This window comes from Hippichthys cyanospilos, chromosome 2, assembly GCF_059441005.1.
Source record: "Hippichthys cyanospilos isolate Australia breed blue-spotted pipefish chromosome 2, RoL_Hcya_1.0, whole genome shotgun sequence".
NCBI classification, from domain to species: Eukaryota; Metazoa; Chordata; class Actinopteri; order Syngnathiformes; family Syngnathidae; genus Hippichthys; species Hippichthys cyanospilos.
This window is the reverse complement of record NC_142370.1, coordinates 21,196,044-21,268,132: the sequence shown is the minus strand read 5'-3', so window position 1 is coordinate 21,268,132 and position 72,089 is coordinate 21,196,044. Positions and strand designations below refer to the sequence as shown.

At 40.6% G+C, this 72,089-nt stretch overlaps 3 protein-coding genes across 10 annotated transcripts in view; 2 read left to right on the top strand and 1 right to left on the bottom strand.

Annotated features, from left to right (window-relative positions):
- zranb3 (zinc finger, RAN-binding domain containing 3) overlaps positions 1–21,370 on the bottom strand; it is a 58,614-nt gene extending 37,244 nt beyond the window's left edge. The window contains exons 1-8 of one of the 7 annotated variants that reach the window (XM_088437310.1): positions 21,282–21,370; positions 19,681–19,846; positions 15,103–15,121; positions 14,692–14,870; positions 12,892–13,123; positions 8,082–8,167; positions 6,235–6,406; positions 2,799–2,933 (exon numbers count right to left, since the gene is read on the bottom strand). In XM_088437310.1, the coding sequence (XP_088293436.1) occupies positions 2,799–2,933; positions 6,235–6,406; positions 8,082–8,167; positions 12,892–13,123; positions 14,692–14,870; positions 15,103–15,121; positions 19,681–19,829 (972 nt within the window). In that variant the 5' untranslated portion in view covers positions 19,830–19,846; positions 21,282–21,370. Of the gene's footprint in view, positions 1–2,798; positions 2,934–6,234; positions 6,407–8,081; positions 8,168–12,891; positions 13,124–14,691; positions 14,871–15,102; positions 15,122–19,680; positions 19,892–20,335 lie in introns of those variants that run through there. The other 6 variants (XM_088437327.1, XM_088437284.1, XM_088437293.1 and 3 more) reach the window with 6 other exon arrangements.
- Positions 21,371–23,363: 1,993 nt separating this feature from the next.
- Positions 23,364–60,856, top strand: LOC148427834 (R3H domain-containing protein 1-like). Of its 2 annotated transcripts, XM_088437347.1 has the most exons (28): positions 23,364–23,620; positions 23,695–23,866; positions 27,660–27,816; positions 32,332–32,522; positions 35,749–35,838; positions 39,933–40,056; positions 40,558–40,636; positions 40,754–40,813; positions 41,423–41,563; positions 41,704–41,812; positions 41,964–42,059; positions 42,336–42,361; positions 42,606–42,659; positions 43,191–43,423; positions 44,683–44,952; positions 46,320–46,474; positions 46,770–46,886; positions 47,543–47,890; positions 47,973–48,117; positions 49,496–49,650; positions 49,953–50,083; positions 52,076–52,164; positions 53,867–54,048; positions 54,484–54,673; positions 54,808–54,887; positions 55,003–55,083; positions 56,248–58,804; positions 59,268–60,856. In XM_088437347.1, exons 4-27 carry the CDS (start codon positions 32,376–32,378, stop codon positions 56,251–56,253), a joined length of 3,108 nt encoding a protein of 1,035 aa, XP_088293473.1. In that variant the 5' UTR covers positions 23,364–23,620; positions 23,695–23,866; positions 27,660–27,816; positions 32,332–32,375; the 3' UTR covers positions 56,254–58,804; positions 59,268–60,856. The 2 variants fall into 2 exon arrangements, with proteins under 2 accessions (XP_088293473.1, XP_088293480.1); XM_088437354.1 differs by lacking the exon at positions 35,749–35,838 and having other exon boundaries at positions 23,368–23,620.
- A 9,575-nt stretch (positions 60,857–70,431) lies between these two features.
- Positions 70,432–72,089, top strand: part of rnd3a (Rho family GTPase 3a) — a 9,658-nt gene continuing 8,000 nt past the window's right edge. Inside the window, exons 1-2 of the mRNA XM_088407495.1 lie at positions 70,432–70,728; positions 70,945–71,032. Coding sequence (XP_088263621.1) covers positions 70,579–70,728; positions 70,945–71,032 — 238 coding nt within the window. The 5' untranslated portion in view covers positions 70,432–70,578. The remainder of the gene's footprint in view (positions 70,729–70,944; positions 71,033–72,089) is intronic.

Here is a 72,089-nt window from a genome sequence, read left to right as displayed (position 1 = left end):
TTTGTTTTCTGAGCAATAAATAGATTTCATTTGATTGAGGTTTCATTGAAAAAAATGAAGATTTGAGAATTAGCTCAGTCATGAAATTGAGATTTTGGCAGAGTGCTGTACGATACGTGTTTACCATACTTATTCCTAAATTGTGATGTTTAACACATTCACAGCTAACTCGGTGTTATTCACCTTCATTGACGCATTACTAAGCTTTCTTTGTTTATTCTGCGATCTCGCACCAGCACCGCCCATGCAGATGAACATGGCTTGAAGCGTGCTTATAACGACAGGAGCGATTTGTACCTCCCCTACACCTGCCCCCTCCCTGTAGTGTCAACTAGTAAGGAATATAAATGTTGTTTTTATTTGAGTCACACACAACTCATACTGGACAGTTAAGACCATTTTTCGGTTGTGTGAAATCCCACCTCTAATCTAAATACAACTTCAGCAGCCATGACACCTGGTCTGGCAGGAGAACCTCTGCTTTTGACATGCTATAATTAGTCAGTGCTCCAAATAATAACTCACTTGACCAGGTCTGCTGACCCTTTTCTGATCAGGGGGTCCTCATTGCTGACAGCTAGGTTATGCTGGCTTCTTTCCGCTGAGTTTAATTAGTGCAAAAACTCCTCGGCTGTCTGAAGCGGGCCGTTAGGTTGCTTTAAAGTCCGCATCAGAGCCGTCCTCTCTGGGTAATTGGGAGCAGATGCTTGGCGGGTAAAGCAACAAAAATACCCCAAAGACTTTTTGGCACCATCATCACCAGACTGATTGGCAGGCAGGCAGGCAGGGGCCATGTTGCTCGTCAAAGTGACATAAATGTGACATTTCACTGTTCTTTCCCATGTCAATGATAAAAATAATAAAAATAAAAAAATCCCCCTAAAGTATAGAAAGTGTGTCATGCTCCAAAAGCAATAGAGGACTACAGGATGGGACTTGGTCATGGGCAGGCGGCTGCCCACAATAACGATACAGGCCGTGGATTGGAATCAAACAGTACACCTAAGTAGATACCAATTTTTCTGCACATGAATACATTCACAGCTAAATAAAGACATATTAAAAACTATTATTTGCGACTCACCGACAAACAAACAGCAGCTTATATATGTGTCTGGCATCTGCCATGAGAAGGATGAGAAGATTTTTGTCATGTAAGGAGGGCCATCACTGGGCTAAATTGAGCAGAATCCAATCAGCAAACAACATGAAGTCCAAAATAGAATACAAACTTTGGCTCGTCGAATAGCGACGGTGATTGCATTTGGTGGTAATCTCCTGAGTTTGTAAAGCTTGGGGCCACGCTTTTCGCAGCGCAGGTCAACGAGCTAATTAAGAGAAACAGCTCCTTCAAACGCGTCGGACGCTCTGCTCGGTGCGATGTTTACTTTGCAACTTGGGAGGCAGACAAGCTGCAAGAGGATCAAACGCAGCAACTGGAAGTACAGGAATGGAACGCCACATTTAGCATGCATCTAGCCGCTCTTATCCATTTCCTCCTCACTTCAAACTGAAAGGCATTGTTTCCTTAGCAACACAATGACAGAGGTGTAATGGTGTTGGTGCAGGGTGTAATCATGCCAGGTTGGATGTGACTAAATAATACCACAGTTGGAACCCCACAGCTTTGTCTACAGTAAGTGCTTTTCACCGGCAATCATTAAGTTCTGTTTCCATGGCAATGTTCTGCTATAAGATCTCAGTAAAACGGAGAATCAAGTCACATATTTCCTTTAAGAAAATGACGATTTAGGATGATATTCTTAAAAAAAAATCTTGTTTTTTCTTTTTTTTTTTAATTAACAGAGTTGGAAGGCACAGTTTGATTGGTCTAGTTGGGTAGGTGTTGCTTTGTCGACTCGTGTGTCAGCTGGCACTCATGATGCGATTGTAAATTTCTACAACATGTTCCAGTATTTACCGAAAACCACCCAGTCACTGTAACACTGGGTATAAAAATAATAATAATAATGAAAAGTCTTTTTAAGAAACCCTCCAGTTAGTTGATCCACCAGCAAATATACGTAAACCGAAAAGGGCCTATTTTCATAACGTATTGCGTGTGGATTGTCCAGTCCGGTTGAATTAACGACTATTTCCCCCGAAAATAAACCATATGTTTGCAACAACTAAATAGTTGACAGTACCATTCAAAAGTTTGGAAACAGCTTCAAATTCAAATGCAAAGGTCAATACATTCAAGCTACTAACTGGAGATAATGCACAGTTGCGAATTCAAATTTGTTCATGCCCATGAAGCAAAACCCATAGAAGTCGACTAAGAAAATATCTTGAGAAAATTTCGTCCACTTTGAAAAATCCAAAATCTAAAACATCTTTTGGGTTGAAATAACATTTTTAACTTTGTAAATAATTCCTGGTTCATTACTGAATATTCAGAGTGACTTTAGTTATTAATTGCAGGGGAAATTGTAGGGGGGAAAAAAGTAAAAACATTGAATTTGAACATTGAAACAAACGTTTGACTGATACTGGCATCTAGTCTCAATATTTTCTTTTTAATATTATAAGAGCACAATATTATCCATATTTACAATTACATTTAGAAAACAAACAAAATAACATGACTATAATTTACATTTATATGAAACACTCATTATTTTCCAAAGACACAGCAGAATGATGAGAGGGCCACATGTAGATCTGCAGCTGTGGGCCGCAGAATCCTGGCTTTGCTCCTTAACATCGATTAAAAAGCCAAATAAATCTCATACCAATCAACATTGAAACCCAACAGACAAAATAGAGAGATGTCCTGCAACCAGGTCTGCCCTTACCTTTGCAATTGCTGTTTGCTTGTACATCTGAGTGATCAGGTTCATGACCTCAGTGAAAGGGTTGCTGGTGGCAACAACCTCTGACCCACATCCCTTCATCAGTCTCTCCCACTCGGCAAAGCTGGCTGTGGCCTCCTGTAAAGCAAGGAGAGGGCAAATTCTTTAGTTCTTCAACTTCTCTGTCTTTCTATCTTTTGGAAATATAAAGGGCAAAACAATTAACGATGCCGCTGGATGTCCTAGTTTTCCTAGAAGCGAAAAGAAAGACGGAGAGGGGGGAAAAAGGGAGACAATTCCCAAGGATGCCGTCCCCCTCCGACTGGGCGACTGTGTTAGGTGGGTCAGGAGCATCTCCCAATTATAGCTGCCTTGTGACAAGCCGGGGTCGAAGATGGAGAAGCAGCCAGGCCGCTACAATAAATCAAAGATGCCTCGTGTGCTCTCAAGGTGATTGGCGAAGAGTATTTAAAGCAAGAGCGAAGCTCGGCTGCCAGGAGCATATGTGACCTGCTATTTATAAACAGGTTCTGTTTATCATAAAAACAGGGCAATTCCTGGTTGGTTAGCAGCAGGGTGTCCTACATTGTATACTATTTCGGATTAGAATGCACCATATGATGTAGAACCCTGACAAAAACAAGTGCACTGTATTGAATCACTGCAATTTGATTACATTTCGATGCAGTGTGGCTTACGCTGGGTCTTTTGTTAGTAATCCTCTGGTGAATTGCCAGCAAAACTTTGAACACCATCCTAAAAAGCTGCATAAGAACCATATGGCGAGCTGGCGGAGGAAGATGAGGTGGTCAGGGAGGTAGAAAAAGATAAACGCTGCAGAGACTTATTAATGTTCACATCCTGTGAGAGTTTTCTTGGTGGCATTTTTGTGCTGCGTTCAAGACAATAAACAAGTTTTGGTTGGAACATTAAAGTCATTCTGTTTAGTGAAATCATTAGCATTTCAGTAGAACTTCGTCAAAGTCAAGGACGATCGAATGAATAAATGGGATCATCTTGCCGCAGAACAAAGCTCCTTTCCATTTATGTTTTGCTGCTCAGATGTTCACTTGGCGGCACCTGCAGAAACATTGGTTTGACAGTCTGGAAATGAGGTTTTATTCCAATTATAAATGTTACATTCAAGCTAAACAACCTGCTGTTTAAAAAAAAAATGGGTAGCTAAATACTCCACCCATAGGCTAGGGCTAAAAATATAAAGGGCAGGTGGGGCATAAAAAGTGTCTGGCAGTGGAAGATAAACACCATCATTAGGGAGTAAAATGAGATAGGAGGGCTAGGGCCCAGCATGTAAGTGGTCTGGAAGTACACATTTTTTATGAGGTTTAGGGGATGGTGGGTGGTGGTTTTGGGTTATAACTTGTAAGATTTTCAGATCACGGTACTATTATCTTTTTTTTGTTTTTTGTTTTTAATTATAGTGGGACGCTTATGTCCCCCTTTTTAATCATTAGCTGCAAGATTCTCTACTATCATTTACACATAGAAAAAAAGGTCGGAGACTCATCTATTAACTAAAGCAGTGGTTCTCAAATGGGGGCACGGGTACCCCCGGGGGTACTTGAAGTAACTCCAGGGGGTACTCGCAAGTTTAAATAAAACAAACAAACATGCAAAATTCCTTGAAGTAATAACTGTTTCAGGAAAATATTAATTTATGAAACAAATGTTATGTTCAATTGGTTATTCAATTTCATGATTTTAAAAACCTAGTTTCACCCCCATACTAGAATGGTTCAACCCAACGTGGCATGTGCCCCTCTCGTCACCTGTCAAATTAATGATTTCTTTTTGTGAACACATCTCTACTATGATCCAAATAGAGAATATATTAGGTTGAATATTTTTCTGTGGACAAATATTTATTAAGAATGATTTTTTTATTTAGAATGATATTTATTAATAATTAAGTTAATGATCTAGTATTTTTGTGAACAGATCTCTACTAAAACCCCAAAAGAGGACACTTTAAGATAAATATTTTTCATGGACAAATATTTAATTATAATGTATGTTTTTTTGTTTTGTTTTTTTATTAGAACAGATCTGACACAATTATTTTCTGTGAACAAATATATAACAATCTATTTATCCATTTGCTACTTGCTGGTGCCTATCCCAGCTGGCTTCGGGCAATACATGGGGGACACCCTGTACTGGTTGTCAGCCATTTGCAAAAATATACAATAATACTTAAGTTACTTTTTTGACAAGAGATCTCTTCTTTGATCCAAAATGATCCATTTCATGTTGATTATTTTTTTTTTGTGGACCAATACAAATGAAATGAAAGCTTCTTAAGTTTAATTAATCAGACAGTGATGGTATGTTTTAAGTCTTTTTTTTGACCCAAAAGTGTGTTGCACCAGTTAAGGGTTACTTGGCTGAAAACATATTTCAAAGGGGGTACATCACTGAAAAAAGGTTGGGAATCACTGAACTAAAGGGGTAAAAAAACGCAAGCAGCTGTAAACTTCATCCTGCCATCAACCTGAGACAAATGATCTGCTTTAGCCAACTTTGGATAAGAAAGAACACAAAACAAAACAAGAGCTTTTCCAAGTTTCTGTGTGTACCTAATTGGCACACTATGGACAAGCATTGACCACATTTAGCCACAAAAATGAAGCATTCAAGGAGATTGCAGGATGAAAATGCAGCATAGTCACTTTTATGGGCATCTTCCTTATTGTTGTGTCACTCCAAGAAATGGGGCTGAATCCATAATTAGCACTTAGGGTGCTCATTTTGTTTTTCAGTACACTCCTGCAGCTGCTGATTTGGAAAAAAATAAAGAACGCTGGTGCAGGTTACCTCAAGTGGTAATTCAACCCCTGGTTTACAATGGACAACGTTCTAGATTGATACTGTACATTTCAAACGCTTATATATAGTCAATCAGGGTTAACTGAATTATCTCTTAGTTCCCACTGAAGGGTTTTTTCATGTTAAAGATATTACAGGGACTCTAACATCAACAATATTAATTTAATAAAAGTCATTTCTGACCCTACAAATGTTTTCTTTTCAATGAAAAGAAATTCTTACACCATTTTTATTTGCTGATCAGATGGCCTGATATTTTTTTGTAACTGTAAACTGTAACTGTAAACGTTTGACAAATGAAATTCAGTGTGCTAGGTGGCAGACCCTCAAATTATTTGCCATTTTGTCAAGCTAAATCAATGCAAAAATAAACACAAAAACAGTACCTCGTTTGCTTGCTTTTAAATAAAGTCCGCATGTTGAATGAGGCGGGCACATGCACACAAAATGGAATTTCATTTTAGTTTGACTGTGACCCTTCCACTCCATAATGTTGATATATTAGTGTACTGGCGCTGGGCAGCTAGAAAAAAATGCACAGATGAACATTCCTTGAGGGAAAGGAAAGTTGGAAAATTTCAAGTAAATTTACCTTTGCAGCCTCCTTTGGAAGGTCGAACGGGATGCGCTGGCGGACTTTGGGGGGAAGTTGACTAAGTACCTCAGCCTTAAGGCGACGGATCATGATCTGGCTCAGCCGCTGGTGCAGCTCCTCTAGGTTGGATGCCCCCCTACAATCCCACTGCCTGCGGGTTCCGAAGTACCTGCAGAAGAGAAATGAAGGCTTAAAACCCCATTACAAGCTTAAGCAAACTTCACTGAATATACTTATTTACAGAAGTACCCTGAAGGAGTAGTTAAACACATTTAAAAATGATCACCTGGGAGGTGTCTGGCACAACAACAGTCTCGCATTGTGAACAGTGAAAAAGCTCAACTTGCTTCAGGGCAATTTGCAGAGCAGAAAAATAATTTGTCTCGAGGCCACAGCAAACTTTCACAACTCATCAGCCAAAAGGTCTTTTAAAATAAAAGTGGCCTTGTAGACAAAGGCTGGTTATCTGCCATGTAGGTTGGCTGGACTAAATGAACAAGATGTTGCCAGAACGTGCTGCTTTGCTCTTTAGTGTTTTCGGATTTCTTATTGCTGAAAGGGAAGTTTGAAAATGCGTACTGGCAGTTTTACATACAGTATTAAGCAATGGTTCGTCGTTAACTCATGCCTCTCCGTTACTGTATAGGTGACCATTGACGTGAAGGCCTAAGTGACTCACAGGTGGGAGCCAAAAAAGAAAATCACATGTTTCTCTTATTGAAACAAATTATTGAAATGAATGGACTTTGATAGACTTTTTTTTGTTGTTGTTGAAGTGCGAAGTAGTGAAAGTACGCCTTAAATTTAATAGTTAGAAAATATTCTTGCTCTGCCATGACAGCCATTCCAATATTGCCAAGCATTTCCATAAAAACGTTACGCAAGTATGTCATGTCACGATGTACTCAATGTAGTATGCAGGGCAGTTTTGGGCTGTTTTGCATTCAAACATACAGTAAGTCACATATAGCTCGCATCTATTTGGAAATGTGAATGACCTCACAAAATAAATAAATAAATACATCAATAAATTGTGACTTCACAAAAAAAAAAAAGAAAGAAAAATCGGAACTGAGTTTTAAACTCTGCAAATGTGAACCTAGCCAAAGACCTCTGTCTTATCATCCATGCATGCCGAGAAGGTTAAAAAAAAAAGTGTGATCGTCGTCGATTTTCAAAAAGGCAGAGGGCTTGTTGAGTGAACTGCATAAGTAGCCAATCATATTCTGCGTTGTTGAAATACCCTCTTTGTTAGATTACACAAAGAAGAAAGGCGCTCATTACCGGTTATGCACAGTATTAGCAGTTATTGAAACCTTGACTTATTAAGACCACGATAAAGACCAATGAGGGTAGGTATTGTAATCCACTCCAGCTCTCATTGGTCGATGTCACACTGGGAGCCAATTACGCGCCTTCTTGGAATGCCCGTAAGGTGATTGACTGTTTGTCTCAACAGTCTTGTCCATGCTGTTGAGTGTCTGGCTGAGAACAATTCTAGTAGCAGCCTCTGAGTGAACCTCACTCTACCGTCTCGACATCAAAATAAGAGCCAATGTTGATTGCAGTAGTTTTGCACGTATCATGCCTGTTAGTGACAAAGCTGTGTGTGAGAAAGAATGGGAGTGAGAGAAGAGTGCATGAGGCGCATGCTGGCAAACCTCAAACGTGAGTTTTTAAAACAAAACATTGCAAACAACAACAAAAAATAACACAAATTTAAAAAATTTAAATATTAATGAGATTCCACTGTAAATAGGTGACTGCGTAGATGCTTAACCACAAGTGTGTGGGGGTTAATTGTTCATGTTTTTAATGCTAATTGGTGTTTGACTCACACTCACCTGTAGTGAGCATTGCAGTATTTCTTGGCATAATCGGACCAGGTTCCAAACATTTTGGGGTATAGTGAATCAATTTGCATGAAAAGCTGTGAAAGACAGACAAGAAAAAAAACATGAATGTCTCTAAAAATCTGCTGACAGCTCGATGCCGCAACATCATGTTCAATCAGTCATAATGTGGTACATTCAACGGTGCACCGTCAACATTTTTTGCGTCTCACTGCATGGATTTTGTTGCTAGGAAGTTAATTGGTCAAGTGACAGGACTTTAATGCCTTGATTATGATTAATTACTGAAAAAACCTAAGGTGAAAAAAATGCATTCCTCCCCAATGTTTCATTTGCTTCACAATGTACACTCCAGTCGACAAATACCCAAACGGTCAACAATGGGCAACATTATATCGCCACAGCTGCCCTGGGGGAAGGCTGACGGAAGCGTGGATGCTATTTTTGCAACTATAACACCTCTGACCAACCACTGGAGAAAGGTGGCTGAAGTGTCTTGCTCACAGACACAGTGACACATGACCGGGACAGAATGGGATTCTAAAGCCGACCCTTTGGTTACTGGATGACCTGCTCCACCATCTGATCCACGACCGCTAATGACATGATCAAGTAGGACATGTGGATACATGGAGAAGAATACGGTTGCAAAAATTGTACCCGCCTAAGCTCTAAAAACCTACAATGTCCCCAGGAACATCTTTAATCCTTCCCTTCGTGTGAGCAACCAGGCCTAGTTTTCAAGCAAACTGACTTACACCTGTAGAAGAATTAAACCGCTAGGCCTCAAAGTGACACAGTGTAAGATTGAGACTGTTTTTCATTAAAAATGAATAAATTATAACTTTGAAAAACTTGCAAATAAATATGTTCTTAAGGACGAACAGTATGTTTTAAATATAATCGTAGGTCTAGTTATTATTAAATTATATTTTATGGGCTATGGACAGCCAGAGGAGGAGTGGGTATTGCTGCATTTACTGAAATGGCCATAAAGCTCCCATGGGCACATGTGAAAAATTACACATACGCCCTTTAATGGGAAAAGCAATACAGAATCGATTGGTTGATATTTAGAAGATGAAATAAATTATAATTATAAACATCACTGTCATTAACTATTCTGAAAAATGACTGAAAGAAAAAAAATCAACAGCAATATGTTACTATGATTTGAAATGCTGGACTTTGCAAACAACGAATAGAAAAGTACAGCGTACTGACAATTTCAGCGAGTTGGTGCCTTGTAAATTAGTTTGTGATTACGGCAACACAGAGGTATATTTGTAAGGACATCTGTCTCACACGGGGAAATCCAGATTAAGTACACCATTACAAAATCTCTGTACAGCTTGCATGTTCACCATATATTTTTTCTGCAGGTAATCCGGTTTCCTCTTCTATCCAAAAAGATTGCTCATTAGATTCATTTGAGGATTCCAAATTGCACGCTTACACAAATGCTTGTTAGTCTTCATTGTGTGTGTGACCACTTTGCAACATCGTTCATGTGTTTGTTTGTTTTTTAACCGACTAGCTAGTTTGTGCATCCTGCTATAGCTGTCAACAAATAAACGAAAGATATTTGCCTAAAATAACATTTCAAATAAATCCGCAAAGCAACTAATAAAAGTCCATAATACACAGTCCAGTGGTCTTTCAATGCTTGTTGAAAAATTGAGGTCATTATCTTTTTCCTAAGATCCTGGTTGCTATGGAATTTTGAAAGATATATGCAGCAAAAATGTTTTTTTCTCTCAAAAAAAGGCATTTCAACCTAATCAAATTTGGTAACATTGTCATTGAAAATGTTTGACAACGTCATCCGCCATGTTCTTTTAGATTTCGCTGAAGAAAAGAACATCATTCGAGAAAAAAAAAAAACTGTTTATTCCGCTTTGTTCACATCAAATGCTGCTCACGCTGTGAGGTAAAGATGATCAAGTAGTAGATTGTTGTCACCAACATTCTTCTGGGAGTAACTTCAAAACAAAAACTGTCATCATGCCATTTGTTTCATTCATTAAGCGGAAGATAATGGATGGATGGGTTGATATCCTACATTTTATTTTGAAGCATTGTCTGGCTTCTTTATAACGTGTGACTGCTTGACGGAATTAAAGTGACTTGACAGGCAGCAGATACTTTGCAAGTCTCATTTAACTTCTGGCCCAATGAGCTTAAAAAAAATAAATAAATAACAGATCTCGTCCCATAGCTGGGTGCCCTAGTCTTTCCTGCCCGAAAGGATGAGCGATGAGAACTACAGGCCTACTAAGTAAGCTGAGCAAGTCAGACTCCCTCTCACAGCAGTTGGACAAATCTGAACACATGAGTGACACAGCCCAGATGTGTACCGGTATTTTAATTCGTATGGTGATTACTAAACTGTTATATTATGAAATATTGTTTGTTGCCATCGCTGCAAAAGAGAAGATATGAATTTAGTATGTTTTGGTGTATTTGTATCACCGGTTATTGGGATATCATTAATCGCTCCTTACAAAGATTTTGGGGTCTTTTTTTTTTGTTGTTGTTTAAAAAAAAACAAAAAAAAAACACACACCCCAGGAGGAACGGGAGGTGGACCTGCTAAAAAAAGTGCTATCTGGTGGACCTTCTAAAAATGTGCTATATTTGGGCCCAAAACAACGTAAACCCAGCACTTTTTTTAAGTTCAGTGACAAGTCAAATAATACACAATCAGGTAACAATGAGCTATAAAGTAAATGCGAAAATGAAACTCTTTAAAAGCTCGAGAAGAAGAACTAAACAAATGAATACTCAAAATACAAAGCTTCTACCAAAATAGTCTACGTTGTATACGTGGTTGCAATATTAAAAGCACAAGGACAGATGCTACATATTAAGTTCATTCTATTATCTTAAAACATTTTACTGTGACTTTTGTTAATATCTGTTGTTGGTTTTTGCTCACGCCTTGTAAATGCAGTTAGAACCTTAGACATACTTTGTCCTTTTTATTGTGCAATTTTTGAGACCCCAAACACACCTGCTGGGACCCATAGCTTTTAGTATTACGAATCCCTAGGACCCAACAATTCCAGAGGTAAAATGAGCATTGATTATATATAATTATAAAGGGAATTAAGCATATAATAAGAATTTATGAATATCTCAATTTTCATTTTTTGACACGAGGACCTTTTTGTCAGAGCTGATTACATATGGAATAGCCTAATGGAAGATAAACATTTTTATTTAATAGTGCTATCTCAAATACTTTTATTTATATGTTGTTTGATCGAAATGTAAAGCCATTCATTACTTCGATCAATTATAAAAAATTCCACAATACATAATACAGTACTAAGTTAATATGTACCTACTGTTGATGAATATGCACACACACACACACACACACACACACACACACACACACACACGCACAGACACTCGCACACACACTTCATGTCATTTTTTTTTGTATTTGCAGAGGTTTCTGAGCTAATGGCAGGTAATCAGCAGCACTGTGAGTCCTCTATTCAGAATTCAGCACTTGTTCATCATAGGCTTTACAGACATCCCTCCACCCCCAGTCGTTCTTCACACTGTTGATATAATAGGTGGGTGGAATGAGGGCACATCATGAACGGTGCAGCATGCCCTGAGCTGTGCACTAACCTGATGTCAGCCACAGTGAGTAATGATGGCAGCGCAATGAAGACTGGCATAGAGGAAAGCGACCAAGCTTATCAGACTTATACTACGGATGATGAAATGTTATACGTGGCATCAGATTCTAGCAGTAGAGAGAGTGACTAAAATATAACCTCACCGCTGCAGTCGTCTTGATAGCTCAATGACAGACATGGTTCTTCTCAGAACTAATGAGACAGATAATTGCTGGTTCTGCTTTTTTTTTCCTTTTTTTTTCCACTTACGGTAATTTGCTGACAATTTGTCAGACCACTTCCAGAAAAAATATATCTTACATCCATGTGGCAATTATTTTGCTGAGATAAGTGAAACCCTTCAGGTGATGAATAATTCTGGAAGCATGTCCGTTCATTCGCAAAATGTGCTTTGCTGAATGTAATTACAAAGCAATCAATAACAAGAACATTGTAATCAGAAAAACGCTTAGAAATATAATGGCCAGATTGGCGTTACATTGATTACAGACGATTGTGCATGTTTACAATGACATTTGAAAGCATGCAAACGTGTAAAAGCCAAAAGACATGAAAAAGGTGCCATGATTTGTCGACACAGGGCTGACAGTATTCTTACCAAAATCCTTTGTGCCATAGTGAGACTTGCAGCTGATGTAATACAATCTAGCATCTCAATATAAAAATAATATCATAAATCATCATGGAAAAGGAATGACTGTGTTGCTCACCAAACAACATTGCCCCATGAACAGCCCTTCTTATTGTCTCTAAATTCAATAGTTTCTGTCCCTGTGTGCTTTGTTATTACTTGTCTCATTTATTGCGGTGCATTCATCTCTCCATATTGGGCTTTGCAAATGAAGTTTTTGCTACAAAAGGTTATTGGAACTTACAAAATCCTCCAGGATACAAAATGCTGGAATGAATTAATTGTTATGTTTTGGCACATACTGGGGGCACAATACAGTTAATTCTGTGGACTTTTCAAAACCAATATTATAATCTTTATCTTTGGCATTTTCCTCCAAAAGACAGCATGTAAATGAGTTTTGCATGGGAAACCGAAATAATTCATTTGTCTCAAGACAACGTTTTTTGTAGAAATTCAGCAAAACAGGCCCCACGGGAAATCCTGTAATAAAAATTAAAACAATTTGCATTACCTCTTCTGGGCGACCCAGTGCAGGTGTACCGGTAAGGAGGATGGCTCGCTTGGCACTCTGAATGAGCGGCACCAAAAGCTTAGTTCGGGCGGCATTCCTGGATTTAAGGTAGTGTGCTTCATCCACCACAACCACTGAGAAACTCTGCCTGCTTAGAGCCTCCACTAGAGAGCGTGCGTCTGTAGTGAGGAGGCCGTAGCCCAGCACAGTCACCTTACTGCTCCTAATACCCCTGCAAGGACAAAGAAAAGTAAGCATGATGCAAGCCAACCTCTATAATTGAGGAACATGCCATTAGAGAGAAGCAACTCAGACATGTTTTAAGAAGAAACATCAACAAATCCTGTACCCGTAATTAATTCATTACAAAGCAGCAATTGTTTAACCAGCATACGTGTATGTATGCTTGAGGTAAGTATGTAACCAGAACTCTTGAGCTTGTGTGGACTTGATGAGGATGTAGGTAATGTAAATAACTATTCTGTGTTTCTGAAATTAATTTCTAACAAGTATGAGTGACAGCAATTAACTATCCAATGGGTCCAAAAAGCATTCAAAAATCCCTAACAATCTTTTTCCATCCCTCAAAATTGACAAAGCGAAAGTGGGCATCACTTTAAAAGGCATACATTGGCCCACTACAAATATGGCCTCAAAGCTGACAGCATTAAGGGGGAAAAACAAGCCGTGAGGTCAAAGGATTTGCCCAAAGAAGCCAGAGTTGCGTTTAATGGTCCCAGAGCTAACGGGCTCTTAAGGAACATGTTTGGGACAATGTCTTCCAGAAAAAGACATGAACCTTGAACGCCTGCAGGAAAACAGGTTTCTTTGGGCCACCTCTCTCACAATAAGACCTCTGGAATTCAGCAAAAGAATTCTTAGTCATCTTAATCACCAAGACGCTTCTGAAATTTTACAATTTAGCCAAGGAATACAGTTCTATGGGCTTCTTCCTTTATTTAATTTTAAATGTACACACTATTGTTACATCAAACTGCCAACCCGGACATTTTGTTTAGAACTCATGGCTAAATTTCTGATGATATCCTTTGTCAGCTCCAAGAACTAAAATAGGCATTTTTAAATGTCTGAATCACATTGACTCTAAGAGAAAAGACACAAACAACCTCAACATTGAGAAATAACATCACTCAGAAAATGCATTTGAATAGGAAAAAAAAACAGTAATAATTGAAAGAACGAATAATAATAATAGAAAAAATAAAATAAAATAAAAAAAACAAATGGGTTTGTTTTGGTCCGGGATGTCAGATTAAAAACCACTGCTTGGCTAGGCTGAACCAAGATAGTCTCTCGCACCAAGCAGATCTCTAAGAACAATCCACTCCCTTATTTAAATATCCAAGCCATTTCTTTCATCTTTTCTCACCCAGATTCTTTTGGAGGCGAATGGAGTCTGTCATCTGCTCGAGAGCCCGTCACTGATTACCAATAAAGTAGTAACAAAAATACCCAGGCTGGGAAAGGCTTTCCTCAGCCAAAACTTTGCAATAGCTTTTATTTTATTCTGTTTTAGCTTTGACATTGTGGCACATTTACGTTTTTCAGAAATAAAGAAAAAAAATAGCTGTGTGATATTTTAATCCAAGAACTAATATGAAAATTGGGAAAAATTTGAGGGGAAAAAAAAAATCCCCACAGTACAGAACTGAATATCGAATTAACCCTGCAAGTTCAGTGATTAACATGTCGAATTGGAAGACATAAAATGAAATATCATCCCAGGTCAGCTATGTCCTTTTTTGGGAGTGAGTTTTTAAGGGGGTTAGGATGACCTACATGGTGTCACACTTGTTTTCTACCAGGTTGATGTCACCAGGCTGCAACTCAGGGATCCAGCGCTCCAGCTCCTCAATCCAAGGGTATTTGAGGGATGAGGGCACCACCACCAGGAGGGGCCACTCCTTCCTGAAAGTGTATGCCGCTGCAATGGCCTGTACTGTCTTGCCAAGACCCATCTGGGCCAGCCAAATCAGCACATGGGGAGGGGGAAGAAAAATAAGTCAAATGTGCATCTATTCGGCAAATTGTATATGACGGCCATGCTCATATGAGGCCCAAGTGTAATAAGGTCTAAGAATGATTCTTCTGTCAAAAGCGATTAGGCAAGTGGCAGCACTGCAGTAAGATGACAAATTCATTTGGAAGGTTGGGAAATTGATTTCCTGAGCCAGGTTTGTGTGTGCTTACCTCATCAGCAATCATACATCTGTAAAACAAAAGAAAACAGAAACTTTGATGAGAAGGACTCTAAGGCCAGAAATTCTGCACTTTTAATTTAACTTTGCCTGTCGGTTTATATGCTATGGCTTAAAAAAGTCAAACCTCATGGAAATAAAACAACTCACAAGACAAAACATCTTTCAATCCCGGCCAGTTTCAAGCTGAACAATTTTAGCGCCCCATCAAACGCCATTGGTTCAAAGTAGAAAAAAAAAAAATGATTGAGTGCCGGGCCATCTCATTTCACATCTGTGACCTCTGACTTCACCAATCCAGTCTTGGAGTGAAAACTAAGACGCAAAGTGGGTACCTCCATGTTTTCTTCCTACTTTTTCAATTAATGCATGTGTCACTCTAATCATTTAAATATACATGTTAAACTTAATTGAGTCAAAAAGCTAAGTTAAGCAAAACTCGTAAAACAACGTGCACCTTGTGCATTGCTGATACTTTAACTAAGGTATAAATCACAACAATGAAACAATGAGCATTCCAGCACATTTTGTAGTGCAAGCAGATCGTCTGTGCCCAAGTGGTTTTGGTTCTATTGTAATGACCCTTCATAATCATGAATGCCTCCCAATATTCTGTCAGCCCAAACGGAGCAACAGAACAGCTGAGTTCCTTCAACACGGTCTCTCATTATTCTCCTTCCCTCCCCCTCACTTCCACCCCTTCTCCCTATCTCCGCCCCATTTCTCTCTTTCAGCTGCAGAACATGATTAATGTGCACCTTGCCACTGGTGGTTTTTCTAATTGCCAGCACACCGGCTCAGTCAGCGCATTGTCCACACACGTGCGCACACACATTCGCACACGCATGCAATCGGGAACAGGAGGTGTGCACAAAAGTGTGAATAGATTTAAATGAACATATTTGTGTGTGCGCAATACCACGCACATGCACACACAACGGGGAGGGTGTGTGACTGGGGCAGGTGTTTGCCATTTCTCAACGCATTAATCATCCTCCTTTAAATAACCTGAGTGTCGTCTTGACGGTTTGAGAGCACGAGGATGCTGCAGCGCCGTTGCCCGACGGCAGCACGATCCCCGTCGCTGCATCTTTCTAATGTTATCTCAGGAACCCACAAGCCCCAAAGTGTCAGAAAATGCCCTAGCTTGCTAGCCAAGCCATTTGCAACCATTTGATGGCTTTAACCTCTGCACAGTGATGTGTGGTGTGGCCTTGTGACTAACCCCAATCTTTCAGCAGTGTTAAGGTTGCAAATTTGTGGACCTTTTTTGGGAAGTGAAAAGCAGCTCAATGGCTGGCTGCTGCACAAATGGCCAACTCAAAGGGTGCCAAGGTTTGACTCAGTGGGCTGCCACACATATTAAGGGTTCAGAGTACAACATTGTTGTGTGCTGCAAATAAAAAAGCAATCAAACTTATGTGGTGAAATGCTTCAAGAAACAGTATCTAGCAAAAAAAAAAAGGGACAGTAAGACATGTACATCAAAAAGCATAGAATATACAGCTACACAAAACCCCTTTTCAATAAAGCAGATCCAAGCTTCATTTTAAAATGTTACACAGTGGCGCTGAGAATAGTAACATCTCTGCATATATTGTAGAGAGCAACTATAAGTTGACTTTGATATTATTTCAACGTTTGCTTCTTCTTAACTAAGAGAAAAGAGTGAGGAATTGTAATAAGAGAGCTTGGATTGTCAAGAGAATTCTGAGTTTGGTAAAATAGCAAGACATATTACTTTTCAGCCATACTTGCAAGACAAATAAACCGTCCGCAACAGTGAGATGTAAATTGAATATGACTACAACAGAACAGCGTGTGGGTGTGTTATGACTAGACTAAGACGTAATAGCCTTTGATGACTTCTAATTCTAATCACAGTCATTGGTTACTGCATGTAACAGAAATCGCAGGCATGTAAAAAACCAACTCAAATGGTCCTCTTGAAAACTTGAGTTTCTTAATGTGAGGAACAGAGCTAACTATGTTCAATGACTCATTTAGACATTTTCTCATTTGGTTTTATCTAGTATCATTTTTGTAGCGAAAGTGCTGACCAACAAAAAGTCTGGTTTGTGTCATTTCAATCAAAGTATATAGTATTTAATGGTGTAAAAACCAGATCTTGAGGGCTTTCAAATGACATAATGAGTTTTTGACAGTTGTCATGCTTAACTCATTTCATGACTCGGATTATTGTTGCTCTCAGTAATATCTCCTAATGTGCATCTTGGGAGTCTACATTATTTTATGGAGACTTTTAGCGGTGTTGGTGCAGCAGTACAAATGCAGAAAGAAAATATGTGAAAGTAAAAACTAAGTAATAATACTAGCACATAGTTGTGGAGGAACAATAAATTCTGTTAATTGATCCCTTCATGCATGAGTGCAAGCAAACTTCATTTGATAAAAGCACAGGCATTGAAGTCATTGAAGTAATTCTTTGGACAGCTCACAATAGGAAAGGCAAGCACATGTGACATCACTGTCTTAATGGAAGTGACAAAGAGTTCTTCATGGAAGCACTTTTACTTCAGATTGAAATGTTCTCACTCCTATATATAGGCATCCGCACTCAAGTGCTGATCAAGTGCACTCTGGATAAAACGTGTTTCAGCATTACTGATTATAGGCCCACTTTACAAACAACACATCTAGCTATTTTTTATTGTTGAACTGTGCCATAACTTCCCAACAATATCAGTCGTCTAAATCCATAAAAATCTCCTCGTCCTCCTACATTGTCCATTCAGCATGCTGAATCAGCAATATGAATTGCAGCAACATTTGATGTTTTGGCTCCGTAACCCTGATGCTTGGAATGTGAAGATATGATTGTGAGACTTAAAATAAAAACCAGTCCATCATTACACACTCTTAACATCAATGATGTACAGAGTCTTTTAGGAGGTAAAAACGGGCTGTTTTTTTTTGTTTTCACATCGTGAGTCATCCTCATCTACCTCCATTTTAGATATAGTGACCCCCAAAAATCCCAGAAAACCTGAAAAATAAAACTCCAATGAGATGCTGTAGACATCTGACCAAAATTTTTTATTCCTGAATATTGTGCTAGAACTACAACAAAAGAAAAAAAAGAATTAGTGTCAGCCTTGAATATTGACTGCCAAGGATGTTACATTTTTATAGAAAACTATTTGTTTGTATTTGGTATGATTTTGATATGAGAGAACAGGGATTTGTCAGTACTTCCATTTTCAAAAACCCAAACCTCTCACAACAAAGGTCAGAAGCTGTGTCATCAAACAAATATTAAATATAATTAAAATGTAACATGGAAAGGCTGATTTTTAGATTAAACAAAAAGTCATTTTTATGGAAAAACTCTAGTAATTGTGCAAAAATCGCCCTTGCTTGGCTTCCAAAAGGTACAGCACTCAAACAGTTCTCACTGTTACACTGATGCCATTTGACAGGGCTGTCCACATGATGCAGCAAAAGTCAATTGACTTCTGACCTGCCCGTGTGAATAAGCAGCACCTTTCCATGTTCCTGAATCAATATGGCCACGGCATCACAGCGAAGCCACTCAGATTTGCTGCCCCGGTGTTGACCTCACTGAGAACCCAAGCAGGCGTCAACTGAACGGGTTAGGATTCGGTCAAATCCTGATATACCCATGCGGCCGATACTTAGGAGAAGCCCAGTAATTTGCTTTGGGAAAGAAAACACACTTTAGAAATTCCATCTTGTCTTGACTTGATTAACAAATACTGGATATACTGTACAGTACTTTTATATTCATTTTGACAAGTTTTGTGAATACGCAAGGCGATTGGAAAGTAAGACCCTGTTAATACTTATAATATTCATATGTTTTAATGTTTAGCTCTTTTTTTTTTGGGGGGGGGGGGGGGGGTATGAATTAAATCTATGTTTATGTTTTCTGAACCATGTTTTTTGAACCAGTCTCAGTTCAAGTCTAGCTCTGGAGTAGGAATACAAATCGTAATTCTTATAAAGAGCTGCTTTCTGACTACTGTTGAGGTGCTCATGGGCAAGGCATGCACCTCCATGCATAAATATCCTTAACTCAAGCTCAATATATGTAGCATTGGGGGGGGGGGGGGGGGGGGTTGCCTCTTTATTCTGACATTTATCATTTCAACTTTATTCGAGGACTGGGGTTGAGACCTATGCCCTATAGTAAAACCTCTGCAACCCAATACACTGCAATAATGCAGTGATAAAAAAATTAATGAACAAATAAGCAAACGTCCCAAACATTTTCAGCATAACTCCATGAAATTGTGCTTAATACACATAGACAAATCTAGTAGTACTACACTCGGAATATAATCGCATTTTGAGGGTAAAAACATTGCCTCCTAGCAGTCACCAATTCTATACACAGCTAAATTTTACTAATTGTGCCAGCTGCAGATGTTCATAGCATACATATATCTCACCAGTCTTACATTATCTCATTTGGTGATGTGCATACCTGCTGTGCAAGTCATAATGGTCAAATGAGATAAAGGATTGCCTTGAATTATATTTTCGGCAAAATAACTGTAATGATCTCACTGAATGACGCATTGCTTACCTTCCATTCTTAGATAGGGCAAACTGCACTCCTTCCCGTTGGAAAGGCATCAAGCGCTGCAGGAGCTTGTGAGGGAGGCCTGACATCTGCTGTGACCATCTTGTGTCACCGTGAGAGGGATGCGGCGGGCCACTATCATCCATGGGCATTATGTCCTCACGAGATGCTTGGATTTGAATTTAAGATGTAAACAAAAAAATTGACCTGTAAACTGTGGCAACATCTCAATATTACTTACAATGAAGCTAATATTGCCCATACGAAAGGCACAGACATGTACATTTTGTTTACTTTTAAGAAACCGATGCACAACAATTTCTTATCAACTTAAAGGGCTCAGAGACCCAATTCGCTGGCATCGGGGAGAATCCGCGCATATCCAAGCTCATTCGTTTTCAGAAGCCCTTGAACACATTTGTTCAACTATTAATACTGTGTTGTTACCGAAGAAACCAGAAGTTGTAAATTGAATGGACAATCAAGTTGAAATCAGGTATTTGTCTGTGATACAGTGATTGCAAACGAGAGAAAGACATTTTCTGAATTTAAAATTCAGTAATTTGAAAAAAGAAAGAAAAGATTGAATATGGACGAATGAACGAAAGACATCGGTTTGGACTGAGCAAAATGTAGATTTGGATGAAAGGGGCATTACCAAATTATGCTGCCTTGGGGGGTTTCCACCCTTTGCCTTTTGTCAAAGAGACCAGCACGGCCAAACAAGCTAACTTTTAATACTGACAAGACTAGTTTTGCATAGATTGCGCAACAGAAAACAGAAGTCGGGTCCAATATGGTGAGACTTGCTCTTCAATTTGTAAAAGCAATACAAAACCCTACATAACTTTGGTGAAAAATAATGACACCGCAGTTAATAGTACTAACGGATAGCAAGTTTATGTAAGGGCAGGCACAACTGTGCAATAAGGATACAATAGTGTATAGTTAAACTGCGCCCCAAAACGAGAACTTGTCAGAAGAAATAAACCTAACTTTTATTCATGACTCGATCTGCTACTGACCCAATCGTTTACGTCATAGTTTGGTAAGCATAACTAAATAATTTTCCCGTCGTCATTTTGCCTCGCGCGCGTTTTTTCTCTACCAGGTTTCTGAGTAAAACGTTCAGGACACATGAAATTTTCCTGCCAATAGTAGATTGAAGTACAACACAGGAAAAATATCCCATCAAAGGGAGGTGCACTCGGTTTATGCCCCAATCACAATAAGCGTCACGTTACCAAGACGCTCAACTTTTTAGTACATGTGATTCACGACAGACGCGCAAACAAAATACACATTGGCACTAAAACAATAACAACAACGATCATGTGCATTGACGTGAACGAGACATTTCCAATCCAAAAGGCCTGTATGTTGACACGCACTGAGACCGTACTACGGCGAGCAGTGAAACATTTTCAACGCCCTCACGTCGAGCGTGGGGAAGCGAGCAGCTTGCTAGTATCCGCTAACTCGCGTCGTCCTGTACTACGGCTGTTAGTATGCTTTTGCCCTAATAGTGTCCAAACGGTAGAAAACGTCAACGGCTGCGCACAATTGGTCAAGCGAAGGGGTAAGACAGTCCTCGATGTCCTCACCCACTTGTAAGCTAGCTAGTCGAGCGAGGCGTGTCGCACTTTGTAACAAGCAGCATCTTGAAAACAGCAATCTCGCGAGTGTGTGTGAGACTCCCAACAGCCGACCGGCTCGGCCGGCCAGTGTGTTAGCACGCAGCATTGGCAGTAGTAGCTTAGCCCCTAATCGACGTCAAGATGATGACACGGTATCTTGTTTTTCCGTCGAGAACATGCACAGAAAGCAATCAAAAACAAAACCGTATTAGCTGCCGGTGTGTAGTGAGTGTATCAAGCAATATGCACCCCGTTCATTACTCTGAAATCAATAACTTTTCGGCCTGTTTGTTAATCACTGAATTTTCTTTAATTGCCGCACACGTTAAACGATAATACTGTGCATTTGACAATTGTTTAAGTGTTTGTACAGTTGTGTTGCCTGTGAGATTTGTTGACGAGCGGAAAAAGGACATTTCATCGGAAATATCCAGGAATAATCTGCACGATCATGTTCAATTTGCATGGTTAAAATCATAAACAGTACGCATTTCCTGTTTGATGCTGAATATGGAATGGAAGGTGAAAATGAAATAAGTCTATTTTATGAAAGTGTCATCTGCAGAAGAATTATGGAGTCGTTGGTAATAATGTGGAGAAACCTTCATCTTGATTTGCTTGCCATTTACAATTTTGCGAATAAATCACGGGGCTTGTCTAATAAGTGGCCCGCTGATTTTGAGCAACAACACAGGCAATTATTGCCTCATCGTCGAAATGTACTGTAAGCGATTAAAGTTACATCTTGAATTGATTGCCTCAGACCGAGGATACTGATACAGTGGCGCAATTTTCACAAAGAAAGCAAGATAGCCTGGCGCAACTTGATCGCTAGATATTTATCCCATTGGAAATAAAAAAAAGAAAATATCTCTGAATGAATTGAATATCTCTGAATTGCCGTTTGATACATTTGTTGTTTGTTGTTTCTTCTGCCATCCAAGTTAGGAAATGGTAAAATATGCGTTGCCATGAATTTATGAATCATTTTGTAGTAATGGCCTAATTTAATACTCCTTTTGAAGATTATAGATTTTGGATGTATGTGGTTTTGGATCTGATGTTATCTAATATTGAGGTTTACGTTATTCTGTCTGTATAAAAAAAAAAAAAAAAGATGCGGCCCACGCAGTGAGTAAATAATTAATCATCTTCAGGGAGAAATGTCCCTTTCTAGTATTATTTGGTCCGGCAGGCTATTAAATAATTCAGCTATCAATCTATAAATGGTTACTATTTAATCAGTGACCTTTTCATAGAATAAAGGTAGCACAACAATACATTTGTCGTGGAAGGCGCTGAGGAAGGATTGGTTGTCACAGCCTGATGCTAGTTGCTAAGTGACAGTGGGAACTTCACCGCCCACTGTGTTTTCTTTTAAATGCCTGAAAAATGTGGAGAAACAATCACATAATGACAGTCTAGACATTGGCTCTTGCGTAGGGCATATGTTAGTGACTTCACCCAGTGATGAAAGTGCTAAGCGAGTGGTTTCAGCCTTTTCCTATGCATCCTCTCCCGATAGTAGATATTTTAATGAAATTAACACTCCTAGGCATGCCATGATCCCTAATTATTTTCCCAATTAAATGCTCGAAAGTGATTAAAGGCACATTTAGATGAAATAGAGGAGGGCAGTGGTCTAGTCTCATTAAGTACAGGCAGAAAATTGTTTCCAGCAGATCCATTAAGCTTGTAATTTGCCTCAAGTAGATTGCTTTCTTACAGAATGTCTCCATTCAGCCTGTGTGCTGGGCAGTGTTTCAGGTTCTCTGAGTCAAGTAGGATTAGCCGTAGCCTGGTCGACTTGTGTGAGAAGCAGGGTGCCAGCTTTGTTGGGACACTCGCCCAGTGAACAGCTTGGCCTCTCAGCAGCCAGCGCCTCCCCATCGACTCTCCACCTGGTGTTTGAGCACCTAGCAGGCCGCAGTCGTGCCGTTACTGTCCACGCTCCTCTTCTCCTTCTCTGCTTGCCAAACTACTCCTCTCTTTCAGTGCAGGTCTGCCTCCCTCTCTCTCTCTCGCTCTGTCCGTCTATACCATCTTCTTTCCTTCTTCCGTCCCATTCTATCTATTCCATGTCCCCGCATGCCCTTTCCTCCTCCTCCGCCTCCCCCGCCTCCATCCTGAAGCAGAGTAGCTAATGAAGAGACCCATTTAGGCGCTGACTTTGGTTCATACAGCCCACCGTAGCGCCGGCCGGCCTCGGCTGCTGTGACTGGCTGCTTGGGCTCTGACATCACACGGGGACCAGCTGTTGATTTGGCGCTGTCTCCAAGGCTGGCTGGCTTGATGGTTTATGGCAGGTAGACTTGTGCTTGCGCAGCATCCTCCCCTCCCTCTTTCTGACACCCACTCCTCTTCGCCCTCTTCTTTTTAGACCCCCTTCTCCCAATCTCACACGCTCACTCTTTTGCGTGAGTGTGCAGGAGGCAGCCGGCAGCTGCTGTAGGTGCGAGCCGGGAGGCGACTCCAGTCTCTTCTCCGGCAAATTTTGCCTCCTGTACACAATGGAAGCTAAAGAGCTGAGTTGCACTGAGGATGGAAGGCAGGTAGGTCCTGCAGCTTCCTGCCTCTCAATATTGTCTCAGGCTAGTGCGATTCTGATTCTTTTTACCACCGTGCCTTTGTTTTTTTTTTTTGTTGATTTTTGTCTGTTTTCTTCTATTCTTAAATGCGCATACTTTAGAAAATCAAACATAGGCAAACACGAGATTTATATATATATATATATATATATATATATATATATATATATATATATATATATATATATATATATATATATATATATAATTTTTTTTTTTTTTTTTTTTTTTGCTTTGCTTTTGTGATGGCTGTGCTTTGGGTCACTGAGCAAGGGTGCAATCTCTCCTTTAAAGCGAGTTTTCCTGTGCCACATGAAGATGGTGTTGCTCGGTGAACTCAGCCAGCGCTGCATCGTCTCTTAAGAGTTGGCCGTGCTAGTTTTTTTTTTTCTATTTTCTTTTCATGGCAGCAAAATAACCAGACACAGTAAGAAGTTAGATTTTTTTCTTTTCTTTCTTATTTTCCAGCCACTGTGGTTCTGCAACTGCAAATTTACTTTTAATGACTGTGCAGACTTTTTCACTTTGGTTCTCACGAGGCACCGTATAGTAAAACTGCAAGACTTGCATGTGAGTTTTCTGTTTTATTGCACCTTCCTTAATTACCCAAATTGATATTCACAATAAGTTCTCCTTTGGGATTGGTAATGGATTACCTACATGCTCTGCTGCAAATCTAATTTATTAATGCTGGCTGCCTGCGCTTCTACCGCAGCGTCTTGTGCTCGCATCACCATATGCGACTAGGAGGCAGAGCATGCCACATAATTAGGGCCTCGTTAATGCTTTTTCAGTTAATTTACCCATCCGTTTTCTGGCACTTCCTTAAGATGACATTGGCTTCGCTGCCGTGATATTAAGGGAAGCTGGGGATGAAAGTGCTATCATTTCATTGGCTTTACACTACACTGCTTTCAGGCTGCCCCGTCAATGCCTTCCTGGCTTTGCAATTAGAAGAAATAGCTCGGAAATGGTACATTAGTTACTCAGCTGAGCAAAATGCAAAAATCTATTTTGTTGCACTGCCACAAGTGTAAAACTGAATTAGTATCCTAATTAGATGTTTATTGGGTGTTTTATTTTATTAGCCAGGTTATGTGTGCTGTGCCAAATAGAAAGTGGCATTTGCCATGTCGTGTACAAGTTGTCTCTGTGGCTAATTGGCTCTATGTGATTTCTTTTTTTATAATCGAGATTTTTATTTTGTCGGATATTTTTCCATCTTTTATTGTAACTAAAAAATGAGAAGCTAATGTTTCGCTTTCACCCACAGGGCTTTGTCTTTGTGTTGGCTCTTTTGTTTTACAGTGCCTCGCTAGTAATGGACAGTCAGAGCTGTTTGCTGATGCTCCCCACATTTCTATTTTCTTTTTTTTTTCAATAGAAAAAAAAGTCATTGTTAGCAAATGTATTCTTTTTTTTCATCAGTATGGGGACTCCTCCACCTTTTGCTCACAATTTGTCTCACCCTTGCACTCTCCCCACACTGTAGCTGCGGGCATAGTTGAACTTGGAGGATGGAATTGAGGGTCCTTTTACTACTCTTGAGCTGGTTTTAGCCCAGGCAATTGTCCTGACCCATGCAGAGCAGAGCGGAGGTGTGGGAGTGAAAGGTCACATTATGAGGGAGGCAGGTGTGTGCACTCGTGTGAAGAGCAAGGAAAAATAACTGTCAAAATGTTGACTATTCACCTCCACCACCAATCATCTGCGCGCGTGTCATCACTCCTATATGCCTCACAGATATTTCTCATTAGCCTATTGTCGACATAATTTGCTGTGAGAGTTGTCCGCGAAGAGCTTCGAGTATGATTAATTCTGGCCACCCTCAGGACATTTTTTTTCCGAAGGTAAGAACTGACATGGTTGCATGATGATGCTGGTCTACAATCATCTGAATGTCTTTGGTTATTTATTATTTAGATTTGCTTGCTACCCAGGTGAGATGAGCTATGCGCTCCTTGCTTTCTAATTAGTGTCATATTGAAACTTGATCAATTTTGGCTCAGACTAATCTGTGCATTGTGTGAGGCGGCAGCTATTATGGCAATTTTATGTGTTGTGAAGAGGCTAGGTGACACTCAATGAGGCCGCAGGGAGCCACTTTACGGCTGTTGTGCGCTATTGTGATTGTAATATCAGTGAACCACTCCCTGTCAATACCGGCAGGTGACTCGATGATGCACAAATGAATGAATTTCACACGTTAAATTCATTTTCAACTAGCTGTGACATTCCAATCTTATATAGCACCATTTACTCATGTTTCTGCCACCCTGTGTACAAATAACATAATCGTCTCAATTTGAGGTTGCAAAGATAACTGCCCACACTGCGGCTGCACGGTCCCATCTCCTGGAGCGCCCAAAGCCTGGCTGATGTGCTGCGTTGATGTTACTGCAAATTTTACCTCTTTTGTGTCATGTCTAGTTTTCAATCACAGCATTAGTTTCTCGGAACGCTTTCTCATGAGTAACAAAACCTCTGCTTTGTGTAAATGAGTGGACCAGAAGGTCTCACATCATCTTGCCACCACTAGAGTTGACGTTTCCTTCCAGATGATTATGATAACATAATGCTTTTAAAGACATTAGAAACTGGAAATGGCACTAACAAAAGCTGTCTTAAGTGTCCAAAAAAATTACAGCAATAGGGAAAAATAATTGATATGTTGTTCTAGGTGTCCCGTGCTGTGACTTTTTTAATTTTCTCGCTATACACAGAAAGTATTTGGATTTTTATTTTTAAATACACCCACACATTGCCCCCAGTCCTTTTCCTAAGCGAAAAAAAATTGCGGTCTCCTGGGCTGCTTTTTGTCGTGTTTCCTCACACTGTTACATACATATGCATTTTGATGTTTCCCATTTCTTTGATGTTTTTTGTCTGCTCCAAAGTTTGGTGCCAGTCTTGTTTGTTTGCTGTAACGGCACATCCTGTATGTATAATAATTGTGGTTTGAAATGTTACCACTTGAAGCGTAAACCATTTCATCCTTAGTTGCCACCCATCATCGCCTCACACTGTTGACGGCAGCGGCGTCATGTGAAGGCAGATTATAGAATTAGCAGGGATTCCACTTGACCTTTTGGGGCTCTGAAAGGGGGAGGGTCAAACAAAAGATCGTGGTGTGAACAGCAGCCAGCCCTTGGCACCATTGGGTGCCAGCCTTGGCACCGCGCCACACCCATTCTGTGCGATGGAGATTAGAGCATGTGAATGATGTTGCGATGCAATGAGAAATGTGTAGCATCTTGTAATCTGATGTTTATCTGCCTCATTTGGAAACCCCTAAACGAGCAATCACATTGCATACCTGACGTTGGGACATATAAATTAGAAGTGTTTATGTGTGTGTGTGTGTGTGGGGGGGGGGGGGGGTAATATAAAGGCATTTTGTTGTTTTTTACCACTTTTAGACATCTTTTCTCAAATGCTTCCACCTTGTTGTTGACCTCCAAAGGAGTCTCTTTTATTTTGACAATTATGTTCCACCAAATGGCACAGGCTATTTCATGCAGAAATGCTCTTTCCTCACTTCTTTCTGAATGTCTTATTTTGCTGTTGCCTGAGCTGCATTCCCATCTCCATGTTCATTCATTATTTATGGCGCTTAGGCACGAAGGGGCCAAAAATATTCACTCATCGCACTGTTCGCAATGCTTAAAATCTGCTGACTCTTGTGTCACTGCTGCCACTCTTAACTTTGATCTGTAAAACACCACAAATGTAACCCCCGTGCTTTTCTCCATGGCAGGCCGTCAGGGGTCATGAGGCTGTCGGGGCCCCTGGTTGCCATGCACAGCGGCTGAAGCAGGCATGGGCAGGACGTCTCAGACAGGATCGGTAGGCCTTATTGATTTCCGCAGCCACCTCATCCTTTGCCACGACTTTCACCACTGGCTACGCACCAAGTATGTCTTCTTTGGTTTACGTCTCATAAGGTTATTGTTCAAGTCATTAGTCAACTATTTTTATACTTTTATATTTCTACATATCTTTTTCCATTATATTTGAATTTTTAAAAGCCAATAGGTGAAACGTTTGAATCAGGGCTGCAACTAACGATTATTTTCCTAATGGTTTAATTGTCAGTTATTTTGTTGATTATTCAAATTTGATTAAAAAAATAACAGTTTTTGGTGTGTCTTTCCTTCATTCAAAACTAGGACATTATTTCAAATTCACAGTGCAATAGCGTAACATAAGCAACTTAAGGTTGAGTTGCTGGTTAGGACTGTAATGTCAAAAAAGGGCAAAAGTAATGATCATGTTTTTTTCAAAACGCAAGCTAATATTACATTTTTTCAAAACAGATTATTAATGTGTTTACTTTGAGAACTGTTTACTGGTGAGAAACTGAAATACTGAAGCGTTGGACCATTTTAAATGAAACTAGTCTGTCAAACGATTAATCAAGTATAATAAATAATTTTGGTAAATGTGGATATTGATTAGTTGATGATAAATCATTGCAGCTGTAATTTTAACTATGCAGAAAAACACAATGGCTCATGAACTGCTGATTGTCAGGAAATAAGCAACCTTCTTAAACAATCATTCCGTAGTCCTCGCCGTTACCATGACTGTTTAATATATGCCATGAGGTTTCCTGTCATGCAGCCTGTACGAATGAATGCAAATAGCAGTCATTGCACTGAGTGCATCAGCTGCAGTTGTACTTCTGGGTTAGAGAAGCCGTTAGTCTCCGTTATTCGCAAATAAATGGCAATTTCCTTTTCAACATCGCTTACAAGATAATGGATTTGCCTCAGAACAAATTCTTGAATGTTCCCTTAATGAAAAACAAGTGATGACATGATTATCCTTTAAACAAAACAGACACAGTACATTTATCCTCACTGTAGGAAACAAGGTGTCACCATTAAAATGCATCAAAGTCTGAAGCCCAAAAAAGGTTGACACTCCCGTCACAAGGCAAAAATGTGTCTGGTGGAATGAATGATGCTGAGAGAGACAGAATACTGATTTTCTGCCTCTTGAAAATATCTGTCCAGTAATGCAAATCTTTGAACAGGGCAACTCAGGAGATTTCACCCATCAAAATGTCAGTAAAATATACTAAATATTCAAAGGAATGTGCAACACTCTGGAGTATTAAGCTGTTTTCTTTCAGAATGTGAAAATAATGTAAAGCAGCAGCAAGAGATGGTTTTGTCAAACTACTGACAGGTCATTGAAATTCAGTGACGAACTCTACGGTTGCCGGCTGTGTTTTTGTGTGCCTCATATCCCAGCACCACATTTGCTCTGCAGACAAACGTGGTGGAAAATTAGGCTACAAGTCAATTACTTTGAGAAGGATGAATTTAAAATAAATGTCATCTTAATGCCCCTTGCGAGTCAACAACGATGGACTCAAACATTGGGTCAGTCTGTTAGTCCTTTTTCTTGAAACCAAGAAGGGAACAACCTTGGTTAACATGAACATCGCTAAGCGCTAAATGGTGAACAAGAAATACAGAGCGGGCTTCCAGATTAAAAGCAAATATTTCAAAATAAGATAACAGGTAAATAAACAATACAAACTGGCCTAAATATTTATATTTATCTGTTCTCTCCAAGGGTGAACCATCAAGGAAGGAAATCAAAAAGAGGAGTGGCCCAGGGAAGAACCCTTGCCGAGATCAATAAATATAGTACCCAAAAGCATACTCTTATTGAACGAGTTGAATACGTCATCTGTGAATTTAAATAAGGTAGTGGTTGTAGTTATTTTATTAGCAAACAAAAGCAATAAACTAATTTCTGTAATAATAAACATCAGGTTCATTATACATAAATGTTTTGTGTTGTAACTAGAACTTATACTAAATGACAGCAAATAAACTATGAAATAATAGGAAAAGCACTTTGTTCCTTTTAAGTTGTTAATTTTATAAACACTTTCACATGCCATTTTTTAAGCATTCAGTACAACAATTTCACAAAAAAAACAACCTTTGCATAAACATTAAATCAGAGGGCTCTATTTTCATGCACAGCACAGGTCTCTCATAAAGCATGGTCTGTATGCTTGGGTAAAGTTTTCTTTTGATATTTTCCCAAACATGCGTAGTTAAAGGCTGTTACTGTGGTGGCCTGTTTAGCAAGTCCGCTTCGCTGTTCAGTGGTCGCAGGTTTGGTTCCAGCACTGGCCTCCCTGTGTGGCGTTTGCATGTTCTCCCCGTTCCTTTGTTGTATTTCCCCGGATACTCCACTTTCCTTCCACATTCCCATAAGATGCATGGTTGAGAAACCGCATGCTCTGAATTGTCCTAAAGTGTGTTTGTGAGAGAGAATGTTTGTCTGTCTCTGTGTTCCCTGAGATAAGCTGGCAACTATTTAAGGGTGTACCCGCCTAATACGCGAAAACAGCTGGGATAGGCTTCAGCACACCTATGGTCTTTCTGATTAGCGGTTGCAATAATATACGGATGGATGCATCATTTGAAATGGGCGGTTTGCACCGTTGTAGGCAGGAACATCCCTGACTAGCTTCATAGACAATGGACATGGCTCCTTTTATTCACTTCAATTCAAGCACAGTCTTTGAAATAGCATAGACAAGAAGCCAGGAACAGACTTGTTGGATTTTGGAAGCATGGAAAGTGCATTGATCAGGAACTGCCAGAAGACATTCACAGGCAGATGACGTAAAGCTGGCCAGGACATTAAGTGATCACTTTATTTGAAATGGCCACTTTGAGACTGCTTTCAACACGATTCTGCTTGCGTGTATGGCATAGCCTGCACCGACCTTTTCTCGACCCTGTATAAATGTCCATTCATGCATCAATCCATTTTCTACCGCTTCATCCAGGATTGGGTTGCGAGGGCAGCAGCTTCAGAAGCAAAGCCCAGACTCCCCTCTTCCTGGCCACTTCGTCAAGCTTCTCCGGAAGGATTCGCAGACAGTCCTAGGCCAGCCAAGAAACATAGGCTATCCAGCGTGTCGTCCCTGTGGCCTCTTCCTGGTGGGAGATGTCCGGAACACCTCAGCAGGGAGGCATCCTAACCAGATGCCCGAACCACCTCAACTGACTGAAGTCAACTCAGTGGAGCAGCGGCTCAACATTGAGCCTCTCTCAGATGGACGAGCTTCTCACCTTATCCCTAAGGCAGAGCCCGGACACCCTGTAGAGGAAACATATTTCGGCCACTTGCATCAGGTTCTTTCGGTCACGACCCACACCCCATTGGTGAGGGCAGGAACGTAGATCAATTGGTAAATAGAGAGCTTCGCCTTTTGGCTCAGCTCTTTCTTCGCCATTACAAGCCAGTACAGAGTCCGCAGAACACCAGACGCTGCACCAATCCGCCTGTCAATCTCGGGTTCCATCCTACGCTCACTTGTGAACAATACTCTGATATACTTAAACTCCTTCACTTGGTGTAGGAAGTGATCCCTGACCCATAGAGTGCACTCTGGGTGCACCCTTCTTCGAACAGGGACGCTGAAACTCGGGGGTCAACTGTATTACGGCAGAACATAACTTTACTTAAAATCTTATAATGTTAATAATAATCTAATAATGTTATCCCTTCTCATCTGTTGAAATCAAGTTTAAGTGCCTGTATTATTGGGGAGAGTTGAGGTTATAATAGCGGCCCCGGAATGCTAGGGAAAGCTGTAGATTCCAATGTATCCCAAAAGAAATCAAGTAAGAGATTTCCAATGCTTAAATGAAGCTCTTTCCTCCTCTCCCTTTTGTCTATCCAGCAGCCTGTTTTATGAGTGAGACCGGCACTTCCCTTTCTGAGTAACAAGCAGGAGTTGGGGCAGGAGTAGATTACGACTCCTGCTCTCATTAGTTGATAGTCGCGCTGGTACACAGTGTGTGTGTGTGTGTGTGTGTGTGTGTGTGTGTGTGTGTGTGTGAATGTATATATATATATATATATATATATATATATATATATATATATATATATATATATATATATACGTGTGTGTGTGTGTGTGTAAAAATATAATATAAAAAGAATATTTTAAAGTTTCATATTATCACCATATACCTGCAGCTTAATGTCCAGTGCGGCTTATATGTGGCAAAATATGTTTTTTTTGCTGAATTTTTGCTGCTGCGGCTTATATACCGGTCCAGCTTTTTGTCCAGAAAATACGGTGTGTATATATATGCAAGTACATGCAAAACCTACATGACCTACATGATGACTGAAGTGAAGCATTTTTTTCCCCCCAAAATATCAGTTTTATCAGTTTTTGAAATTGCAATCTACTATATAGTAAGTAATTATATGAATTTGGTTTTCGTGTGATTGTCTTTTAAATTAAATACATTTGGATTTTTAAGATTATTATTGTTCAAAATCAAATGCTGTCCCACATATGCTTTGCTTTTTCCTAAAGAAATAAACAGGTGGCCTCTTACGTTTTGCATTATTTCTTCATTCATGTTTTTCAGGTGCTTTTTTTGGCCAACATTGCCAATGAGACTTTGCCAAGACAATGTCTAAAAAAGCAGAGTTTGAAACAACAAAGATCTCCAAGGCTGTGGATGCTGTGTCGTTTCCAAAAGATAATGCCAGCCTGTCTGAAGTTTTTGACGCCAACAGCAAAGGCAACTCTGGTAGCGGCACCACCTTTGAAGCCAAGGTAAATTAGACCATTGTGAGTAGTAGTCACTTTACCAAAATAGCACTTACTTTTTCATAGCCTGAAGAAAATCAATGATAGTTGTCATTAAGTTGTCATTAATCCTTGTCTTTATTGTCGTGGTATAGCTGTTAAAAAATTAACAGCACCTTATCCAAATAGTTTTGGTTAAATCCTAAGTGATACAAGTTGCAATGTTTATCTTTCACAAAGTTGAAAAAAAGTTTCAGGTTGTCACATAACTCCTTGTTGGTAGAGCCGTAACAGAAATAATGATTAAAAAGTGACTGCCATGCCATACTTTAGTCTAGTCCCTCCAAGAGATGACCAAATCAACATTTTCTACCACGGACCTTTGGTCATCCAAGGCAATGAATTGAGCGACATTGGCTGATGGTTGGCTGATTATTATACTAGTTGTATCAAAAGTAGCTCTATCCTCTCCACCACATGAAATGCTCATCATGCAAACCTAGTATATTTCCACCTGCAGACATCATCACTAGTTTTCACTAAGTTCACACATCACTAAGTTCACTCCCACGTCATGTTCAGGCATTTACCAAACTGTTCCTCGACTGGCTGTGTTTATTTCCAGTGTCTCTGGCTTTGAAGCAATACCTTAAAAAGTATAATTATTTTCTTTTGGCAATATCTGTGTCCCTCTGTAATATCAACATACAAATGAACAAGAATTTGAAAATTCCCTCACCATTTCAAGAAATCCAGAAATTACTTGCTCATGCTTGATTTCCAATCTCGGGAACAAGACATCCCTACAAACCATAATTCATAATCCTTAGATAAAAAACTGTAGTTCATCATTTCACTCATGTGTTTAAAAGTTTTCTGGACACCAAGCCTGATCAGTCTCCTTTTCAGCTCAAAGGCATCATCGGAGGAGGTTGATATGCTATCTAAACAAAAATAAACCTGTTTTTCACTCACAAACAAATGTTCTTCATTTGACTGCATTTGAAGCGCAGACTTCACCAAAATCTAGATCATCATTTTTCACCTTCATAGACATCCGCTTCCCTTTAGCATTATTCGTTTTGATCAATTATTATTCACGGAGGGAAAAGGTTTGATGCAGTCGTGGCAGTGCCATCTTGGTCATCAGCAAACAATAAACTGTAATGAAAATCTAAATTATTTGAAGGGGGTAAAAAAAAAAAAAAAAAATTGTCCTACTGTCCTTTCTGATCCAAATTTTTTCAAGTTTGTCACCTGTTCAAAGTTGGATACATCCAACCGACTTCTATTATACAGTATCCAGATATATACTCATCTTGAAATTTGTATCAAATATAAATTCATGAATTTTTGAGATTATAATTTATAGATTAAAATGAATGACGATTCTGAGGTCACAAGACCTGTTATTGGTTGGCCATTTCTATCATTGTCTGCAAAGGGCAGGTGAATATATTGTTCTGTTAATTGTGGGAGTAGTCGGGACAAGATGGGATAAGGACAAAAAAACGGGTGAGCTAATTGGTGCATGATCAAGTTGTGTGCGTGCGTGTGTGTGTGTGGGTGTGTGTAAGAGAGAGAGGCAGCAAGCATTCAGACAGCAGAAAGGAGGCAAACTGCGTGACTTTGCCACCATCTGCCTCCAGCTCTGCAGCTTCATCCTCGGCTGGTGGCCGCCCTACTTTTGCTGACTTCAGCCCTTTCCCTCTTCCCCATTTCCATTCCTTTATCTCCTGCTGGCATTGTTCATTCCCCACCGGCCGCATATCGCTCAATTAGTTGGTGTAGTGTGCACTTGAAATCCCAGCCCGCTCCCACCTTGCCCACCTGCCCCTCCTTTTCAATTTAACCTGATATAGAAAAGGGTGCTGTAGGTCACATTTCAATTTTTTTTGCAACTTTAGGCCCTTGAGCTCAGTGTGGGGGTCCTTTTGATTTATGGAGGACAGGCGAGAAGGATAGATTTTCATGTTGGGATTAGCAGACACTACAGGGTTCTGCTACAATTGATGCTGAGACGGCTTCTCCTAGGTCACTTGCTACCTTTCTTACCTTGTCTCCTCAGCATATGCTACGATGGGACATTAGTTCTGTGCACTAGTGCTTTAAACATAGAGGCAGCTGTCTCAGCTTCAGAATCTGATTCACATAATGGCAAAACGTAGCTCAAAGCAAAGTGCAGCACTGACCCAAGTTGCTTTCGACCATTTTGCTTTTGTTTTCTGTATTGTCAGCGTTTGTGGGAGTGAGTGACTCTTCACTGCCACTGCAAATTGTCCTTGTCCGATGACAAGTATTTGTCACATAAAACACATTCTAAAAGATTTTTGCCCTGGAAATAACAACATCTTTTCACCTTGATCACTACATGTTGTTATTATTTATTTAAACGCCTTATCTGTATGAGGTGGGTAGACACTGAATTTCGCTGTCACAATTTTCAAAAAATGCACTTACTGTATTATAAAGTTATTGTCCTACAGTGTCATATTTATATACTCTGCAAAAATTAGTAAAGGTTCCATATAACTTGTGAATGTTGCAATCAGTGCTCTTGAGGTTTGGAAATAGTAGGTAGGGCTTCCTTTTTTGAAGAATTCATTGTAGAGTCACAGAGGCACAAAATGTTGGCCTGTCATGTTTAATGTAAAATCTTTCCTTTTAAATACAACCATCCTTTACTCCCAAAGGTCTGTAGTTTCAATGAACTTCTTGTGTACTTTGCTTCACATACCTCCCTCCAACCCAAACCTCCATTCGTTTTGCTACCTGAAAAGTACTTTGAGGTACGGACCCACCTGCCTTGCATGTTTCAAAATAAAGCATTTGCATTGCTTGCCTGGAGAACATTTAAAGCTGCACGTGTTAAGAATACACTATTGACAAATCTAATAACCTCTGCAGGTGATCTCATTGCATTTTGTCTTGAGAGGCATCAACATGCTCCTTTTAAAGGCTGTGGTGGTTTGTTGCATTGCTTTTATGTTCTTCCAAGGACAGTTAATGGAACCATAGTTCAGGGGATGAAAACTTCAGTTTTGATCAAAATATGTGGTTAATTTTTGGCATCAAAAACTTGAGTCACTTAAACTCCAACCGCTGTGGAAACAACACCCGTTGCACCCCACCCCCCAAAGACAAGTTTTGCTTGCAGCCTGTTTTTGTTCTGCTCGCTTGTGGGGGTCGCTTGTGGCTGCTACTTATTTGTGTGTATGGTTTTAACTGTCTGCTCCTGCACCTCCCTTGACAGCCTAAGCCCAGGCTAAAACTTATTCGAAGCCTGGCAATATATGAGGAGTCCTTCGCTTGTCCAATTCTTGAGCCTTCAGCCGCACCTCAGGTAAAAACTCCCTGAGGGTATCTATTACCTCTTTGACTCCATTCGTCATCCCATCAGCTGGACACACATGCGATTTTGCACATGACCTGACACTTTGTGACCTCAAGTCACACATACAGTAGCTTTGTGGGAAGTGCTGACCGAGGATGATTTCTTCATTTCATCTCATTAAAACTGAGATGGCGGACCTCCAGCGAACTATTAGCGGCCTTCCTCTGACAGCTGTGATAGAATGCCTGACCAGTACAGCCTGGTGAAAGCATCACATCATCAAAATACTAACTGCGAGCTCAAAGGTAATTTGTAAATTCAACTATTTTTACTGCAACCAGGCAAAGACTCCCCCAGCAATTGCCCACACCGCTCCAGATCAAACTTAAACTCCATTAAATGCCACTCACCGCTAATGGTATATTTATGCCCCTTCGTGCGCACGCACACACACACATGCACATGCACATAACACACACAGGTGTGCTCGTCTTAGCCAGTCAGCACTGTGCCCCATAACCAGAGGGCAATGTTATTCCCACTGCGCTCTCTCATTGCCTGCACTCCCACGACGTCTTGTATTACCACCATCAATCATGTGAAGAAATTGCAATTTCCGCACATCACCTACCGAGTGCTATGTAGTGCCCTAATTGAATACTCCTGCTTTTTCTTTCGCCATGGTTATTGGTGGGGGTGCCTCTGAGTGGGGCTGTTTTTGTCAAGCTACACTGGGGGGGCAGGGTAAGAAAAAATGTTTGTGGTGTGTTTAATTGACATTACGCATTCGCTGTCTGAGGAGGAGGAAAAGAAAGAGGTCACGTCATGTCAGGCATTCATGTAAGTTGCATGTATGGGTGGATATCAGCGACAAAGGGTGAAACAAGTCCTTGAGTAATGTGGGGTACTTGAAAAAAAGTAGCCGAGGATTTCAAAGAAATCTATCTAACGTTTATCTTTATTTGATGCACATCAACATGCCAAAGAAGCTCCAACAGCATAACATGACATTCCACTAATGCACTATCTTAGCTAATTCCCAAGTAAACACTCCAAACACAGTAATCCATGGATCTCAATGTGATAGCCTTATCAGGCTTTTATTTTGAAGTTTTCTATTTTATTCCAAATTATTGCTATTCCATTACATAGCTACCAACATCAACACACCCCAATTAAAGAAGCATCTTCAATCGCTGATTAAGGATGCTAACAAACCACTTGGTAGGTATGCTGTCATTGTATAATATGACACAAGTCTCTGGTAGCTGCTTACATGAGGAAGAGACATATTGTACATTCAGTTGGAGTCAGACGTTTCAAACTCCAATAGAAAAAAAAAGGCGACAGATGCATTAAAATATTAACTGTAATCATAATGATTATTGTTAATAATGTTATATCATTCTTGTTTAATAAAAGCGGTTGCTTTAAATCCTTGGGATTAATCTGCATTCCAAAAAAAAAAAAGTACCTACGGAAGATCCCAAATTGATGTCTTGCTGAGTAAAGGAAGCAATATTGCAAAGTGTGATAAAAAGCTGGTGTTTCCAGTTTTGTGTCTCATCTTGTATTTGCCCCATTTGAAATGTAAACCAGACATCGCCTTGCTATTTTGCTGTTCAAAGCTAGATATTGTCCTCTTTAAAGTGGTTCCAACCAGACTTTGTGTGAAGTTAAATGGATCACCCATCGCCCAAGCCCCCCCTTCCCCTACACAAGCTCTTATTATGGTGCTTAGCGCACTACCTAGTTTATCTTAGCATGCCATTCGCTATGCATTAATTCTGTGCATAATATACATTCTTACCTACAAACAGCATGGACCGGGATAACATTGCAAGTCAAGTCAAAAGTCTAAACTGCTCTCTTCGAGCATAAGATTATCAAGTAAATTGTTGTTTACCTTATCTTACATTATCTTACCTTATCTTACCTTGCTGCTCTCTGTGAACAAAAGATTATCAAGTAGATCATTGTTGCAACCATGTTTCCGGGAGGCACTTCAAAATAATAGCTTACCAAGGCTGTTAGTATCATACACTCACTACTTGTTAAATGCAGTTTATTTTGAAGCACTGACTGCTCTTCTCATGACATTTGAATGATGTTTGGTTGTTTTACTATAATGGAGTAGATGAAAGGCAGCACATTCTCTCTGTCTATTCATTGCACGTCTGCCCCCCCCCCCAAAAAAAAAAAAAACATACAAAAAAACTGAGGCCCCTGTTAGATACTGAAAAAAAGGGTTGTGTTAAAACTGCTAATCGAGTTTCCACTGTGTTGAGAGATGAGACAAGGACCATTCTAATTAGAACCTAGTGTAAATCTAGATACAGGGATGTCACACATAAAAAAAATGTCACGCACTCTGTGAATGTGTGGTAAACGTGTTGGTGCTTACCCAGATTCCATTCCCAGCTTCATTGTATACTAGCTATACAATAACAATAAAGGGTTTTTATTCTATTCCATTATTCTCTTCTATTAAAAAACCTTTTCCTTTCCATTCCAAGAGGTCTGATCTTTTCGTCATTCTTATAATGTCTGAATAAAATGAATCCTATTTGATTCAAATTTTTCGATTATTTACACTTTAAAGGACTGTAACTTGAGTAACACCCTTGTTGGACATTTTATTTAATGTTTTTTTTCCTGCATGAGCCAAGGATTGTGAAACTGTAGCTCATTATAAACTGACCAGTGTTGTCACTAGACATCGCTGTCACTCATTGTCAAACTGTGAGTGCAAACAAAAGGCTGTATAGATCCATAGGCTCTCCAAATCTGAAAAACAAAGCATCCGCCCAAAGATTGTATGCCTGGCTGTCAATTCAAATCAATGCCTGATAGTCAAGGGCCTTTGAATACACGCTGTAGTTTTTGTTTTAGACTGACAGCATGTTCATTAGTCATTCAGAGGGCCATCATTTTCTTTCTGCTTTCCTTTTTTTCATGAAGTAAATGGGTGTCAGAAAAGAAATGAGGCAATTCACGACAGCTTGCTCATCAACCAAGTGGGTTCCATGTGATACAGGGGTGGCATTGAGCAGCAATGGCCACTGGTTCTTTGCCAGCTTTTTTTTTTAAAATTATTATTGTTTCTTTGACAGGGAACCACAGGAACATGCTGTCGCTCAAGCAGTACTCAAACTTTGACTTGTACTCAGAATTCTACATGGGCAATTTGTCTGTAGCACCTCTTATTAGCTCATTGCATTTTATAATATTCCCAGCTTCTTAACTATCCAAGGCAACACTCCACCTCAATTACTTTCACTTTGAGGGGTCAATTCATTTATTTATTTTTTCATGTTATTTAATATTATTTCTGTTTTTTGTTTGTTTTTTACATCCTTTCCACCCCCTGGTCACCAGCCTCTCACTTACATTTTAATACCCAGTCTTATAAATTGTATGTGTGTTGGTAAGCTTTTTAGTAGAATTTCCTGAAAAGCTAATCAGAGGCTGCTCCTATTCTTTGTGGCAAAGAACACCAGAGATTGAGTTAACCAAGGCTGCCTTTTATTCATTCTGACAAAGGAATGAATAAAAGCCCCCCCAAAATAAATAAATAAATACACCCAATGCCGGCTTGCAGTCAGATTGCAGCAGTTGGTTAAACTTTTAGGGAGGAATTACTACTAACTCTTCCCGCTCTTGAATTTTAAGTAATGAAATATGCTGTTTTGTTTAATTTGGGAACAGAATTCATGTATTATTCAGATGGTTTAATAAAAACATGCTAATCCGGATGATTAATAGCTATCGCCATTGAAATTCATGGTTGCGAGCACATCATTACCATCAAGGAGACCGGTTTGGGTGACAAACCATCAGGCTCTTTGAAGTGTCTTCAACATTTGCCTGTTTTGAGCCCAATACTCTTGACTTAACCTTGAAAGGTTGGCAAGATGACAAGAACGGTGAAAGCTTAATTTACCCTCCAAAACTATTATCATGCTTGTTTGATATGAACTCTTCCATAATATGCCAGTAACAAGCTATCAGGCTTCTGTGCACTCTTCTTGAAGATACAATGACTATTTAAACACCGTGCTCATAGGATGGAAGAACTCATTCTTTGTTGTTCCCTACTTAAGGATGAATTCTGCCTTCGGATGTTACAAAAGGATGATGGCGCCACGCAAAACCAGGCTCAGAAAGAAGTGGCCTGCGACAAGCTGAACAAAGCAGACAAAATGCAGAGAAAAATGCTGTGCAGAGGTGAGAAAAGAGAAGTGTACATTTCTCGCCACCCTCTCACAACTGACACCCTTTATGTGTTCTTACTTTGTGTATGTGTTGATAGGTCAAAGAATCCTCTCATTTGCCCAAAAGAGCTTCTCCATTTTCAATCATGTCTTGTGATGGGTAGATAATTAGTGTGATTCAGTTAATTGCGGTGAGCTGAAAGTGTAAAGCAATTATATGGATTCCCACAAGGTTGTAGTCGCCACCCTTTTGTGGAGGAATATCACTGATGAGGCAAGGCCCCAATTATAGGTCCCAGACGCTTTCTCGGTCACTGCTCCACTATAGTTTGCTGAGTGAGAATTTTTTTCTGTTTTGAACCTCTGATGATGTAGTCGCACAAATTTAAATTCAATCGAAAGAAAATGACTTGGAAATCGGTATAGGATCACGTTTTTTTTTTTTTTTAAATCAATCATGGGCTTTTATGAATAAGTTCTCAAAAGACTTGTGACTTGATTTTTCTTTGATTAGATTCCAGTCAAGACTACACTGATTCTACAGGCATAGATCTTCATCAGTTTTTAGTGAACACTTTGAAGAGCAACCCAAGGTAAGTATGCTCTTCTTGACATGTTGGTGGAAATGATTCAATGTCACTTTTTTAATTAGCAAAGAAAATTTCGTTGTGAGGTCAAAGACCCCAAAAGACTTTGTATTATTCTCTTAGGGACCGAATTATCCTGCTGAAGCTTGAGCAAGACATCTTGGATTTCATCAGCAATAATGAGTAAGCTTTGTTCCTGGCGTCATCCAATATATTCTTTCTCCAGTGTTTGGCACCAATTTAAAGATTTAAACCCAACGGTTTTCTTTCCAATATTATGCTCTTTGCAGCCCTACTAGTCTAAATATGGTATTCTAATTATTATCTTGTATAGTTTAAACTAAGCAGCAAAACCTACACTTTCTTATCTATCTCAGGTGTCGGTCATTTTTGCCACTTGTTTTTGACTGAAAATGACATGACAGTTACTTAGGAGTCAGGTGACAACCAACCACGGCTCAACTTGCAACTCACATGACCAAACTCAGAAAACCGGTGTGCCCTCATCGGTCATGACCTAAGTCCTGAGCAACTGTACCATTTTCAGTCAGCAGCAAAAGGCAAAATGACTGCCCCATTAGATGAATAAAAGAATGTGTTTTTTTCCCGATTAATCAATCTCCCACTAACCTAATAATAATCAGAAAGCTGTGTATAAATGAGTTGAATGTATAATTGTTAAGACATTCTTTAGGTGGACTTCCCCTTAAGAAAAGGGTCAGCATTTGAGTGCTAAAAATTTGTTTGCTCAGATGTGCTCACATAACCCCCCTTCCCTCTTTCTCCTTATAGAAGTCAGAAGAGAACATTCCCGCCTATGACGTCCTACCACAGGATGTTGTTACACCGCGTGGCTGCCTATTTCGGCATGGACCACAACGTGGACCTTACTGGAAAATCAGTCGTGGTCAACAAAACTACCAACACGAGAATGTGAGCATCTTCTCACAGATTGTCACACGTCACAAACATGTGGGGCTTTTTTGCCCCCATGTTGATTAGCATATGTTGCTATCAACATCTGCCTGAAATGAAGCTCGCCTCCTTAACGGTTAAAAATTCCCTACTGACAGCCCTGATCAGAAATTCTCAGAGCACATCAAGGATGACAGGGCAGACGATTTCCAGAAACGGTACATTCTTAAACGAGACAACTCCAGCTTTGATCGCGACGACAGCACGGTAGGTGTTCCCACCCTGCTGCCACCACCAAGCTGTCACTTTCATTTGTGACATGTCGGTACGAGTGGGACAATCTGGCATCCTTGGTATAGCTGCTAAAAAGCGGGGTGTGGGTGTGCGTGCGTACGTGCGTATGCTATGTCCTTGCCAGAGTCGGATGCGTTTGAAAGCAGACAAGAAAAGCAAATCGATGGAGGAGAGGGAGGAGGAGTACCAGCGAGCCAGAGAAAGGATATTTGCACATGATGTGAGCTCTCCGTGTGTGGGCGGGATGGGGGAGGGGATCATGCTGCACAAATCTACACGCAAATCTATTCTTGTGCAAATTCACTCCATTTTTTCAGCAATTACAGTGTTGGATTAAGTATTTAAATGAATTCTGTGATAGCAGAGATGATTTGATGTTTTTGAAGATACGCCACCAATTACACCACATGTAAAATTGACATTTATGATGAAATTATCAAGATCATTGATACTATTGCATAAGCTTGAAATAATCTGATTTCATTTTCACTCACAGGGCGATGACTTCATACTGGATCAAAGGTAGGTTACAAAATATATGTATTATCATGACTAAAATTACTTTTTGATAACGAGTCTCACCAGAATAATTTCCAGAACAATATCCTTCAATAATGTCAAGTGAAACTTCTTTTTGATATGGATGGCGTCATTGTATATTTTGCAGTATGCTTAATTGTGTTTACTCTGTCAGTTGCCGTTCATGTCTTCATTTGTGTATAGCATTTGTTTTGCTACTAATACCTCCAATCCTTCTTCCTTCCAGTACTCAGGATGAAGACGCATGTACACATACTCAGCATAGGCGGCAAATTTTCAGGTAAAGTCTGAACCCCACCCCACACCTCTACTCCCATGAGTCTCTGCATTTTTAAATACAAATTTCAGCCAAGGGGAGTGTTGATCTAAAAATTTTAAATTGTTGCCAGGCGGCTTCTCTGTAAAAGCTTTTTTTAGTACTAGATTGCTCATCCTTGTAAAAAGCAGCCTGCATGGATTGATAATGGTTAATCACTTCACGTCATTTAGCCCACTAATCATTCATTAGTGTGAGTAATAAGGAAATAATGAATCCAGGAACTGCAAGCTTGTTTGGTATTAAATTTAGATTCAAATGAGACCCAAAAATTTCAGGGCACTATTACAATGGAAGAAACTTGCAAATGAGTAAGCACAAAACAGAAAAAAGAAACTTAAAGAAGACCTAGATGCACTTGTGAGTGGCTTGTCCATGTGCTTGGAACATAATGTTAAAATCGAGATACAGACATTATGCTTACAAGCCTAGACGTTTTAAAAGCCTTCATGGTTTCTTGATGCTGGCTTGAAGAATGACTTTAACCCTGACCAGGTCAAGGGCTACACATTCAGGCGGCAGTTGGCAGAGCAGCTCCGAGACAGACGCACCGCCACGGAACGACGAGCCCCGACCATGGAGCAGTACTGACAGCTCGGACAGCTCCAACCGCCTTATCCCGCGGCCTGTTATCACCAAGGCCAGCAGCTTCAGCGGTATTACCCCCAGCCTGGCACGAGGGGACAGCACCGCAAGCAGTAAGAGCACCGGGAGGCTTTCTAGAACAGGCAAGAAAGACAGTCTTGTTCAAACAAATTACTTCAGCTTCTGACAAAAACAATTCATACTATATGAATTGATATTGCTGCACTGATGCGCAACATAAAACTACATTTCACTAAATGGACTCTAGACTGTTTTAGGTTAAGACTACATTTACACTGGTTGGTGAAGACAACCAAAGTAAAAACTATCGAGCTGTATGTGGGTGAAAAACAAGCATTTGTGAAGCTGAGAGCAAATGGACAATCAAGCTTGTAGGATGGGCCTAGTTCCCTTTATGAATGAAAATCATTACGGTAGTAGCAAAAAAATAATTAAAGGTCATGATAGCATTAGCTGTTTGAGGTAACATTTTGTCTGCCAGTTTAAAGAAATCCGCAATAAAACTAATTTGATTTGAAACATGACGCAAGATAGGGACCAAAAACTATAGGTGTCCAAACCCTGTAGAGCATACATTTTACGTGTTAAAGAGATACTGGAGGGAGTAACCTTCAAACAACATTCATGAATCTATTTTAAATCTATCTGTGTGTTACTGTCTAAAGGGGTTGTGCGATTCAATATTTCAAAGTAGTATACTCTACTTATCGATTTATCAACTGATTGGCCCACAAAAATAATTTTACGCTAGATTTTTTTTTTTTTCATTTGACTGCAGAAATTCGATTAACTTGAGACGTAAATCAGGATTTGGACATTTTTTGTTAGACAAGTCTCTAAACAATCTATCAAATTAAGTAAGAATTCATTTGATATTTTTTTAGTTTTGGATTTATTTTGACACCTGTACTGACTTCTTGTATGTATCAAATCCTGCTGCCTAAAAATCGAGGAAATAGCCTCACTGTTCTAAAATCTTTGAAGGTTGAGTTTTATTTCCCAGGGTGGAAAACTTTTTGGTTAGAACCAACATAACCAAGAGCCTGTTCCACTTCTCGGAAGACCAATGGCCACTGAAGCTGCTTCTTTTCTATTTTGCTCAGCATATAATTACACCAGGACAAAACAAAGATGGAGCAGAGCTACCAATTCTTCTTCAAGGCTTCCCTCAAGAGTCCATGCAGCCACTGTTACTGTATGTCATTAGGCTAACTACTGTATGTTATTAGGCTATGAGTTAGATCTGCTGCTCAATTACCACTGTCTACTTTTATCACCCCCATCGATAGTCAATTGTTATGTCATGCTGCCGATCGTAGCTTAAGACAATGGAATCGCTATCTTTCAAGATTGTGTTCTGCGCTTTGTTTTGTCATTCTAGGTTCAGAATCATGCAGTAGCATTGGTTCTTCATCCAGTTCGCTCTCCCGCACCCATCGTCCTTTCACCGTTTCAGTTTCTCTACGAGCCAAAATCCCTGGCATGCCTTTAATCCATCCAGCTGCAGACACCAAAGGCTCAGCACTCCCTGACGTGATCAAAAGTGTGCCGTCACAGCCAACGCCTTCTGCTGATGCCACAAATTATTATGTGATGTCACTGGAGGGCTCGGGGATACCACCTGATAGTGTTCTAGTGAATCAACAGACAGGTACCCGTGTTCATTTATGTAGCGTATGTTGTGCTTAACCCCTGGGTGTCTGGGAATTTTTCACCAGCCTGGCTTTATTATCTCCCAACTTGGGCTGACTTTGAAAGGGTCATAATATCGTCAAATATAAATATATACAGTATTTACTTTCAACTATATATATATATATATATATATATATATATATATATATATATATATATATATTTACAGAAGGCCTATGCCTTCATGTACAAAAATTGTAAAAATGTGATAATAGCAAAAATAACTACGCTGTAAATTTATGAAATTTGAATATTTATTATGTCATAGAGTATTATGACTTTTGAAGACTTTTGCAGTATGGGAGTCCAGGCTAAGTCAATCATTGAAAAATCAATTATTGAAAGGCTTGCAAATATCATCCTAGCGCCACCCGGTGGTTTTGGGGTGTCAACACAAAACTTTTTATTGCCCTCCGTTTCCAAGTTGCCTTTTGAAGTTTTAATGCACAAATCGGGGGACATATGATAAAACATCGGGTTTTCAACAAAATTGACAATATTTCCATTTGAATGGCGGTAAGTGAGCCCAACATGGGCAAAATTTGACACTTACAGGGTGTAGCTCTCAACCTCCCGTTTGCAAGCATTTAGAAGGGATGGCAGCGGCCCAAGTTGCGTCAAAATTTTTAAATAAATTGAAGTTTGCTGCTGCTAGTTTCCAATTAACTTGTTGCTTTCTTTCAGTATTGTTGATTATGGGCAGAATTACAGATTCTACTGCACACAGTTGGTTTTAGCGCTGCAGCGAAAGATAATTTCAATTTCAATTCCAATCAACCAATTTCTTCATTATTTTAATGATGAATTTGATTTAAATTTCCATTTTGCACAACCAGCACATATTTCAAATTGGCAATGCACAAAATTGCACAGACAGGTTGCAGCATGGGCATGCAGCGTTCTTAAAATAAGGTAATAAATTATGAATTATTAAAAGCCTTAAATGGTGATGTCTTAAAAAGTATGCCATTAAGCAGGGCTCCAGAATTAAATAGTTCTGATAAAGGTAAATGTGGAGTCATTAGAACAAAGACTATTAAAACAATTAAAAATATATTTTCATTATTTCCCTTCTTGTGAAAATTTATAGTGGTTCTGCCGTCAACGTTCTCATCTTTTAGTCGATTAACATATGCATACATCCTGTATACCACAATGCCCCTAAGAGGCCACCGCATGCACAGCAAAGGCTGGAAAATTTTTACCACCCTGCTTTATTTGTTGGTGCCTTTAAGGTGTGCGCTACAATTGTTTTTTTGCATGATAGAGGCTCATGTGCGAACTTTCACCCGATTCTTTTGTCTTTTGAATTTCTTATACCAGGAAAACCTTTCTTTCGTTTGAACAGCGGCACCGTGGCTTACGGTCCAGCCAGCATTGCAGCCTCTGCCGGCAGGGGCCAGCATCAAGGGAAAGTGTTACAGCAGTCAACCTCTGCTGCAAGCCAGCACCAGTACATCAATTCCCTCCACTCCCAGGCAGGTGGAAAAATATAACCCCCCGAGCCTCCTCACAGAGGTTATCCTCCGCTTAGCTCAATATGGCATTTAATCTACATATTTGGGGGGTAATTTGACAGGGACTTGTTTCAATGTGTTAAAAAAATGCATTTGAAGTCCCCTCTAAGTCTCCCACAAATTGTTGTAAATTGCATTTGTCATTTTACAGAGGAGAGCTTTACAGGGGGTGGGACTTAGCAAGTGGTCTATATTCATTAAAACCAGACTTCCCTAATATGGTCTCAACTGGTTTTTTCTTTCGTTGTCTCTTCAGACGGTGTGTCATCCATTCAAGCTGTCCTCAGAGCCAGATCACAACTCAGCAGGCTCTTACCATCTCTCCATTCCTCCTCAGTTCCCGCCAGTCTGTGCTAACCAACAGTACACTGTGGTACATAACTCATTTTACGATTCATTATCTTTTCTCTGTTGATTACGAAGTAATCATTTTTCTGTTCCTTGTGTCATAAACACGTTGTTCTAAGGCATTAGGCGCCACAACGGGCTTAATTTAGTATGTCACCTTGAACATTTTTGAAAAGGTAAAAACTAAATCCGAACAGAACTGATGGCCTCATTTGTGACCTGGTTTTGGTAAACTCTTGTGGCTTTCACAACTAATTATGCCTGTCGAAAGCCCATTAATATTTAATTCATCACCAGATGTTAGTGCTGAATAATACATGACTAAAAATACCGCTTTTACAATAACATATCAGACAAGACTCATATTGTCACGTTAGATTGATTTGCATACTTACAATTGACTTTTGGCTGCTCTTGTCTCGACAGACAAGGGCTCATATTTAAACTACCTCTTTTTTATCCTTGATTTATTGCTCATCTTGTAAATTGAAAGTATTAATTAACGAAGCTATATGTCTGGTTAAAGTTTAAAAAAAAAACAAAAAAAAAAAACGTTTTTAATCCAAGTTTTCCCGCATCATTGACCTTGGCCTGCTGTTGATGCTGCATTTAATGGGCTCTTGTCAGTAACGCCGCCTAACTATTACTGTCGGTTGTTTTTTATTTTTATCTCTTTTCCAGCCTGAAAGTCTCAACACCCAATTCAGTCATATGACTGTGACACAGCAGTCACCCAGCAACAGCGGAGCACTGGCCCCAGATGCCCAGCATTATGCAGCAATGTACCACCACTCCACCCCGGTCGTGGTGAGAGGACCCCAGCAGGTGTCTAACTACGTGGTTGCGGGACCTCCAGGGGGACACCCAGGCGTGCTCCAAGGCCAGCCCGTTCCTCTTCCGAATTCAGGACCTCATCACACCTATGCCAGCAGCATGACCGGTCATGCGACTTTTCCTGGCTCCTCTCTGAATCAGCAACAAACCAGCGTTCTTCAGCAACACACCTATATTCATCAGCCTGTTCAGCAGGTAACTCAGCAAGTACGCATCGGTCAGTTTAATGTGATTCTTGTTCTTTGATGTTTTAATGTTTCTTTCTTGCTTCTCGCAGATATCCGCATGCTACTGTTCATCACCACATCATCCTCACTGCTCCAGCCAACAGCAGCAGCAGCAGCAGCAGCAGCACTACCGTCCGCCTGCACATCATTTCCAACAGAATGGTCCTCACAGCCAAACCCTGCCTCAGCAACAAGGTACAGCACTCGCGTAATGTGTATATTCAAAATGAGTTGCCCTTGACGTTTTTGTTAGGGTTGCTGTGATGCACATTCTGTATGTGATTCCAGAAGTGTGTCCCTACATGGGGTCAGCATTTTTAGAAATGAAGATGCCATGCAAAATCAAATAACCTCAAATATTTGTAAATGTGTATAACTTGTGCCCCCGATGCCCTTCTAATGTCAGTAAAAAAAAAATTAAAAAAACGTGCAGATGTTGATGATGAAGCCCGAATAATGCAGGCATAGAGCCCTTACTTGCATACTGTTTGGTATAGAATTCCCTTGAACATCTTAGTGTTTGTTTAAAATGCACTTTTCACATCCTGTCTGCGCCTCATTATGAGATCCAAGAGGAATACTGATGAGAGGCGGGATGCGGGACCGGGATGCTGTTTGAGAGGCCTCTAAGAATCTCACAGTGAACCGGTCTCTTTTTCAGCCCTTCAATCTCCACCCACAGGCCGTGCTACTGATGGTTCGGTATACTTAGACAACTGGAAGGTGAAGTCAATCTTAAACTCAAATTCATGGATTGATTTAATCCCTCTGCCGCAAACTGCCAAATCCCTCAAAAACAGTGAGGAGATAGTCAGCCATTATCCGCGTCTGAGGAATCATAATCATCTGCTGCCAGCTGAAATGGAATAAATCTGGCACATTTAATATTGCGGTCATTTCATGCTCGGTTTGAATGGGAAAGCAGGAGACGTGGGTGGGTAAAAATAGCCGCCTCCTTGCTCCTCATGGGTTCCTTTCATTGTTTCATTGTACTCTTTCCCCCAGGAGGCATTCTGCAGACACCTTCACAAAAGGGTGTCCTCTCTTTTGTCGCTCGCAGCACCTCACGTGTCTCGCTGGGGACGACATTTTCAAATGTCTCGCCTTGTCACCTTGACTTTGTCCCCCTCTGGCTAGGAGCCAGCGCCACCATTTCATGCCATTCGGGAATATGACCTGCTAGTCTGATCGCCTGAGCATTTTTGCTACTAATAAGAAATGGGGGCGGGGGCGGGGGCGGGGGGTGCTCTCAACCTTTATTTGGTCACTCATGTTGCTGTTTCAAGCCACTGCAGGCGAAATCAAATATATTGACTTTCTCATTTACCCCAAGTGCCTTCACCTTGCTTTGCTGTCACAGCTCAACTGACTGCACAGCTCAAGTCGTCGTCTGTTTTTCACCGACTGATGCACTGCATGTTTTTTGTTGGTGATTGTTTATCCTGAAATAGACCCTATTAACTGCAGCTCAGTCTTTTTGCTCAAGCTATTCAATCCCCATTTTGACTCCCTGCTTTGTTGTCTCCACATCTTGTAGTGTGGCCTAAGTGCTCTGCCTTCTGTTGTTTGTCAGTGCACCAGCCCGTGTTGTCAAGCCCAGCATCCTACCAGACTGTAGTGGGCATGCAGCCAACACTCAACTTTGCTTTCACCGGTGTCCAGCAAAGCAATATTAGCAGCCAGGTGCAAGGCATAATGGTCCAGTACTCCCCGATGCAGTCTTACCAGGTATGCAAACGCACTGGTCAGCCACAACGTTACATGCCCACTTACACGATGCGATACAATGCAAGGAGTATATTTAAAAAAATTAAATAAATAATCTGCCTTTTGCAAAGGTATTAATACTGATTTAATTGATATTGTCAGAGAGGTCTTAATCTCATATTCTGACTGTCATTGTAATAATTTTGTGGCTAAGTCACTATTAGAATGCACATTATTTTGTTGAAACAAACAGCATTTGATGCTAAATCCAGAGTAAAAAAGAACTAATGGTAATCAGGTTGTGTTTGATTGGTCCATCACAGGTTTCCATACCACAGCATACAGTGCCCATGTTGGTGTCATCATGCCCACCAGGACAAGGTACAGTGGCCGTCGCTGGTGTCCAGCCTTGCTACAACCTTCTACCAGCTCCCAACCAGCACACTACTATGAGGTAGCGCTACTATGTGGCAAACGCTGGCGGGTTTCCGCAAAGGTAGCAGCTCTTTTGATCTCCTAAGTGTTCAATGTAGTTGCTGCTCTTATTGCAAGGACATTTTCAAAGTGTTCAAATTTTCTTGGCGACAAAAGCAGTCCTGGCAAGCATCAACCTCTGGTGACTTTGAACAAACCCTGAGGAGATCATAAGAGCCGCTGCCCTCACAAACACTCGCCAGTGTTCGCCCCTCTGGATTGAGCCTTAACGCACACACACAGTTTAAGTATGACAGTATGTTAAACGTGAAGAAAATGAGGTTATGGAAATAGCGTTTTCATTTTTATTTTTTGGTCACACAATTTCCATAACTAATAATAAATCACAATCACATTTTTCTACTTTGATGTTTTCTACAATGTTTAAAAGTAATGGAAAATTACTTGATGCAGAATTGTGAAATGACAAAAATTTAGGTTCGCACTATTTTATCTCTCATATATTATTAAGTACTGAGAGAGAGAATGTTTAGATATTTTTGGTAGTATTGTTAACATTCTAATTGTTATGTTAACTTCAATAATAACTTCACATTTGTTGCAACTCAAAAAACGATTTTATTTCAGGCAACTGCCTCATTCGCGTTCATAGTTATAACTGAACTCCCCTTCCACAACCACCCTCTAAGCCGCAGTTGTCAAAAACAAGGCCCGGGGGCCAAATCTGGCATGCCACATCATTTTTAGGAAACAGCAGGCATTTTTTGTTACCGATCCTCCTTTTTGAACAGTTTTTACTGGCCTCAGATTTCAAAATTAGGTAAATGTGTGACGATCACACTTATTTGACTTCATAGCCATAACAGTCCTCTGCCAGAAACTAGAAGTACTATTTGGCCCCAAATTAAAATGTGTTTGCTACCCCTGCTTTAAGCATACAAAAAGTAACACTGCCCTCTAGCAGTATGGCAAGTTACATGCCCCAAATTACTGATTTTTTTTTTTTTTTTTAATTAAATTAACAAACAAAATGTACATTCAGTTCAGACCAAAATGAATCATCAATGTATTTTGTTCATCTTTTGACAGGAAAAGCCACTTAGGTCAAACTGTGTAATTTGATTTACTATGCTCATTCTTTTCCACATGTGAATGGGGCCTCTATTAAAATTCAGCATGCCTAATGAGTGAATCCTTAAAGCACCCCTTGAGCACAGGTCTTCTCGATGACCTACCTCAATAGTTTTAGTGTGCCGCGCCTCTGTGATACCGATGATGACCCCCCCCCCCCCCCCCCCCCCCCCCCCTTTGGCTGCGTTTTTCTGGAGTCGTGCGGTGCGCCAGGCTCTCGTTATAACAGATTGATAGAACTAGTTCGCGGAAAGCAAACCACATAATTAGTTTCTGCCTCCACGGATCCAATCAGTCTGGAAATTGGCGATTGTAGCACCGCTGGGACTATTACATGTGGTTGCTCAGTATCTGTGGCAAAGCCAAAGACAGAGAGGGACCGAGGCGAAAAAGCGCACGCGCTCTTGGATAGGTCATGTTGTCATTGTTACAGGTGTGAAATGAGGCTGTTTTCAGCAGGACAGTCTGTGCCGGAATGATTTATGCTGCGGCTTCAGAACCGCTCGGCGGCTTCTCCCACAAGGGCCGCCTGTCCACCTGCAGCCTATGTTTCGCCAGCTGTACACGAGTCCCCACAGGCAGGCTGCTTACAGAGCCGAGCGCCTACTTTGCCGAGAGATTTACGTTCACTTTCAAATTTAATACACCAGCTGTAGTGTTGAGCTCGCACAACTCCTCCTCATGGGTGCCAGGTTGGCTCAACACATTTACTACTTTTCCTCTAAACTGACTTGCTGTGATCGAAGGAACTCTGTGTTATGTTTTAAATCAATATATTTAATCGGCCTTCATCACGAATCCAACGTGTCCTTCACGTAGATTTCAGTTCAGTTGAAATATTGATGATGACGATGTTTATTGTGATCTCCTTCCTTCTCAGTTCCACTGTGAGTTTCCTGCCATCCCCAATGATGGAGCAGCATCATTTCCTTCAGAACACATCGTCTTGTGTTGCTCAGCAGAATGCAGGTCAGTAGTACACAGTTACAGCTTCCTTCTAAAATTAGCCGTAGCATCGCGACAAATGCCATCAATAGTCGCTGATGGGGTGTTTGTCTTTTGCACATTTGGGGTGTGGATATTGCGAGGCACTTTTAGTAACATTGATTTATCATAAAGGCATTTGATTTACTGTGCATATCTGCTTCTGTTGAGACGCCCCTCACTATAATCACTTTTCTCTGTGTGCTGGATGTTTCCTCTTCATACTCATAATGTAGACACCTTTAATTAGATGGGGGGGGGGGGGGGGGGGGGGATATAATTTGTGCATGCCAATTGAAACAGCACACATAATCCATAAAGAATGAGGAAGCAGTTTTGTGTTCATGACTGATGCTGTAGAATAAAAGAAGCCCCCAGTAAATCTGACTGTGTTATGTTGACGACATCTCTATGAAAACAACAGGTTATTTAGTTTTCACATCATGTGCATTATCTTTGAAATAAAATATGGCTTCATAAAGAACACCCACTTAATATGTTCTTTATAAATGCGCATACTGTAGGTCAGCCAGGTTGGTTTGATATAACGATGTTTGCATGTGGCCCAGGTGCGTGGGGAGCTGCTCAATTGCTCTTTATCCTTCGGGTGTGAATGTTGAGGGGTGCAAAGTGGGAGCCAGCTTTTTAATCCATCATTAATGAAGTCAGGTGAAGGTCACCTCACCTCAAGCTTCTGCGGTAAACACTTTTAATTGGCTGGCTCAGTGATGGGAATAATTTGTATTTTAAAGGGACAATGTGTAAGGCTTAGGCTATTTTTCATTACAGACAGCAGGAGGTGCTGCATTTACTATTGTCCATAGCTATAACATGGCAGCCTCAGGAGTGCCACCCCTCATGTACTGTAATATAATTTAATGACAACTAGACCTACCATTATATTTAAAACATACGGTTGGTCATCAAGAACACATTTATTTGCACGTTGTTTTTTTTTAATTATAATCATTTAATGTATTCCTTTTGAATGAAAAACTGTCTAAATCTTACATATTGTCACTTTATTTCTGTAATTTGTGCTATCCTTTCCAGCCTTTTTTAGTGTTGTTATTTGATGAATGAAAAATATCAACACATTTGGCATTTGAGATGGGATTTATATGTAGTTTTAAATGTATGTAGACAGAATGTAGTATTGAATGGATGTGATGCTTTTGATCCCAGAGCAGCCGAAGGAGCCATCCCTTCCTTTAATTGCACCCCCTCCACCCCCCACCCCCTTTCCATTCCCATCAGTCACATTCACGCAGCACAAACTAATTAGGTAATTGGATCTTCCGGATCATCACGGAAGATTTAGCAGGAAGAGAACGACTCAATTATAGCCCCTATGGATGTGCCTTTATAATCGAGGCACTTAAAATCTAATTGCTGAGCAGCTAATAGTGCTGTTTTCACGGATGGTGTGTGTAGGTGAAGCAAACTGTTGTAAAAGAGCTTTTGAGCAAACACACATTTGCACAAACAAATACACTCAGTCTGACTGCATTAATGAGCTTGTGTGATGGGCTGTGTTAATAAAAAAAAAAATGGAGAACATTGTTCTGAAAATCTGCTTACCAGCCACACTGAATTAAATCGCATCATGACTGCCTGAGCCGATTTGTTCCCACCCCCCAAGCTCAAAGTTGTACCCACAGCCCATTTTCCTTTTAATCGCGTGCAGGCTTGATGCCCCCGGGCCCCGGCAACGGTATGGTGATGCTGCAAATGGCAGCTCCCCCCTGCCAGCAGCCCCAGGCGTCCTCCCCCTGCCAACAGAAGCAACCCAGCCACAAACACCTGGGCCCCGAGCACCAGCGAACGCGCCGACCAACCGATCACCTACCGCTTCCTGACAACATGCAGGTACAACCGCTGCGTGAGCGCTTCAGTGGCTGGAAAAAGCACATCCTTGTGGGAAAAAAAACAAACAAATAAAAACATATACCAGTAATCTTGCGCCACATTTAGGTGAGCTTCAAGCCATGGTACATCTTGGAGCCATTTTTCACAGAAAAAAAAATTGCTCAACTTAGGCTCAGTTATCATGGATGGAAGTTAGGTCCGGTACGCTAGTGCTGCAAGTGAAGCATGCGACCTTACACGTCAGTCATTTCCGTTGTGCATGCGTACCAGTTATGTGCTGATTGTAATAGCGTTTAGTGACTAATGCAAATGCAGTCACGGGTTTGAGAATACCATTGCAAAATAAAGACACTGGTAATTGCGCGTTTTCAAATGAAACTGTTCTGTTCTGTTTTCTCATTGTTCTTGACTGTGCCACTGGGGTGTTGCATTTAGAGCAGCCTGCCCTCGCCCCTGGCGCTCACACCCTCCTCCCCGGCGCTCACACCCTCCTCCCCGGCGCTCACACCCTCTTCGGGGCTGTCGCCCAAGATCAAGGGCCTTCCGACAGGCCTCTCGTCCGTCCCCGTCATGGCCCACCAGCACCAACTTCCGCTCCCTGCAGCCTTCTGCCACAGTGGACCAGGTCAGCACGTGCTCTGAGTCAAACCAAACGTGGTTGGGGTACCTTTGAAGGAAACCGGGACTGGAAAGCACATTTACTAAATGTCGCATTTTGGAAAGTTCCGTGTCATGTCTAATTGTTATTGGTACGCCTAGGTGAAGGCCACTACTCTCTGCTGGGCCAGCCTCTGGACTACAAGCCGTTCATCCAAACTGCGCACATAACCAAACATCAGGTCAGACAGGCACCCCATCATTTTCTCTCCCTCTAATTGACTCCTTTTTGTTGTTGTTGTCAGACAGGAGTATTTATTTATGGGAACTGCTCACAATTAACCCCTTTCTCGTCAGGGTCCAGTGGGAGTGTGGCGTAATGGTCACGCACGGAAGGCCAGCAGAAAATCTTTACCCGCAGATAACAGTGTAGAGCAGGTAATAAGGAATCCAGAGGGAGGTTTGCCTTGATTTCATGCCGCAAATGTTTTGGAGTTCTGGCAGGTAGATAACCGATTCTTTTATGGAGAACTAGTTTCACCAATTGATCGAGAACAAGTCGGTAATTGAATTAATCGAAGTATTTTTGATCATCGATCAATTGATTAGCGGCCTAAAATTGTCCTATTCCTCAGAAATTCAGACAGCCAGAAAATATTCCCAGATTGATTCAGTCCTCCATGAAAGCAGACTGTTTATCGTTGTTAAACTTCTGCTTTTACTTTGAAAAACAATTATCAATATTTTAGCCTATTTTCTGACTTGTCAAACACCAAACCAACAATCAAATATTCATAAACTTTTTTTATTTTCTGTCCTGTCAATTTGAGAGAATGTCCATTTAAAGCAAGGGTGCTCATTGCTCATTAGTCGACAATATAATTGACAGAAATTGTTGGTTGCAGTCGTATTTGTCAAGGATAATGTATAATGTCAAGGACGCATCACTAGAAAACTTGGTTTGGATGTCTTTAGCAAATGAAGAGCAAAAAGTATATATTTTTTCTTAATAATGTCCAAATCAGCTTCCCTCTAATCTTGTTTGTACAGTTTTGTACAGTAAGCAATAGAAACGACAACTAGTGCAGAATTTTCACGTGGCTGGAGAACCTGCAGCCCCCATGGATTTGCACTGAATGAATTGTGCTGATCATTAAAAAAAAATCAATTATTACGTGTGTGTGTGTGTGTGTGTGTGTGTGTGTGTGTGTGTGTGTTTTACACTTGCAAGTGTGCTTGTCAAAAATCAAAAATATCACCAATTAAGGAAGCTGCCAGCTCGCTTTGTTAATACTTGATGTGGTGCGGATGCTTTTTCTTTCTTTTTCTTTCTTTCTTTCTTTCTTTCTTTCTTTCTTTCTTTCTTTCTTTCTTTCTTTCTTTCTTTCTTTCTTTCTTTCTTTCTTTTTCTTGTCTGACTGTCATTCGTGAACTTTTTGAATACATAATCAGGAATGGCGATTGCCCATTCTGCATGCATTTGCGACTGGCAGCGGCAGTTTATTGAAGCCTCCCCTGGTGCACGTCTGCCACTTCTCTCCAGCCATGACAGTTGTTTTCGTTTTTCTAGCCGTGCTGCTGATTCTGTTGTGTGTTTGTTAGCAGTGAGCAGCCCTCAAGAGGAGACAGGCGAGACAAACTCTCCGGATCTCATGGCGGAACTCTGCAAAAGGGGTGATTTGACGCAGCAGCATCCCTGGCTGTGCCACAACAGACACACTCCCAGCCTGGACATGGTCTCCCTTTTCTCTACCTGGACCACACCAATCCCCTGACAACTATGTGTTACTACAGTAGCCCACAGGCCCATTTTCAACCCAACGCTCAATGGCGATACTTAAAGAGAAGCTTTGTGACCAATCCAGCTCATAGCTGCTGACAGTAGTTTTTGGTGCATTGGTGGAGCTCCAGGTGATTGAACCTCACGCCTACTTGCGCTGTTTCAGCACCTCGCAGTACCAGACAGGCCAAACACAATTACATATCAAAGGTTGAAGAGTGAGTTTCCTTGTTACTTGGTTTTGTTTTTTCTGCAATCCAGCCAATGGGTCTGTGGGGGCTGGAGATTAAGCACTGGTTGTTTGTAAAGCATTTTTAATTAGCTTTTCTAATGCATAAGGTAAACACAAGGTCTTTGCCGTTCTATTGCAAATGTTCTGAGGAATTGAGGGTTTATTCACCAATTTGAAAGTGAGCAGCACTTTTTTCCTGAGTGGGTTCATTACTATGACAAGCTAAAATCAGCAACTTGTGAAATATAACATTCGATACTTGTGATCGTAGCAGTCACACAGCAATGATCCACATGCAATGTGAGGCCAAATAATTCATGGCCTACTTTAAAATCCGTGTTGCATTTGCACTAAACTAATAAGGAGGAGCTGATTGGTGTTGAATGACTGTAACCTAGATATATATTTTATTGATAACCTTTGTTGCACTTGTTCAGGCCGCTTTGATTATTTTCGTTGAATTCATTAAAAAGCCAAGCATTTTTGTTACCTGGCTTTTTTGGTAGGGTGTGAGGAAACTGTGTGACTCACTCTCGTGACTGTTGTATGTGTTTGAGGTAGCTTAAACAAATAAACCTTTTCATCACAAGTTGATTTTTTTTGTTCTATGAACTGAACATCTGACAAATCAATACTGTATTTTATTTATATGGAGAAACTAAAGAATGACTACATGTGCTTGTGATGGAGTATTACAGAAACAATAGTATAAATAAATTCTAACCAAAAGGGTAATGTTCAGATATTTCTCGAGGCAAATATTTTTGCAGACGCCTGAAGGGTTCAGGTTTCCAGATTTCCCTAATGTAATCAGCAATTCACTCCCACTGGAAAGTCAAGATAAAATACCAAGTCTCGTTTATTGTTATTCAATGGAAATAGCTGTGGCGTAATACTGTACAATTCGCCGTCTAATTGGATCTCGTGGGAACAATTCAGTGAGTGTGCTTTGAAAGACTGGGGAATATGTACTGTATTTACAAAATATATTTACATACTGTGCAATATGCCTGCAGACATAACAAGCAGAGCAACGCAAAATAGGTAGATAATGAGCTGAAGTTAAGCTTATAGAAACAACAAAATTCATCATTGTCGCCGAAAAGAACGACTACAGCTATACTGCGTTGCATCGTTAGTATCATTTCTTGGAAACGCTTTGGAATGGCAGTCCCATAGTTGCGGGGGGTGTGGGGTTACCTTTAAGTTCTAAATATATAAAGAGGCACATGGACAAAGAGGACATTTCTCAATGCGCAATCGGAGGCTCTTATTTTTTTAATGAGAAAGGCTTGCACTCACCGTCTTTGGCCACCGGGTGGCAAAGTTGTACTGCCGAATCTTTATGTTAAGCCTTCTCAGTCTATTGCAAAATAAGTTTTAAAAATGATAAATGTGAATCGTTATTCATTAATATTTACAAAACAAAACAAAAGATTTTGAAGAACTATTTGGCCTTTTTGTGTGCGATAGTCCGATTAATTTTAAAACGGGTAATTCACACATAAATTGCGAATTTTAATTTGATACTTACATGTCCTCATCATTGTTTATGGCATTTTGCACGTCCTTCTGTTTGACATGCATCTTTAATGTGTTACTTGACGAGGCATTTGACAGCGAATAGCGAATTACATATGGTTTGAATGTATTTCTCACCGCAGTGAAGCTATTCGTGGCAATGAGGTCATAACTCATGAGCGTATGTCCAGTTATATTGATGCAATTTTGCGTGTTTGAGTGTCCATTTTATTATAGACGTGTTATTTAAACGTATTGCATTATTTCATCTTTATTTGCAGTCAATGTGTGTGCCTCTTGTAACTGAACACATGTACATCAAAGCTGACTGCCACTGAAAAAAACAAAAACAAATGCAAATTTTAGCCATAGGCGGCAGTGTGTTTTTTCCCGTTTTTACTTTCCTTCATAACTAATGTTATATTAATAGGGCATGCCCCCTCTACACGCATTTTTCGCCGAGTAATTGAGCCATTATGTTAAAAAAGAAGCAGCCCATTGTCATCATACACTCACAATCACTCATATTCACGCACACACACACAAGGAGAAGCGCGGGTTTCCATAACGACGTAGTGGAATTGGTTGCAGCGGAAAGAAGAAGCTTTTCATTGCACTTACACACTGTAGGTAGGGGGGGGGGGGGGTCCTTTTTTATGCACCAACAGCGCTGATGATGGTATATTACTTCATCAATATACTGTATTATTGTGGCAGGTAGGCTATAATCAATGACGGTGTGTGACGACCCTTTCTTGACAACGCAAACCTGGCTGTGTTGACTATATAGGCGGCAGCACAAAGATGTTTTATCTTATCAAAGCAGCAGGCCACTTTTTTGTTGTTGTGTCTTATTTTCCTACATGTTTGATGTTGAAGTAGACATAATTGTGCATTTTTAGATTTTAAACATTACATGACCAAATCCAGAAAACAGGTGACCCTCGATTGGTCCTGACCCTAGCCCCGAGCAACTGTGATGTCCTTTTCAGTCGACACATGTAGCTCACCCTGAGATGGCTAAAAATGGTTTGATTGGCAAAATGCTGTTTGCATTCACAAATACATGCTGTATTTGTGTATTGGCAGAAGAACACACTCTAAAACTTGAAGATCTACCTAGATGTACAGTATACGGGATATACGGTAAGATTATGACACACTTTTTCATGCGCCTCTTTGTTTTGGAATGAACTGGCTGACCAACTGCTATGCTGTTTACATGAATCACAGCAAAGGCTTCTTGTGTCACAGATGCCTTGTGGGTTTGAATGTGACAGTTTAGCTCTGATCCTCTGGCTCTGCTGTGTATGTGTGTGCGTGTGTGTGTGTGTGTGTGAAATAACGGATCCGTGCAAGTGCAGTAAACTGGAGGCTTGCCTTGCCGAGATTAAACAATGGATGTCTTCCAATTTTCTGCTTCTCAACCCTAATAAAACTGAGATGTTATTTATTGGCCCTGCTCATCATCAGCACCTGCTTAAGAATACCACGCTGAACCTAGAAAACTGTATTATTTCCCAAAGTAGTTCTGCAAAAAATCTCGGCGTGATATTTGACTCAACTCTCTCCTTTCGAACACATATTAATAACATGACAAGAACGGCGTTTTTTCACCTCCGCAATATAGCTAAAATTCGCCCTATTCTTTCTCTTAGCGATGCAGAAACATTAATTCATGCATTTGTTACGTCGCGCCTAGACTATTGCAACATTTTGTTTTCTGGCCTTCCCATGTCTCACATTAAAAGCCTGCAGTGTGTACAGAATGCAGCGGCGAGACTATTGACAAGGACGAGAAAGTTTGATCATATTACTCCGATTCTAGCTGACCTGCATTGGCTTCCAATACACGTGAGATGTGATTTTAAGGTGTTGTTAATTACTTATAAAATTTTACACGGTTTAGCTCCTTCCTATCTCGTCGACTTAGTATCACCTTATGTTCCGTCCCGACAACTTCGATCACAAAATGCCGGTTTGCTATCGACCCCACGGGCTAAAAAGAAGTCTGCGGGATCAAGGGCATTTTCCATTCGCGCGCCAGTACTATGGAATGCCCTACCTATGGAAGTTCGCGCAGCCACCTCGGTAGAAATCTTTAAATCCCGACTAAAAACACATCTATACTCAAAAGCATTTAGTTAAATTAGCCTGTCTGCAGCCTTCTTCTTTTTCTTCTTTTTTCCTGCCCCCCTCTTCCGGCCGGGAGAGGGGGCTAGCTAGATGGTGAGGGTTGACTTGACCGCCTCCATTGGGTCCTGCGCTGGTCGACCATCACGGGTTAGGAGTCTAGCCGTCTGCGGTCCACCTGGCTGGAATGCGGGATGGTTCCTGCCCAATGGCTTTGCCTGCTGTCAAGACATCACTGCACTATATAGCACAATATGTTTTCTGTAATTTATATTGTTTCTGTGTTCGGTACATGCAGCATCCACTTCAACCTGTGGGCCTGGAAGGGGGCTCCTCCCACCTGTGGTCCCTTCTGGAGGTTTCTGATTTTCCCCAAATTGGGGTTTTTGAGTTTTTCCTTCCCCTTCTGGGAGCTTTGACAGGGGATGCTGTTGTGTACCTTACATTGAAAAGATGTCTCTGTATGACCTCTTTTCATTCTGTGAAGCCCTTTGAGACTTCGGTGATTTAGGGCTATATAAATAAAATTTGATTGATTTGATTGATTGTGTGTGTGTGTGTGTGTATATATATATATATATATATATATATATATATATATATATATATATATATATATATATATATATATATATATATATATATATATATATATATATATATATATATGTGTGTGTGTGTGTAGATAGATAGATAGATAGATAGATAGATAGATAGATAGATAGATAGATAGATAGATAGATAGATAGATAGATAGATAGATAGATAGATATTAAATCAAATGCCTCAAGATTTCCCATCCCACGTGATTAGTTTCCTTTTCAATTTTTTGGAGGGTACAGAAATGTAATAGAGGGCATCGAGGTTGATGGATAGGCATGAGTGCTAACTCTTGTGCAGTAGGTGGCGGTATGCACCTAAACGTTGGTTGCAATCCGCCATTAATTAAAGGAGAAACGCTCTGATTACTCTGTGTGGCAACAATTTGGTTTTCCAATTGAGGAAAACGCTTTTGGATCGCCACTGGACCTACCAAAATTACACAAGATTTTGGTACGTACATCACGCTTAATTATGATGCCATTTTTGACGGTGGAAGGCAGTGGATTTCAGCGGCTAATTCACCCCTTCGAGCCATGGTATGAGTTACCATCATGACATCCCCTTAGTTGCACAGTAGCCTGCAGCGGGAGCCTCCTCTCGATGTGACTCATACTCTTTGGTCACTTAATGCTACTTTCACTGACCCTTTTATGCGACATCAGTTGTTCGTTCACGTCTTTTCCTCAGCAGGTGGTATAGTTGGTGCCCAAGGTGTATAGTTGGACCCTTCTAATGTGGACATGCTTGTTTTTCATGACCACTGAAAAACATACCGTACCACACCATACTTTCCCTCTTTTGCTTTTTCATGCAGCTATTGATCGTTGTATTCATTGAATCGTTTTTTTCAAAACCTTGTTTATAAAAGTGAAAATCATTTGGCACAACATACCTCACTGTCCCACGTTGGTGGGTGCTCCAGAAAGTTCAACTCACTTTTGAACTATTTTGTTGAACTGTCTGTCTTCATTTACCATGATTCATCTACACAAAAGCAGGACGTAGACTTTGTTCCAGTATGCAGTGAACATGAACAAGTAAAAGACTTAACGCCTTTTCAATCACTATAGTGTATCAACCGTCAACTCTGACAACTGTGTGCTAACATGCACGTGGTGCAAACATTTGGCTTCCTGGGAAAAAAAGGAGTGCCGTCGGGATGCAACCTATGTAAAATTGGGAGAAAACAATGGGGGTGGCAAAGTCCATCGGGACTCAGGACACCTGTGGGGAAAGAAAATGTCTGTCTCCATTAAAACGGGACCTTGTCACCCTGGTTTAACTCAAGAAGTTGCTTAAATTTAACTCAACTCCAAGGATTAATTTTATTGTCATCTCTTCCATTTTAAATTAATTCCACATTGGTATTCATTTTTTTTTTTTCCTGGAGTCAGTGACTGAGGAAGGTGACCACGTGTAGGATTTGGCTGGCTTCTAAAAAGCTGTGGCTGGTGTGTGTCTGTTTTTACTCCGCCTTAGCATGCATTCCCTTTTGCATGCTCACTGTAGAACATCATTCAGAATGTTAAGCGTTGTTTATCTGCCTGTCAAAATCTGAACTCAAGTCATATAGACAAGACAGGCGCCTGGTGGCGGCGCATTCTTTCATTGCTCCAAAAAAGCACAGCATGTGTCTATCACCAAAACCACTAATGCTCCTAGACATGCATGCGAGCCTGCCTCCAAGAAAACCACGCAGTGGTTTGATTAGCCAGGCTCAAGTCTTTAACGTCCCCTGGAAACGTCAGGCAAATCATCAAAGCAGCCGCCCCCTCCATAAAGCCTTGATGAAAGGCATTCTCAGCATTCTGCACCGCCGATGTTGCCCACTCACAGGCTCAATGTCTCCATCTGCGCAGCATTACCAGTTTTATGGCGCTTAAATAAGTGGAGACAGACCCCAAACAAGAAACAAGTGACATTTCCCCTCCAAGCTCAGCCCTGATGCAGTTGCAGGAATTTCTCAGATACTGACTTGCACACGACACACTCTTGCACTTTTCCACTTTCATCACTTGGTGCATGCATTATTACAGGTCATTGGGGTATAAATCACATGTGTGAGTTTTTTTTTTTTTTTAAAGAATAATTTCAGTGAAACATTTACAGCACATTGTCAGATTGCTTCCTAGCTTGTATATGCTAATAGGCAGTCCCATGTGGAATAGGTATCTCAGATTCACGCACATTCCGGTGGTTTATTCTTCTCGGATACATTACACACACACATTAAAGTACTGTATATGCAGACATTCATATACAAGTATTCTTTTTTGCCTTTACAATGATATTAATACTAAAAATGATTTGACTTGTAGAGCTTTTGGTTGACAAGATTCGTTTTTACTTTGTAGTGTGCAGTTATGCTTATCAAAATTATCAGGTCATAGCCACAGCTTCGCTTCAGGGTAGCATTATCCCAATTATGAAGTTTGGGGTTCTGGCCTTCCTGTTTGTTCATGGATAAATTTTATTAGCAGCTTGACATGTAGCGTTGTGGAATGATCACTGCAAATGTGCCTCAAACCCCATAAAAAATAAATTCACACAAAAAAATGGCTATTACCTATTCTGCTGCCTACGCTATGTTTCTCTTCAATCTTCCATCTGTGTGAGGTAAATCGAAGGTTTATGGGTGTTTGGAAACATGGTCCTGATTTTAACCTGTTGAGGTCTGCCTGAAAAAAATGTTGGATATTTTTAAATGATAATTGTCAGACAATCATAGAAGGTACCTTGTGTAGAAAGCAAAATAGAAATGAGAATATTTTGAAAGGATGAATTTATGGTGTTTTACTCTAATTTGAGGGTGTTTTTATTACCAGACTTTCTGAAGGCAATATCACACAAAAACATTCCTCAAAAAGGTCATTTTATCCCTCACAAAAGACTTAAAACTTTCTTCTGAAAACTCCAATTTCCAATATTCTCTCTGCCTTGTTGATGTGATTTTCATTTTTTTTAAATCTATTTTAGTCCTGTCACTTTGCTACTATTAAAAGTGTCCATAGTTGTGCATGTGTGTGAGTAAATGGTTGTTCATATACAGTATATGTACCCTGCGAATGACGGCAACATGTACCACACATGCAGTATATGGATTGTCGGGTTTCCCCCCAAAAATAAAAAGTAGATTGATGGATATTTAGCTACATGTGTATTTGTCAGTAACAGGTCAGCACAACAGAAGTTCATCCATCCATCCATCCATCCATCCATCCATCCATCCATCCATCCGTCCGTCCGTCCGTCCGTCCGTCCGTCCGTCCGTCCGTCCGTCCGTCCGTCCGTCCATCCATCCATCCATCCATCCATCCATCCATCCATCCACCCATTTTCTATCATTGCGTACCCTCAATAGGGTCGCTGGCTTGCTGGTGCCAATCTCAGATGTCTGATTGAACCTAATTGGGTGTAATTAAACCTTTCACGCAGCTAATCACACTAAAGGACAATTTAAAATGTCTAATACACCTAACTATGCATATTTTTGGAATGTGGGAGGAATCCAGAGTGCCTGGAGAGAACCCAGGTGGGCATGGGGAGAACATGCAAACTCCATGGGCTGAAACTGAACTTGGGACTTTGAACTGTGAGGCAGACGTGCTCACCACTCTCTCACCGGAACGCCCCAAAACAGAAATCATAAAAATAAAGAAGTTCTTTTAGAAACGACACTTTCCTTTCAATTAGAACTATATCTTTGAGTGATTTGATTGCGCTTAAAGCAGGTGTAGCTCCGAACATGCAGAACTATTTTTCAAACGTTTACCTATCTTGCCAATTTAGTTGGACAAAAAAAAACATCTGCTCCCTTTTCAGACTGCATACAGTCGTATCATCAAAAGTTTATAATAGCTTTGAATGGTTTGTTTTGTCATTGTGTAAGGACAAAGTCAGACATTCATTTTCCCTGCAATCAAACTGACAGATATGATTATTGTCTCTGCATGTGGTTCATACAGAGAAGCTAATGAAGACATTGTTTCATGCGCCATTAACTGCCGAAATCACACACACGCTCAAACCTCCCTGAAGAATCAGGTCATCCCTGGAATGATTCATCGTTCAGCCTATTAAACAGACGGTATTTCACACACACGCACACACACATAGTCAGCGTGCCTCATTACATCAGTGCGTATCCACCCCTGAACAGAGCAAATGACTGATGAGAGGCAACTGGCACACTTACTGTACTTGTACGCGTCATTGCATTTCTCCTCTGTGTGGCGCCATGCCCTCCCGCCCTTCAGTACATTGAGCTGAGAATATGAAGCTAAGGGTTCATTAAAAGAAAATGTCATGCGTTAGTAAGCTAAGAGGGGAGCAAAAAAAAAAAGATGAGAGTAGAGGGTTCCACTCAGTTGTGTACATCGTAACCTCTGACAGAACCTTGCAATCGTAAATCTCATCGCTTGTTCAACTGGGTTTCTTTTGGCGCATGTATTTTCACCTGACTCATATACTAAAAAGAAAAGGACAAAATTGTTTTGCAATGATTAATCGATTAATTGATGGTCAATAAATATTTTTGATCATCAATTTCATTTAAAACTGTCTAAATCCTTGGAATTTCAATCTTTTTAGTTTGGAGATCACAGCCTGAAGAAGCCAACAGTACCACATCATCTGCTAAAAGCAGAGATGCTATGCTAAGACTGCTAAACCGGACCCTCACTATGCTTTGGCTGCGCCTAGAAATTCAGTCCATAAAAGTACAGAAGAGAACCGGCAAAAAAGAGCAGCCTTAGTGGAGTTCAACCCTCACGGCAAACAAATTCAACTTACGATCGACAATGCGGCCCAAACTATAACATCTGTGGTACAGGGACTGAACAGCCTGTATCAGGGGGTTACTCATACACAAACCTCCAAAGCGCACTCCACAGAAGTCCCACAGTCAAACGCCTTCTCCAAGTTCACAGAACACATGTAAACTGGTTGGACGAAGTCTCGCGCACCCTTGAGAACCCTGCAGATGATGTGTAGCTGGTCCATTGTTCCGGCAAACACCAAACGACTCCTCCTGAATCAGAGGTTTGCCTTCCCAAAAGGACCCTCCTCTCCGATACCCCTGAATAGACCTTACCAGGGAGGCTGAGGAGTGTGATTGGAACACAACCTTCTTAAAAAAGGGGGACCACCACTCAACTCAGTGTGCCAATTCAGAGGCACTGTCCCCAGTGGCATGGCCTTACAACGTCCAGAGTCTTTAGGAACTCGGGCAGATCGCACCACCAGTGGCCCTGCCGCCCAGGAGCTTTTCTTGGCTTGCTTTTTTTTGACATGTTACTGACCATAAAGAGTAACTGGATCTTGAATCTTTTATTTTTTTTTGCATTTGTTTTGTGTTTTCTGTACTGCCAATTTGAAATCATGTCCTGTTGCTTGAACACACATGTGGAAATTAAAACCTATTATTTTGATTCGTTGCTTGACAAGATTAATCAATTCCTAAAACAATCGTCAGTTGCACATGTCAGTTTGTAACATCTTTACCAGTTTTCAACTTTAAGAACCCTAACCCATGACGAGGAAAAAACTGCTTACAGTTCTTGAGAGTGTGGTGTGACCAAGCTGACAAAAAACAGCTCACCACATGCAAAACTATCTGTTGTAGGACCTTGGTTGACCTGTATGAGGCAGCATGGTGCAACAGAATATCCGGATTGATGGAAAATTCAGGTAAGAAAGTGGTGGTCCCAATCAACTGCCAAAAGACAGCTGGGATAGGCTCCAGCATGCTCGCCACCCTTGTGAAGATAAGCGGTTAAGATCATGGATGGATGGACGACAAAGAAAAAAGAGTTGTTGGAGAAGAACTATAAAATGCAAACTGTTGGTTTATCTGGTAACTACCTAGCAATAGTTGTCATATATTCTGTGGTAAAATACTCAAGCTGAGATCACAGATGTGAAAAAAATTCGGAGTCGCTGTCATACCTTTGTTGTGAGTAAACAAAACGCCGTTAAATTGAATGGACGCGAAGTTGTTCTTCATAAAGAAAAACACAGAGATGAATTGTGTCCTCCTGGAGATGAATTGTGTCCTCCTGGTCTATGAAAGATTATAGCTAGATTTCCATCTTTCATTAACCTCGCCAAGCAACCTTGACACTACAGTCGCAGTGCGTGGGGGTGCGGGCGGACGCCGTCACTGCTGCTCAACAGAATCCTAACAAACATGAAGCCTAATAGATATCCTTTTCATTCATACATAGCTCTGGTAGAGCGGGATTAAATGGACCATTCAGTCAGATGGCTTCAAACTGCATGCCTGCGGGGTATCTTTAATCAACGTCTGACCTTTGCCGTTACCCGTTAGTCTTTGCCATAACTCTTAGATGATTTGTAATTGACTTATATCAGACACCTCCAACCATTAAGACCGTGTCACTATCTCATTTACAGGAAAAGCTGTGATTTACAATCTGCCCTTAATTTTAGTCGGCGAAAGCATTGGAGGGAATCCTTGTGTGTGTGTGTGTGTGTGTGTGTGTGTGTGTGTGTGTGTGTGTGCGTGTGCGTGTGTGTGTATGTGTGCACGCACATGGGAAGCGTGGCCCAGCTGTAAATGTCAGTGCCTCGTTGATTGAATGCATGGCGACAGGAGATAACTCAGAGGCAGCAGACCCACTGACCTAGACTCGCCGCTCACCTCAAGCCCTCCTTGAGCCACCGACTGAAATCAAGTCAGAGTTGTCTTCAATTTATGTTACTCATTTTTGATTCTTTATTTTTTTTTGCGGTTGTTGTTGTTACAGCATTTTGGAAACTTTTGCAATAAGGGTCATTTACAGTAAGTGTGCTTCAGTTAAATGCTATCACTGACAGTTCACCCTTGAAAAGTACATTGTAGGAAAAAAAATTCCATTGCATCTCCACTCTTTTGTGTGTCTCCATCGCAGTTCACAAATGCTTTTATGTACTTGTCACTTTTATTATTATTCATAACATTGGAGACAAGTTACACAAACACTCCCCGTGTAATCCAAACACTCCACACAACCATTTGCTCGTCTATTTGAGTCTTGCAACAGGTACAAGCTTCAAGGTTGCTTCCTAATTGACTATTGTTCCATTTCACATTGCAGATTCTGAGTCTGTGGATCAGCTCATCTTGTTGTTTCATGACACACATCAGGATTTGCAATCAGAAATAGTCAACAAAATTATTACAGTTTTTGATTGTTTTCCGCACAGATAGATGAAGAAAAAACACTCTTAAACGTCGTGACTACCAGTAGTTCATATTTGTCCCCTGTAGAGTATATTTTTAAACCTACAGTATATCTCACACGCATAGGAATGGAAAGAGCTCCTTTTGCGTTCTATAGAAGAATTAGAGCTTTCCAGTAATACCAAATGTGCTTTTTTTTTTTTTTTTTTTGGTATTCCAATTACATTGTAAAGAGAGGGAGTCTCAAAATGTATGGAATTGGACATTATTTGTTTTCCTGGTAGACTGGAGGTTTACACAACCTTGGGGAGTGAGGAATCATTACATTACATACAAATAGAACTTGTTTTTAAACGTAGACTATTATCATATATTTGAATTGGGCCAAATGCTGCTGTGACCAAAGTCAACCATAAAGTCTAACTGCACCTACAGGAGGAGCCTTGCATGTCATTTTTCATTCTAACGTGTAGATATGTTTGGTATTGACGATGCTGATTGGTGTAACCTGTCAAAGCATATAAACATAGATGCCTTCCAAAGATGTTTCAGTTACATCTCTTATCATACAGGAAATTAGAGTCCTGAATCACTGTGGACATTTTCTATTGATGCCTTTTCAAGGTTACCTGAAGAACATGGCAGCATGTTACCATCAAAATAAGTTTGGAATATTTTCATGCTAAGAGATTGTTTCCTTTCAATTGCTTCAGTATTCTTTCAGCACAAACAACAAATCTTCCCTTTTTTGTTTATTGTTTGACATTTGATTTTAAAGTAGTAAATATGGTTACTAGTAGATTACTGACAAACAACGATGACTTAATTTTTAAACATATTGGTATAGTGTTTTTGGAGAAAGCTTTTTTTCTTCTTCCCCATGCACAATATACCCTGTGCATTAGGGGCCAAATTGCTATGTTTTTAACATTTATGCTAGAAATATGTTCAAAAAGGTTTTCCAGTAAAAAAGACAAATGTTTCATCCATATTGGGAGCGCTACGCTAAAGTAATTTCAATTATTGTGCGAATGAAGTCTATCTGCATATTGTGATTTTATGGTCCAAATGTTAAGACACTGGAACAATGAAGATTAGCACGACCCATGCTGTCACCCAGGTGGTGAAGCGTCACAATCTCTTGCATCAGATAGAATTTAAATGAGGCCAAATGCACATGTGGTTGAGAGATGGCAGCCAGATAGCAGAGAGGATAAAATCCCCCGTCCCCCACTCTCTTGGCAGTGTTTAGTCCTGCAGGCATAGTTTCCACACAACAGACGGGACTGCTGCCTCACAGCCTGCAGGGTGGAGTTGTATCCATCCATCCATCCATCCATCCATCCATCCATCCATCCATCCATTTTCTAGAGCCGTTTATGCTCAGAAGGGTTGCAGGCTTGCTGGTGCCTATCCCAGCTGGCTTCGGGCTGGAGGCGGGGGAAACCCTTAACTGGTTGTCAGCCAATCGTAGGGGACACAAAGACGTGCAACCATTCACATACCCAATCACACCTAAGGACAATTTTTAGAGTGTCACAGTGACACTGTGAGGCGGATGTGCTAACCACTGGCCCACCGAATTTTATCACAAGAGTTGTAAAATAAAAAAAATAAAAAAACAATGACAAATGTTCATAAATGATGTTGCAGAAGGAAGAACAGATTTAGAACACAATTGTTTTCACAATTTAGTATATTAACGTCATCCATCTTCCAAGTTTACTGAAGAGAAAAATGTGTATGTTGCTCAGTGGCAATTCAGTGGGGAAATGACTGCCTGTATTGGCTGCATGAAAAGAAACACATTCTCATTCATGGAAACAATCAAAGCTGCATAAAAAACAAACAAACAAACAAACAGCCAGAATCTCTCCTGGGTTCAAAGAGTTCAAATGTGGATCTTAAAAGCAAGCGGTGTGTGCCCGCAACATAATCTACTGCTGTGTGTCAATGTTCAATGAAACTGCAGGCAGGGGGCTCAATTGGACAAAACATTTACAAAATATTGTAGCCATTTCGGCTGTGGTTTCAACCTGACAACATTTACATACTTGTAACTTTTTAAACTTTAAAGATATCTAATTGCATCATATATACTTTTAAAGGAAACCGTGCATATGACTACAGTACAGTATCTCCATTTTTGGAGACATGGTAAAAACGCATTGATTTGGGGCCCTTGCAAACAAGTAACCAGCAGGGGACGCCACAATGGTAGCCAGCACTGCAGTGAGCTGTATGTTGTCTGTGCGAAGCGACTCGCTTGTCAAGACCCGGACAGGATCCACGCGAGGTGGGAGGGAGCAACATCTACCATTGGTTCCCATCGCCCTATAAGAGCAAGGAGAAGCCGTTTCTACCGGCTTCGAGCAGGCGCAGATAACACGGGGAGTCGGTCAACGAGGCGACGTCAAGCATTCACGCGCACCGAACGTTGGACTGACTGTTTTTAAATAATCGTCACCCCGGCGGCAATCAATGAAGGAAAGACGCCCGTGTCAGAAACTCTCCGTGAAATCCGCCATGGATCCTAGTCCGAGTGTGAAGTGTAAGATCGTAGTGGTGGGAGACAGCCAGTGCGGAAAGACCGCGCTCCTTCACGTGTTTGCCAAGGACTGTTTTCCTGAGGTGAGAACCTTCAGCAGCATGATGCTGGTGATGCGCATTCATGATGACATATGCACCTGGCTTCAATGATGCCAATGCTTTGGACTCATCCTCCCCTTTCCCTCTATGATGCATGCGTGTCTGGATGTACTGTGCACGGATTTTGTGGCGTAGGGCGTGAGTGCTTCGACGCAGTTATTTTTCTCCTAACGTTTCCCTGTGTTTTGTTCCTGGCAGAGTTATGTCCCCACTGTGTTTGAGAACTACACGGCCAGTTTTGAAATCGACACGCAGAGGATTGAACTCAGCCTGTGGGACACCTCAGGTAATTGCTGTGATTCATGAAAATGCTCAAACTCTTGAAGCTTCGAAGGCACATTTTCTTCTAAGACCACCTACATCATAAAGTTATGTATTTTAGCTAGAAGTATGGGTTCATTTCATTATCAATCATTATAGCGACTCACTGGCACCCATAGTAACAGCGCAGCCGGTGCTGTATATCAAATAATGGCCTGCTTAAATGTATCATGATCACATTTGTGTGAGAGGGCGATTTCTGATCGCACTTGGCAAAACAGCGCACTGGCTGCAGGGAATTCATTTTTGAGCAGTTTATATAGAAGCCCAGCCCACAGGGAAATTGCCAGAATATCCACTCCGGGCCTGGATGCTCATTTTAAGGGCTTGGTTTGGGAGCCTCCCCTACTTTTGGCGTATATGGCCAATTGTAGCTTAACCGTGTTCCACTCTTAAACCTTCCTTGTTGAGACTGCTCCCACTTTTGAAACAAACATAAAAAAAAGCCAAACAAATGACATTTAGTGCTTTGATGCTAGGTCCACCGATGTCTTGTGAGGAATGTGTCATGTGATGTCATGCATGACTGTGGTTTGTGCATCTTGAAAGGCACATCTTTCCTGAAAATGACCTCACTGCATGCACTATGAATAGTTTATTGCGCGTTCCCTGATATGTCCCAACATGTAGCCAGGACAAAATATTGATATTTTTCTGTTGGCTCATTTGGATCCAACTTGTAAAGCAAACAAAAAGGCACAATGGTCATTACACATCTGGACCACACATGTTTAGAAATCTGCCTGGATTTGAAAAGTCAAGTCTTGCGACATATGTACTGCCGCGTCAGTTAATTTTTTTGAAATTCCATCTCTTGTTTTGAAGACTTTGCGATCAGGGGCCAAATGATCTGCGGCATTGTGTGTTGTTTGTGTTGGGGGTGTAAACAACCCCTCTCACATCCATCAGTGCCTGAGCAGTAAAAAGCTCAGCAGTCAGTCCATCAGGTGCGAGCGCAGCATATGTTGCATGTGTTCAGAGGGTGAGGACAAGGGTTCTGAAAATGGGGCTGGGCGGGGCCA

Coding starts and splice junctions, on each gene's coding strand:
- LOC148427834 (XM_088437347.1), top strand. CDS start 32,376: ATGTCTAAAAAAGCAGAGTTTGAAACAACAAAGATCTCCAAGGCTGTG. Junction 32,523..35,748: donor GCACCACCTTTGAAGCCAAG/GTAAATTAGACC, acceptor CTCCCTTGACAG/CCTAAGCCCAGGCTAAAACT. Junction 49,651..49,952: donor CCCCGATGCAGTCTTACCAG/GTATGCAAACGC, acceptor GGTCCATCACAG/GTTTCCATACCACAGCATAC.